The sequence below is a fragment of the Dermacentor andersoni genome, chromosome 10, assembly GCF_023375885.2.
Source record: "Dermacentor andersoni chromosome 10, qqDerAnde1_hic_scaffold, whole genome shotgun sequence".
NCBI classification, from domain to species: domain Eukaryota; kingdom Metazoa; phylum Arthropoda; class Arachnida; order Ixodida; family Ixodidae; genus Dermacentor; species Dermacentor andersoni.
The window spans coordinates 35,175,173-35,247,261 of NC_092823.1; the positions used below are offsets into that span (position 1 = coordinate 35,175,173).

The 72,089-nt window shown below is 46.0% G+C and overlaps 1 protein-coding gene and 1 long non-coding RNA gene across 2 annotated transcripts in view; one reads left to right on the plus strand and one right to left on the minus strand.

Annotated features, from left to right (window-relative positions):
• LOC129381859 (uncharacterized) overlaps positions 1-1,780 on the plus strand; it is a 6,825-nt gene extending 5,045 nt beyond the window's left edge. The window contains exon 3 of the long non-coding RNA XR_008609983.2: positions 1-1,780. This exon is cut by the window's left edge and continues 375 nt beyond it. This is a non-coding gene — a long non-coding RNA (uncharacterized lncRNA).
• A 12,831-nt stretch (positions 1,781-14,611) lies between these two features.
• On the minus strand, positions 14,612-46,551 carry LOC126519116 (probable cytochrome P450 12a4, mitochondrial). Its single transcript, XM_055065082.2, has 5 exons — positions 46,394-46,551; positions 25,299-25,468; positions 23,807-23,885; positions 22,807-23,037; positions 14,612-14,804 (listed from the first exon to the last, which is right to left on the minus strand). The coding sequence occupies exons 1-5, from the start codon at positions 46,541-46,543 to the stop codon at positions 14,685-14,687; spliced, it is 750 nt and encodes a 249-aa protein (XP_054921057.2). The 5' UTR covers positions 46,544-46,551; the 3' UTR covers positions 14,612-14,684.
• Positions 46,552-72,089: the final 25,538 nt, after the last annotated feature.

Here is a 72,089-nt window from a genome sequence, read left to right on the forward strand (position 1 = left end):
GCATCACTTTAATATATGCAAATGCAAACATATTACAGTTGTTGCCTCCCCAGCCAGCCCACATAGTGACAACAATGTTGAACACATGGTGGGACACACCTCTCCCCCATTACAAGATAGTAGAGACTGTCAGTGTTGTTGCTAGATTGACTGGTCTTTGTAGGCAACTAGAAGGACAACACAGGTGTCATAAGATCGTTGTTGATGTTGTTGTTGAAGAGGTAAAAAAGAAGTTTGATGCAGCTGAAGTGCCAACTGATATTGAGCAAATCAGAAGCAACCACCTGAGAAAGCAACACTATCGAAATTTGGGTATCTATGTGCCGCCAACTCTGGTAAGAATGGCATAGGACAGAAGTGTGATGAAAATCACACAGACACTGCTGTTGCATCACTGGCCACAGTCAGCAGCGACTTGTAGGGCAAGAGAGTCAACTGAAACTAACATTATGATATAGTGTCATGCTCCCATGTGACCACTTTTCAAGTTATTTTGCAAGATACAGCTCAACCTCCAGAAACGAGACTGCAACTTGTCTGTAAAAAAGCTTTCACAAAAAATTATTCATAGTACTATTAACATAGCAGTATCTTTCTTTTTGTGTCGGTTCGAGGTTCCCGGCTGTCCATTAATGCAAAAATTGAGGAAAAAAAGAACATGTGTCGTACTTACACCTTTTTAACAAGTACGAGGGGGACAGAACTTTTCTAGTCATGCATCTTCATCATACTATCAAGTTTTTAAATGCCTTTTATAATTATTATTACCAGTTATATCTGAGTGCATTTTTTGCATGTAGCAAGTGTAAAATCAGGTCAGTTGGATCAGATGCCTTATCTGCAAGCGAGCCCTATATTCAAGAAATTTGAATTAAAATAGTTACGTTAGAGACGCAGTCTTTCAGCACTTTATTGCCTGTGGTTTAAGCATTGCTCAATACTTTTGTGGGTGGCGATTTCAACCGGCACAGCACTGCGCTTTGCCACAGTCACATTTGTCTTCAAAGCGGTGTTTACCATTTGTGTTGATCTGTTTGTGTATGCATAGAGCAAGTTTTTAATTTATATTTTTCTGCATTCTTGTGCTTGCACCAAGCTTGTATAAGGCAGTTACAAAATGTGGGTCACTATAACGAACTGTTCTGTTGAGCTTACACTTGCAAATAATCGTGTTCAGATGGCCGCACTTCTATGCGGGTGCACCGCTAGCTTTGTGTATGTTCTCATGTTTGTATAAAGATTATATAAGCTAGTTAGAAAATGTATGTCACTAAGCATTGTGATATTCTTTAAAGAACTGCTTGGTTGGTTTTACACTTGTGAATTAGTATTGAGGCGGTGGTATTCCCATGTATGCCCACTGCTAGCTTTCTGTGTCCTCACGTGTTTGTATTAAGTTTCTACAAGGGAGTTACAGCATGTACATCACTAAGCGCTGTGATATTTTTTAAAGAACTGCTTTGTTGGTTTTACACCTGTGAGTAATAGTACTCGGGTGGCACTAGTCATGTGTAGGTACACAGGGACCATTTGTATACATTATGCTCATGTAAAGCAGTTACAAAGTGTATGTCACTAATTACTGTGATATTTGTTGAATTGCTGTGATGGTTTTACACATGTGAATAATAGTGGTCAGGACACAGTACTTGGGGTGTATAGTTGAATTTATACACTGGCAAGACATGGGCTGTATACGTACCAAAGAAATGTATGTCACTATATTGTTGTGATTATTACTGTTTGGATTTTATTAAACTGTAATAAAATTGTTTCTTGTATCTATTGAGGTATGGCAATTTGTCATGCCACCAAACTGAGGACCTGAACTTGTGCATACAAATAAACAGCTAATTTAAGAGTATACTGCTCATATTCTGCTAAACCAGTTTAACAAATCTTGTACTACAATGCTGGAAAAATGACAGAGCTGACTCGGATGTACAGAAAAAGTTCTGCACTGGCTGAAGGACTGCCCCACACTGGAGTTCGTAATGTTGCGTTTATTGGAGTAGAACAGAAAGTGCACTTCTATTAAAAATGCGACAGTCGGTGCAGAAACATCAGGCAGACGAGCGGATGTGGCACATTTTTTTCAGGGCCCTCCATGCCTACTACTGCATTTCTAGTCTTCCTGTGCTCTGCGTATAAGCCCCTGTTCAGCCAAGGTTTTTACTCCATAACAGTTGTTCTACTGGGTTCGTAGCAATATTGAAGAAAAAAATTCGATGGTTTTCACGGACTTTCGAGGCCCCGACACAGTAACTTCAAGGACCTCGTGCAATGTGTGTAGTAGTTTGGACAGGCAACAACTTGTTCAAGAACACCGTTAACTTTAATGCAAACAAAAGAAAACAAAACAAATCGCATTTCAGTGATTTCAAACATTTGAAAGACTGCTAATTTGCCTTTCACCGCCCACCACTAAACGCACGCAAGGAAGCATTTCAAGAAAGCGCTCAAAGTTTTTCTGCAATAGCACAATTAACTACTTGGACCTGCAACATTTGCAGTTTTTGAATACTGTTTTGTTTGACAGTGTATGTGATGTCATCTGTTGCCTCAGCTTTTTTCACCATCAAATAAGCAATAGTCATTTCTAATTTCTTTTTATTGTGTCTGTCGCTCTCAATTTACTCTTCACGGCTTCTCTTCGAATGCCTCAACTGTTGAGCTTCCTGCTTCTGCTCCTCCAAGCACATTTGTCGCCGGTTCCATGTGCATAAAACTGGTATCTGCAGCTCCTTTGTAATTTCAACTTTAAGGATGTCGCTTTCCTTCTATTACCTCTAGAGACAATTTTCTGTGACATGCGAAAGAGTGTCACAGAAGGGAAAAAAAGCGCTTGGCAATGTCTGCTAAGTCTAGCCAAGTGTACAAGTTTAAGGACTTTCCAGTACTTCTAAAAATTCAAGGGTTTTCAATGCCTTGAAAATGGCATTTTAGAAATAAAGGATTTTCAAGGATCGCTACAAACCCTGGATTCTAGCACCTAAATAATTTTACAAGCTTATTTTGGCATGGAGTTAGGAAATTCATGCTTTCTAGCTAACGCTGCACTATCTCTGTACAGTGAAGCCACGAGAGCGCAACTATTTTGGAGTAAAGAAAAATACTGAAAGCTTTTAATACCACTCTTCTTTTTTTCTATGGAGCTTCGTATTGCCTAGTTAAGTTTACGAATGTGCCTGGTTTTGGCGGGCGTTTCTTCGACATTTTCTGGAAGAAGCAGATGTCTAGCCCCCGTATTCAGAAATGTATCTTAATGCAAAGCTCATGCTTGACTTGATATAAACGACGCCTGGTGCAAACGTGCCCCAATACGCTCACTGCCTTTCTTTTGGTGCGTTCACGACTTGCGTCGTTTAGATCAAGTCAAGCATGGGCTTCAAGTTATGATGCATTTCTGCATATGGGGGTAAGCGTGCACAATTCCGGGCAACGCGCTGTGCCATTGACACTGAGAGAAAACGGGGAAAACAGAGTTAACCACTTATGCTCCTAAACTTTCGCGTACCTGTGGTGTGCGTGTATCGTGGAAGAAGAAACAGCGCAAACACAAGGACGAAAAAAAGCATCAACCACACCAGCGCTTCGTGGTGTGGCATGTTTTTGCGTCGTCCTTGTGTTGCGCTGTTTCTTCTAAAATGCTCAACCAACTAGCCGGCAAGTCCATCCTGTGCATATATAAATTGAACACACGCATGAGTGTAGATGGTCTTCGAATCTTTTAGAACGAGCACTGCCAAAGGATACGAGCAGTGCACGCGTAACAAGTGGACACATTAGTCATTTAAACATGCGTGCCAATGCATTTGACGCGGCTATCGGCATAAGCAGTCTCCAAATGCTGGAATGCACGCGCTTCAAAACGCTAACGATCCGCTGCTAATGCTGGACAACAGCTCACAGCGGACTGAACCAAACTCTAAACTAATGCACTTGAAAAGAACGCCTACACGGCAGCGTGAGGCACGTCGAAATGCCTGGTACTGGCGTCGCAGTTGCTCACCAGTATACGCGCGAATTAAATTCACATACGTGGATGGTTGGCGCAATACTTTGTATCCGCGTATTTTGGAGAACATGGACTGGAGAAGCACTCGATCATGAGCTGAACGGCACATTTGTTATTTTCCTGCGGTGACGACAAGCCGTGAATAGTTCTCACGTTGTCGTCTACGTTGTCTTCCTTCGTTAGTTGTAGCAAGGAATGGAAATGATGCAAACGCACACGTATTCCAGTACACAACAGCACAGCACACTGCAGAGAAACCCCACGCACCACAGCCGATGCATCAAATACGTTTGGTATATATATAACCTCTAAAAAAACACGACTGGGCGTGGCGGCGCTGTGGTGTAATGGTTATGATGTGTGTTTTGAATTGTACAAATGCGAGTGTACGCGGGTTCGAATTCACGTGATGTATAGAGCATTGTGATTCTTGATAAGTATGTGATTTCCTTGACAATTGTATTCTAATTAGATTGTGTGACTCCTGATTGTGAAATTTGCGGAGATATTTGCAGATTAAGTGTTAATTTGCTTTTTTTTTCTCCTCAGTGGCGTTCGTGACGCATACGCATAGGCCACTTCAGAGCAGTCACGCCTCACGGTAGGCAGCAAATAGCCAGGAAAAAATGACTTTAAAATCCTGCATAACTTTGCTCACGCCTATTCTGAAGGCCGCTTGGAATCGGGCCAGTGTCTCTGAGGAGCCGCCTAGGGAACAGTATATCAGCGGCCCTAATTTGTTCTGATTTCCTGCCTGCATGCGTGACCAGGACTTGGCTAAGAGGGTATTGGGAAGAGTACTAGCACTCTGTTCTGAAGGAGTACAAGCACTCTGTTTGGGGGAGTAGAAGTACTCGGTCTGGCGGTGTACTATTAACCCTGCGGGGAGAGTATTAGCACTCTGCGGAAGAGTACTAGCACTCCCTGTGGGAAGAGTATTATCACTCTGCGGAAGAGTACTAGCAATCCCTTGCGGTGGAGTAACAAAACTCTGTCAGGAGGAGTTGACCTACTCTCTCTCAAAGAGGGTCGATCTACTCTCGAAAAGAGAGTGAAATATGGGACAAGCAGCTACTCCCTCAAAGAGAGTGCCCGGCACTCCCTTAGTTTTTAGAGTGTATAGTAACAATAAAATTTCAGGTTTAGCACTCGCAAACTATTTCAATAAGTACTTTGCAAGTATAACCGTGCCACAGCAAACTCGGCCTGATACGTCATCGTTTCTTTCCGTTTCTAACAGCTTATTTTTCAATCCCACTAGTGAACTTGAGGTATTTAGCACTATCATGAACCTTAAAAATAGTTAAGCTCTTGACATTGATGATATCCAAATAAAACCTATCAAGTATGTTTTAGTATACATCACTCCCGCTTTAACGCATATTTTTAATCTAGCTTTACAGTCTGGGGTGTTTCCAGAAAAGATGAAAATAAGTAGGGTAACTGTATTTTTTAAAGGAGGCAACAGAAACGACGTGTCAAATTACAGACCCATCTCAATCATTCCAGTATTTTCCAAAGGATTAGAAAAGATTATTTTTTCTCGCTTATCAACTTTTTCGACGGACAAAACATTCTATCTAGTGCTCTGTTCGGCTTTCGTAAAGGTAGGTGAACAGAAACTGCTTTGTTGACACTCAAGGAACATGTACTAAAAACATAGAACGAAATCTCTTCACATTGGCACTATTCATTGATTTCAGTAAGGCATTCGATTGCATAAATCATAAGATGTTGCTACGGAAATTGTCACAAAATGGCATTAGAGGTACTCATTTAGCGTTATTTGAGTCTTACCTTACTAATCGAAAACAATCAGTATGCATAAAACACGAGAAGGTCCTATGCTTTTTAACCTCTACATTAACGACATTACTAATATTGATACAACTGTAAAATTTATCGTGTATGCCGATGACACTAATCTTCTCATTTCTGGTCCTAATTCACAAGAATTAATGGGAAAATGTAACTATCTACTCAATAAGCTATCTGAATGGTCAGTCGTTAATTGCCTAAAAATAAACCCCACGAAAACTAAAGTAATGTTATTTCGCGCAAAAAATAAAGGTATTACTAGTAATCAAACCTTAGTGTGTGCTGGTAAAGAACTGCAAATTGTGGATGAACATCAAATATAAAGCGTCACTATTTCTTCGTACCTTACTTGGGATAAACATATTGAAAATATCTGCACAAAAATGTCTGCTATCACAGGCGTTCTCTCTCGCTGTCGGCGTCTTCTTCCAACCAAAGCAAAACTGAACATTTATTATGCCTTATTTTTTCCCATTTAAATTACTGTAGCTTAGTGTGGCCGACTACAGGAAAGACAAATATTATGAAAATCCTTTCTTTGCAAAAGAAAATGATTCGGCCCATTGACAACATGGGTTATCTGGAGACAACGCGCACAGCGTTCTTAAAGCATAAAATTATAAAAATAGAATATTTCTACACATTTCGCCTTCCAAATTCATTTTATTTCTCAAATAGTGCCTTCAAACATTTTCTAGTATCTACTGCATCTTTGGCACCAAAATTCAATTCTTCCAATACAAGAAATAGTGATACATGGTATGTTCCGTGGTTTCATAATAAATATAGCCTACAGTCATTAAAACATAATCTACCACATATTTTAAATAAATATCAAGGTACATATACCTCTTCATCGAAGGAACTGCGAATGCATTTTGTAAACATGTAATCCGTGATTGTTTATCGTTCTTTCAGAGAAAACTGTACGTGTTGCTGATTTTGTAACCCATACACATGTATTTCTGTCTTCTGGTGTATCGAATGTTTTTTCATTCTTTAGTCTGTGTTATCTAGTGTCTATATCAGAGCGAATTGTATTAGTTTTGTTAGTAACCCTTACACACATACTTCCATTTTTATGATGTATCAAATATGTTTTTTCTCTTAGTCTTTATATTATTTTCGGTCTTGTTATTGTGCATTTATGTAATTAATTTATTCTGAGTGTCTAACAATGTTACGATTTTGATGCAACCACCATGTATGCCTTGTAATGGACCATCGGCCTAGTCAAGCTGTTTTCCGACAGCTTTTAGCCTTTGGTATCCACCAGAACACTTGTAATTCTGGAAATGAATTGAATTGAATTGAGTCCACACTATTTCAATGTACCATCATTTTAACAAATAAAAGATTTGATTTCAAAAGCTATACATTTTCCATCGTTTCACAATGCTCAATGCTCAGCGGTAGAGTATTATGCCTTTTGATGGGACGATCAATCAGACAATCGCTGGACACATACTGAAGGCAAGCAAGTAAGTCATCCGTGGAGGTTGGACGGTGTACACAAACATCTCTTTGCGATTTGTTAGTCATGCCTTAAATTATCAGCGGAAGGATTGCAGACTCCGCTAAATTAGGGTCGCCAATGTAGAGTAAACGCCCCTTCTCGAAAAAATAATCCATGACTTCCTTCTGTGTCTCTGAAAGCTATTGCGTCATCCAATCAGTCAACCGGATTTCCTTCAAAAGCGGAAAGAAAACTATCTTTCCATTTGTGCCATGAATGACGGCATTGACTTTCGATTTGCATGTGCCACCATTTTCTGGAATTACCAGATAAAAAACGGCGCATGTCACAGACTTTGTCGTCCAATGACGTCCAGGGGTTTTGCGCACATGCGTATTCATAAAATCTGAGCCACAAGTTGGCGGCATTGGACGCCCCATCAAAACTACCAGGCTTAAGATCTTGTCTATGTGGCTTCTGTGCTCTTAGTGAGTAGCAAACTGCTTCGAAAGTCAGACGCTGTTGCTCATACTGCGTGGTCTGCTGCTGCAACAGCGCTTTCAACAAGGCTTTATTTGCTCAGTCGCGTTCTTGGACTCTATTCTTGAATGTCCCGGAAACATAATCTCAAATTCAGACATAGAAGCATCGATTCGTACCGCACCTTTCTCAACGAGAGCCGCATCGTTCAGTTCACTCTTCCCAGTGATGATGCGAAGGAGTTCCGATGAAGTCGCTGATTCCTGAAGAAGCACTAGGTCTTCGCCATCAAGCTGATAGGTCTTCACGGTTGCCTGCTCATCTGTTCTTCTTACCAACGTTACTTCAAGCCATATAGTCAGCTGCGCCAAATATAATGTACAGGTTAAAATACCCTCAGTTATTTCATCATCATCACCATTCGCCTGGCTACGCCCACTGCGGGGCAAAGGCCTCTCCCATACCTCTCCAAATACCCCGGCCATGTGCTAATTGTGTCCCTGTTGTCCCTGCAAACTTCTTAATCTCATCCGTCCACCTAACTTTCTGCCGCCCCCTGCTACGCTTCCATTCGGTTGGAATCCAATCCGTAACCCTTAATGATCATCGGTTATCTTCCCCGTTCATTACACGTCCTGCCCATGCCCATTTCTTTTTCTTGATTTCAACTAAGGTGTCACTCATTAACTCGCGTTTGTTCCATCTCCCAGTGTGCTCTTTTCTTATCCCTTAACGTTACACCCATCATTCTTTCCGTAGCTCGTTGCATCGTCCTCAATCTAAGTAGAACCCTTTTCGTAAGCCTCCAGGTTTCTGCCCCGTACGTGAGTACTGGTAAGACACAGCTGTTATACACTTTTCTCTTGAGGGATAATGGCAACCCGCTGTTCATGATCTGAGAATGCCTGCCAAACGCACCCCAGCCCATTCTTATTCTTCTGATTATTTCAGTCTCATGATCCGGATCCTCCGTCACTCCCTGCCCTAAGTAGATGTATTCCCTTACCACTTCCAGTGCCTCGCTACCTATCGTAAACTGCTGTTCTCTTCTGAGACTGGTAAACATCACTTTAGTTTTCTGCAGATTAATTTTTAGACCCACCCTTCCGCTTTGCCTCTCCAGGTCAGTGAGCATGCATTGCAATTGGTACCCTGATTAACTAAGCAAGGCAATATCATCAGCGAATCGCAAGTTACTAAGGTATTCTCCATTAACTCTCATCCCCAATTCTTCCTAATCCAGGTCTCTGAATACCTCCTGTAAACACGCTGTAAATAGCATTGGAGAAATCGTATCTTCCTGCCTGACGCCTTTCTTTATTGGGATTTTGTTGCTTTCTTTATGGAGGACTACGGTGGCTGTGGAGCCGTTATAGATATCTTTCAGTATTTTTACATACGGCTCGTCTGCACCATGATTCCGTAATACCTGCATGACTGCAGAGGTTTCGACTGAATCAAACGCTTTCTCGTAATCATTAAAAGCTATATAAAAGGGTTGGTTATATTCCGCACATTTCTCCATCACCTGATTGATAGTGTGAATGTGGTCTATTGTTGAGTAGCCTTTACCGATTCCTGCCTGGTTGTTTGGTTTACATAAGTCTGAGGTGTTCCTGATTCTATTTGCGATTACTTTAGTAGATACTTTGTAGGCAACGGACAGTAAGCTGATCGGTCTATAATTTTTCAAGTCTTTGGCGTCTCTTTTCTTATGGATTAGGATTATGTTAGCGTTCTTCCATGGCTTGGGTACGCTCGAGGTGACGAGGCATTGCGTACACAGGGTGGCCAGTTTTTCTAGAACAATCTGCCCACCATCCTTCTTGTATTAAGTCATCAGTAAATAACAAAATTTAATAATAATATTGCAGTCTCTTCAGAATAAAGCCACTCGATTCATATCAAAGAACTACTCGCGTACGGCAAGTGTTACTGAAATAAAGAAATCTCTCAAGTTATCTCTTCTTGAAAGATGTATAATGCTTACCACTTCGTAGTTCTTCCACGAACTATATCACAGCCTCTCTTCCTTTGCTATGTCCCGTATCACGCCAGCGCATCGCATATTCTCGCGCATTGACCACCAACTGGAAGTCGAACCAATCTTTGCTCGCACTAATCTCTTCTTTCATTCGCCTGTCGCCCACGTCATCTGTCAATGGAATCTCCTGCCTGACACAATTGCATCTGTCATTGATTACGAAGCGTTTCTACCCAGTCTCACTTAGAGATGTAACCTGCATCCTACCCCTCCCCACTTTATATATATATATATATATATTGATACAAGGCAGAAACATTTAAACAACGCGCGCAGGTTCGTGCGCCCCTTCAAGACGACAACGGAGTATTGAAGGAAAAGAGGACGAAATAATGGCACGTGTTTTCGCCGCACGCACTCGCATCGCAGGTGGCCGTTGTCGGCGTCTACAAGAAGAAGACGAGGTGAAGCGACGCTCGAGAGAGAAGAAGGCCTTCCTGATCTCCCGTTTAGAACGCGGCAGTGCTTTTTATTTACCCCAGGGCACAAGTTCGCCCACAATTAATAGTTGTATCTGGATTTCCTTAACTGTCCGTTACAATTCTGGTGGAGGTGCGGGGTAATGATTTCCAGCCCAATTGGAGTTGGAGAAAGCAGCCCGGAACCACGCCATCTCAGACCCAACGAGCTTACGCCCGTCCACCAGCGCACGAGCCGTCGCCTACGTGGTGAGCCGCCCGAGTTTCCTCTTTTGCCGGAGCAGACTATAACAGCAGCAGCAGACAATACAGAAATGACATCCCAGACAGCCTCAACCCGCATCGTGGTTGATCAGCCGCGAACGCCCGAGCCTTTTCACAGCGACACCTTCGAAGACGCCGAGGACTGGTTGGAAGGCTTCAAGCGCGTCGCTGACTACAACGGATGGGACGAAAACCGGAAGCTCCGCAACGTTTACTTCGCGTTGCAAGACTGTGCGCGAACGTGGTTTGAAAACCACGAAGCGGTCCTCCGGTCGTGGGATGACTTCCGACAGGAGCTGTTGGCCACGTATCCGAGCACAGACCGCCGGGAAAGAGCTGAAGCCGCTTTGCAAGCAAGAAGCCAGCGAAACAACGAAAGCGTGGCAATGTATCTCGAAGATATGTCCCGCTTATTCCGCCGGGCCGACCCGAGCATGAGCGAGGACAAGAAGCTTCGGCACCTGATGCGCGGCGTGAAGCAGGAGCTTTTTGCTGGTTTGGTTCGCAGCCCTCCACGCACCGTCGCCGAATTCCGCTCCGAGGCGACAACTATGGAAAGGACTCTTCAACAGCGTGCTAGACTCTACAACCGCGATATGAACGTCGCCTCTGTGGATGCGATGCCGGCAATGTTCGGGAACAGCGTCGAGGTCATACGAGAACTCATAAGGTCTGTGGTTCGAGAAGAGCTCCAGAGGCAACAGCGGAACAACGGCCCCACAGAGGTCTCTTCGTTAGCAGAAATGGTTCGCGAAGAAGTGAGACAAGCCGTCCGCGAACAGCACCCACCAGCACAGCCGCAAGCGTCGTTACCGGTACGGCCGACGGTATCGTACGCCGAGGTACTCAGAGGATCTCCAGGACGTACTTTCGTCGCGGCAACTGCGCATGTACCTGAACCTCGGTTCTTGCCGTCTCCGCCGGAGACGGGATTCCGGAAAGCTGACATATGGCGCACTCCTGATAGAATCCCGCTGTGCTACCACTGCGGCGAAGCTGGTCATCTCTACAGGATGTGCGAATACCGCAGAGCGGGACTTCGGGGGTTTTCCATAAACGCGCCTTGCCCAAGAAACGGTGAACGCCCTTTCGAGATCCAGGAGTATTTGTCAACGCGCCAAAGCCGGCAGACTTCACAGCAACACCAACCTCGGTCAACAGTGCCGCTGAGGTATCGATCACCGAGCCCGCGTCCATCCTCAAGCTTCCCAAGGCGACGCCCCCAAAGCCCACGTCGGGAAAACTAATACCGGCGACCTGTGGAGGTGAGGCCGCTGTCGACGCAAGAACGGAGCCTCCAGCACTGATTCTGAAATATAACGACGGACGCGAGAGCAGTTGCGAAAAGAGTGACGTAGCTTCTGATTTATGTGTTTATAGACGGCTGCGAAATTACTGCTTTAGTAGACACAGGCGCAGACCATTCCGTTATGAGCAAAGTACTTAGCACAAGACTGAAAAAAGTGCTGATTCCTTGGAGAGGACCGCAAATTCGAACCGCCGGTGGACACCTTATCAACCCGGTGGGCAGGTGCACTTCTAGAATCGGAATACGCGGCTTTACATACGTCGCCAGTTTCATTGTCCTATCAGAATGCTCAAGGGATGTAATTATTGGAATTGACTTTTTGCAGGCGAACGGTGCAGTTATCAACTTGCAGGAATCCTGTGTGTCGTTCTCAACGAAGCACGCCATCGCGACGTTCGAGTGTGAAGAACGATTCGATGCGCTTCAGATTATAGACGACGACGTCACAATACCCCCAAGATCCTGCATAGCTGTCGCCGTAAGAAGCACCGTATTCAGCGACTATGAAGGAATAGCCGACAGTAACACTGGGCTCTTACTCGAAAAAGGGATCTGTATGGCAAGGGACCTTCTTCGGCTGCGTGACGGGTGTTCAAATGTCTTCCTGACTAATTTTGGAAATGAAGTTCAGCATGTTGCGAAGGGAACCGTCATTGCCCGCCTTAACGGGCAATAACGGGAACCGTCATTGCCCGCACTACTGGAGTCTGACAACGTAGACTCCATACTCGCATCCGTCCACATCAAAACAGCACTATCACCGAGCCAGAAGCAGCAAATAGAGAACCTTGTACGAGAATTCGCCTCATGTTTCTCAACGACATGGAAAGTCCAGAGAACATCCATCGCCAGACACCGCATCATTGTCGACGAAGCTGTGAGGCCTATTTGCCAGCATCCCTACCGAGTGTCACCGAAGGAGAGAGAGATCATCAGCAAACAAGTCGAGGAAATGCTTCGAGACGACGTAATTCAACCATCGACCAGCCCATGGGCTTCGCCTGTGGTGCTGGTAAAGAAAAAGGATCAGACCTTGCGCTTCTGCGTTGATTATCGGAAGCTTAAACGTCGTCACAAAGCGGGATGTCTATCCACTTCCGACGATCGATGACACCCTCGACGGGTGTTTTCGATGTTTGCGTGACGTCGCGTGACACACAGGCCCAGTGGGTGTGGCGCAAGAAGCTTTTGACCAATTGTTGCGGGTGCATTTCATAATTGGAATGAAAAAGTTTGCAGTATCTTTATGCCATAGCGTCCTTCGGTTAGAAACAGTTTTAAACAGACTTGCGTTATAACGCCCCGGTTGGGCAAAAGTGATTCGCTTGAAAAAAGTTACAGTGAGGTAATTGCAAGTCACAAGGGCAGTAATAGGCAAATACTCCCCAGGGAGACCAATTCCTGTTCTGGTGAAGGAGTGTCTTGCTGAAAGATCACTAGTCTTTCCATATTAACGTGACAGCGTTAAGGAGCTCGTGTCGCAGAAAAGCCGGCGGCGTTGGCCGTGAGCGAAACATCTCGGAAGGCAATTCATAAATAAAAACAACTTGCAAGATGGGCTGGGTGGGAATCGAACCAGGTTCTCCAGAGTGTGAGACGGAGGCGCTACTACTCAGCCATGAGTTCGATGGTTTAAAGCGGGACAAAAGCGCCTCTAGTGAATATGGTGTTGCCTTAGAAACGTGCCGTAGAAAGTCATACTGCGGTGTATATCGCTAATTATGAGCATGTATATTACAGAAGTCACAGTTAAACGAGTATCGAAGTACGTTTCCGCTACATTTCTTCTCCGCTTGGCGCACAGGCAGAGGCATCTTGCGGCAAACACAGATGACCCCCTTCTCGCAATGTACGGCGGTGCCCCGACAGGTGGCGCGCCACTCGCCCGCTTCTCCCCTCTGTCTCGTTTGAGCGCATTGGGGCCGTGCGGGGACCGGTGCGAAGATGCCCTAAAATTGTGCTGTGGACTTAGAAGTGTTGTATATGAAAACTATGCCTTTGTGTGACTCACGAGCATGCCGAGCGAATGAGTGGGCGGTGCGAACGGGGTGCGCCACTCTTGAAGGCGAAGCTTAAGCGTCCTCCAATTTTTTATTTTAACGTCAGCTGGTATAGCCCGACTGGCTGTTTGCGATTATTGAATATTCTGACCGGTTTTAGGCGCCACTCGAATGAATCACATCAAGAAGCCTGTGTAAATTAGAGAGCAAATTGGGGTAAACGATATTCTAGTTAACTAAAAGAAAAAAAATTAAGCTGGGAAGGCCATATACGTAGGGTAGATGACTGGCAGCGTGGTAGACTTACAGAATAGGGGCGAGCGGAAGGGAATCATAACCAACGAAACAAGAGAACTAGGTGTTGTAATGAACTTAGAAAATTTTCACGCATGGCTTGAATAAGCAGCGCAAAGTAGGGGTAATTGGAAATCGCTGGGAAAGGTCTTCGTCGTGCAGTAAAAATAAAGAATAGGCGGATAAGAAATGCCATGTTTATGCGTGAGGCACTTATTTTACGCCACTATCACGATCCAAAACACCTGAATATGTCGGCTGTGACCCCGGTAACATTTCATCATGTTGGACAACCTTGACGATAGGGTAGGTGTCATGTCGGCGACAAATCAAATCAGAACACCCGTATTATAGTAAGAATATTGAAAAGACGCATGGTACATTTCAGGTAGTGCTCCGGCACTACCTGAAAGTGACTACAAGCGTCAGTGACTAAAAGCGACGCAGCGACCTTAATGTTCGTGTGCGTTTGGATCGGAATATATTCTTTATTTGTCCACGAAATTTGTCTTCAGGTGAAAGCTACAAACTTCACAATGACGACGTAACCGCAACGACGGCTTCTGTTAGCTTTTAGATTTGTTAAATTACGTTGCTAACTTCCACAAACCGAAACTTTGCTGGCTTTTCAGGCCTACTGGTGAATTGTGTAAGAAAACCGATTTCGCCGTGATGGTTCTCCACGCGGTACCTGTGCAGCACCTGCAGAAGACAAGAAAACTTGTAATAGCTTTCACCGAAGCACACACAATGCACTATCAGTAGTTTGTTTTTAGCCATTGAGAATATTATCGGATCATAAAGAGGCCTACTAAGTGCACTTTCTGTAAATATAAGAACGCAACGTGCATTTGTAAGCGAATAATAAGTAATGACTAAGGTAGTTTCATTATACTGAAATATTTAGATAAACTAAGCAGTTTCTCATAAGCAAAAGTTTAAGCTGGTAGAGAAGGCCAGAATGAGGATTCTCAAATTATGTATAATTTTAGTAGGCACCATAATCCACACAGAAAAGGCGCTTTGCCTTCCGCATAGACAACAACCGACCCAGCAACAGCAAGCAGCTTGCCGCGCCAAACGCAACTTCCGCTTGACAAAACGACAAAAAACAAAAGGGAGCCACACAAACACTTCTCTACTAAAAGGAACACCTGTAAAGATGTCCAGTAACGACTGGATAGTGGTACTTGATTTGTTACAATTCCCCTAAATCTACACGGATTTCCAGATCAGGTCGCACAAGTCTATCAGGTAAACTAGCCGCACAGCCCAAGCAAGATTGACTCGTGATAACTGTGGGCTTTGATTGTTCTGTCTTTGGGGAAACTGGCCATATTTACGCGATCAAGCGGTCGTGGTATCGATAGGAGAGTTCATTCCTTGACAAGGAATTTTATGCGAGTTGGTTCTGTTTCTCCAATCTCCTCGAAGAAATTAAGACCATTTATTGGCCACGGTGTGCCTGACCAATTCTGTCTACTGCCTGCAATGCCTTTTCTTGAAAGAATAGCAATGAATTTTTTTTCTGTCCCACTTCTCCCTGAAATGCCATCTGGCCTTGAGAGTACTTGAAATAAAGAAAAATAAGTAACTAAAATAAATTAAGAACGCCGGCTTCAGGAATCATAGGAGGCCAACAAAGACACCAAGGAGAACGTAGGGGAAGTTACTTGTACTTAGTAATTGAATTAAAGAAATGATAAACTAATGTCCATGAAAAGTGGATGAAAAAACAACTTGCCACAGGTCGGGAACGATCCCATGTCTTCGCTTTACGCGTGCCATGCTCTAACCAATAGAGCTGCTGCGGCGCCGTTTCCTTATCTACTTGCTTGGGTATTTCTTTATTTACTACAAGAACTAGCCTTGGGAGTGTTAGCCAGCACCACCACTGACATACCTTGGCGGCGGATATTCAACATCCTTTCTGCCGCAGGCGTCACGAGTACGTGATCTTCTTGGGTGAAGTCAACTGATCAAAAAACCCACACATGCTACCTGAAGGCATCAATGTTTCCTGATTAGAGACCCTCGTTATGTAACGCACGAAAAAAAAAGGGAAAAGGGCATGGCACGCGTAATGCTAAAACGTGGAATCATTCCCCACCTGCGGCAAGTTGTTTCTTCATCCAGTTTTCGTTGTCATTAATTTATCATTTCTTTAATTCAGTTAGTAAGTACAAGTAATTTCCCTTATGTTGATCTTGGTGTCTTTGTTTGTTGGCTTCTTATGATATGATTAATAAAATTCGGGCTCCTCGGCTAACCCTCTTTCCGCTAGGCTTCAGGAATGTCACTGATATATACAGGGCTAAGAAGCTTGAAACTTTCGCTGCCTATTTCTGACTTTTATAACGCAAAACGCTACCAAATTTATGGCGCCTTTCTAAACGCAAGAATATACCTTAAGCTATACCAATCTCTTTTTAATGAAATCTGCGGACATCAAATTTACGTAACCACTGATGCTAACGCTGGCCGGTAACCCAAATTATTGTTTGGAAAGCCCCATCAAACGTTCTCCGCGTCTATGGAAGGTCACTTTTGTTTGTTTTCAAAGCGAATGGCATTGCTAAAATTGAGAGCTTTTCTTATATACTTAGCTCTCAAGAAGCGAGCACATGCTGGAGTGGAGAGGCTTTTATTGGGGTCCAGCCAGCGCAGTGAAAGTGCATAACGGAATGAGACAGGTGCGCCGGCGTCTGCGATTCAGCCGCTTTCCCTTGCTTTGCTTGTGGTGGTTCGTCGAAAACAACAATGACCTGCAATGGGAGGCTGAAACTGCCACTTAATCGGATCCTCAGCAACGAATAGTTGGCAGAACGATCTCGGATACCTGATAAAAGGGGTCGATAACGTTACATTGCCACAGACAAATTTATATTGTAAGCAAATTAATCTATGCACCCCGGTAGCTTCGAGTATCCAGTGCTAGAGCGATGGAGGGCAGCCCCCTTCTATTCCTCTCGAAGCGGGCAGTCACCGGCTATTATGCAAAAATTCATTTTCATCGGCATAGTAAAGCATCACTCCGTCACAGGTTAGATTGACGGGGTGAGTTTTCGTGGTGTTAGCTAGGTGCCGTGAGAGACATTCGAAGTTGGCCCAGCCCGAAATCCTTTCACCAATAGCAGAGGGCTGATGACGAAAATTGCGTCGAATGATAATTTCTTTTTCTTCTATTTGGTCTAATCCCGCATGATCACTCTGTAGACATCATATTAGATATGGAGTTGGCGTGGTTGTCGCGACGTGACAGACAGGCGAAGTGGGGGTGGGCCGAAAAAATGTCGACCAATTGTCGGGGTCTGATTACTGAAGTGGAACAGAAGGAGCTGGGAGTAGCTTTTCGTTACAGCGACCGTACTTTATCGGTTTTTTACGACTACGTGCCACGTAATTTTGGCGCGAACACAGAGAACGTAAATTGCCATTTTTTAACGCTGAAACCACGTTAGCAGCAAAAAAAAAATGAAAGTAAACGTTTCAGGAGACTTCGCTTTTCTGAATCTCTGCATGACTGTAGTGCAGTCCATTTCATGATTAAGAAGTACCGAATCCAAATTAATATCGATACATTCGATGGCGCCTATCAAAGGGGTCAGCGTCTGTCGTTTTCCACAAATATGGAGTAATCTACATACATCGGCGAAAGCTATTGTGCCGTTTTTATACGTTTGTGACCAACCTCTAATGGTCCCAGAAGCATCATCACACGACCAAAATTTAAGGACGTAATTTTACATTGACCTCATCGGCAATACTAAAAAAATGAACACCCCTTATCTTTACACTTTCCCCCAGGAGAAAGGAGTAACAAGGCAGGAGACGCCTTTGTAAGCTGTAGGACGGTCGCGGCTACTAAACACTGCACCGTCGGCATCACTGCGCCTACAGAGGCCGCAGTCCGGCGACAGAGGGAGCACAAAGCTGAACACAACGTACATTTTTTGAAGCAAACGAACGCGGGACATTCGTTACACCAATGTAGCACTGCGTTGTGACCACGTTGTCGCGAATTATGCACACAAATAGGATTTCATTGCATGAGATGAGTGATCGAACAATGAATAGTTGCCAGCGCACATTTGTCAGTGCGCGCACAGCATGAGCAGGCGACGCTGCGACGTTCCCAAACCAAGCTTTAACGTGACAGCGTTAAAGGCCGCGTGTCGCAGAAAGTCCGGTGTCCCTCGTTGACTGTCGCATTGGCAAAAATTATTTCGAACCACGCATACCCAACCAAGCAGGCCCTCCATGTAGCGTACAGAAAGTTACTGAACTAATTGAATTTCTCAAGGTAAAGTATGTAAAAAAAATCGTGAAATACGACTTACACACAGCATACATAGATATCTGATAGCATCGGATTGTAATTTGAATATACGAGAAGACATAATTCTCCTACGGGAAAACTCAAGACACAAACCCTTCTTCCAGCGTTTGGACCATTCATTGAGAGGGCGTGGCCTTCGATCTTTGCGCGCTCCGGGGCGCGCAAATCTCAATGGCCATAGACCGGCGCGCCCGATTATTTGCAACACCTCCAGATAGCGCTCGCCTCCACCACATCACCGTAATCGGTGATGCGGTGATGCGCATCATCGTAAGAGGCGATTGGAGGATTGCAGGATTCTTCGGCATCAAAGCAGGAAGCTACGCAAGGGTCCCACAGATACAGGAGTCAGAATTCTGCTACGGCCACTCAATATCAGCGACCTGACCCAGGACAACCTCAGCAATCTTCTCAGAACAGCCCTCAACGTTCACCGCAGACGGCCACCCAAAAAACGGCATTCCAGGATAACACCGCGCCGCACAGCGTTGGGCAGATGATTCTACCTATGGTGTTTGCTGCAGTTAGAGCAATTGTCACAGCTCTACCTCAGGCGAACAAGCCTCCAGAAGTAAAGGCACTGTTGTCTGTGGAGCCATTAATGAGTCAGCTGTCCACATCAGTGCTACCGGATGGCAATCCTGAATAGTCTTTACGAAACGTTTGCGATATTTCAGTGGAACGCTAATAGCCTTCGCTTCAAATCTGCTGATTTTCGCAAGTTAATTGCACTATACAGCTTCCTCTACTGTGAATACAAGAGGCTGGAGTACGGGATGATTTACGTCTTGCGAATTACATAATATATAAATTCTCTTGTCCAGATGGAAACACTAGAATAATGCTCTGCGTTCGAAAAGGTTTGCGCCCTCACCTCATTCAGTCAGGCGGTTCAGATTTCCCTGAATATGTAGTCTGAAAAGTATATCTTGCAAAAGTATGTGTAACAGTCGTAAGCATATACCTGCAAACATCGAGATGTATTACGATTGATAATTTGGAAAATATTTTAGCATGTCAGGATCAAACATTATAAGTGGGGAGTTTAACGCGCACCACGTAACATGGGGAATTAATCACTGAGATCCCCATAGGAATATGCAATCTGTCAGTATTGAATGATGGATCCGTAACATTTGTGCGGGGGTATCGCTACGCTAGTTGCACAGACTTAACACAGTACTCTAACGACCTTGTTACGGACGCTGGGTGGACAACGGACGCACGTGGATACGATCACTTCCGAATTCTTATATCTTATCCGCGTGTAAATAGTACTGCGAAACGAAGATACTTGGATGTAAAAAGCTGGCAGCACATTCGTCAGCACTTGTCCAGTGGAGTGGATTGCGAAGCTAACGTAGGAAAACATCAGCAATACAAGAACAAATGAAAATGTCTACGAAACAAGTGCCCATTCCTTACCAGTACACATCAGTTGATGGAAAATATTAAAATTTGAGAGCTGCAAGAAGAGAAGAAAGAGGTTATCGTCGGAGTGGAACTGTAGAATCATAGAGCAATTCGCAGCAAATCCGCTCATTCATGCGGAGACCAAGAATTTACGGAAAAAACTGCCGTGAATTTGGCGATACGTTGTCTCTCCTAACACCAGTTCCACGATTACGGATGACTATTCGGGCGTTAAGCGGCCCCTTTGTTCAAACAGAACCATTTCGTGCTCCCGAAATAGCCAATACATCAGAATTAGTGATTGCTGAGGAATTCTGCAAAGTTATAACGAGAACAAGCGCATCTATTACTAGTACTGAGTTTCAATGGCCGGTTTAAGTGGCAAGACAAAATGTTCTTGCGAGTTTTCAGTAGCAACATGCACAATTAGACTACGAATCCTCTATGAGGGAGCCAAATGTGCGCTTCCGTCTTGTAAGACAAGGACTGCTGCAGGTGCAGATTTCATTAGATACGGTAAGTTAAACATGGGAACTAATGGTCGACTGCCACTTTTGAATTTACCCAAAAGCCTGTCCCTGACTCTTCAAGAACGGCACGTGTGATGCCTATATTGAAGCCTCGCAAAGCACATCTTTGTCTTTAATCTTTTCGTCGTATGAGTCTCACGAGTTGTTTATGCAAGGACATGGAGAAAATGATGCACACGAGGTCGCAATGATGGTGTGAGCAAACAGAAACACTTCCCCATCACATGACAGCATTTAGAAGGCGGCGATGCACCATGGATACATTTCTGGATATTGTTACCAATGTTGAATGCGAACGAGCTAGGCGAAATGTCACAATTACGGTTTTTTCAGACAATAAAGGAGCCTTCAACACCCTCAGTCATGCTCATATAATGTGTGGCCTGCTGGAACTGGGAATCTCTGGAAGGACGTAGCCACGGTGGATATCCATCTTCTTGAATGGAAGGTCAATGTTTATTCAAACAAGTGAAGGAAAAAGTTCATCTCATAATATTATTCGAGGAGTCCCACAAGGCAGTGTCTTTAGTCTGTTTCTTTTAATTGTGCGATGGCGGATTTATCGCGGAGATTCGCATCTGTACTACAGTATATATGCGGATGATGTTTGTTTTTGGGCCTCTGGTTCAAGTACCAGACTTGATCAATAAACTTTGCAGGAAGGCCCACAGATTATGCAATAATTCTTAAAAGAAATAGGAATGGAACTGTTGTACGGTAAGACTGCTGTGTTGCCTTTCACCATAGAAATTTCAGCTGTGCCTTGAGGGAGAACCTTTAGACCTAGCGAACCAGCAGAAATTTCTGAGGGCCATGCTAGACCGGTAACTTTGTTGGAATTCTCATATTAAAGCCCTCGATGTACAACAAACTCATTAATAGATGTCCTTCGCCGCGTAGCAGGCACGACAAGGGGAGGGTCGGTTTCGTTCTTGCTATATCTACATAATGCACTTATAAAGCAAACGATAACATATTCGTCACGTGTTCTGCATGCGATCTCCTGTTCATATGAAGAGAGACTCCAACAATGAATAGCTAGGAGCTTAGAGGATGCTTAGGCGTTCCTCGGGCAACCTCTAGTTCCTTAGTAAGTGCAGAGGCACGTCATCCTCAATTCCCTATTAGCAAGACGGTTGAAACCTGTCGGCACTAGTTTCGCATTTCAGTGCAGCACAAAATGCACCTACTAGCAAAGGCACTAATTGAAAGAGACAGGGCGAACATGAATTTGCTGATTCAGATGCACAAAGATCTACTACGACATCACAGATTTTCTTTCACACACATCTCTTATCCTCCACGGTAACTCGTACTTCCGAAAATTGAGCTTTCGTTTCAGGGAATTATTCGCAAACCAGATATGTTTATGCTAGAAGCACAACAACTGACCTTATACCAAATATACTTTCGATACCCTGGCTATATTCGAGCGTATACAGATAGTTCCTGCCAAAGAAATTCTTCTACAGCTTCCTTTGTCATTGCACAATGGAACCAAATGCACACGTTTAAGCTATCTCACACAACATCATCAACAACAGCAGGGCTTTTTGCAATATTGTCTTTGTTACGCTACATAACTTCAATGCCAAAAGGGGAACAATGCGCCATCCTTTGTGACTCGCAGGCAACTTTGTCTTCCCTTCATGGTGACATCAGCAATTAGCAAAATATGGCATCAGTTAACGGGATACTAAAGGAACTCACAAAAGCAAGTGAAACATGTTCCAATGAAAACTTGGCCACTGCAATATCCCTGGGAATGTTTCAGCAGTTAAGACAGCTGGAGAAGTGCAGGTTAATAACGCCACACATGGTCTCCCTCTAGGACAAGCCGAATTGCACCGCATACTTGGATATTAGTCAGGAGTTGCAAGGCGAGATAGTTTGATCAGAACTCGAAATCTTCAGATTTATTTCATATGGACCCATCACTTTAATTTAAAATTCCGTCCACATTAAATACAACCATAGCCCATGAAACGCTTATTCACCGTCTGCAACTTGGTGCGGCGTACATAAAGACACTTTCTAAATAAAATTTCAAGAGCTGATAGTGCGACATGCACTTGCCACGCTGATGAAGATGTACAGCATCTTCTGCTTGTGTTTTGATGATTTGGAGTTGTCTTTCAGTCATGATGTGACGGTGATCTAACGTTACCGGAATTTGTGTTGTTATAATTTTGTTAATTTTATTACGATTTATTCTTTCTTTTAAATCCCTATCTGAAAATGAGCAGACGGCGCCAATTAAATGCGACATCTCCTAAATACCATATAATGAAAACAAGTTCTAAATACCGCCATTCCATATAATTTAGTTATCCGCTTCAACAACGTACTGCTTCATATTTATTCCAACATGCACGTTGGATCCGAATGTTTTCCCATAATTTCTTTGCCCTGTCGAACGTACCTTGGCCAGGAGAATGCACAACTCCATTTCAGCGACTCTTCTGCCAATGCACATTCTTGGTCCAATGCTGAATGGGAGAGAGGCGAATGGGTGCAGGTTCCATGTACCGTCATTCTTATTGGATGAATGTTCATCGCTCGATCGCAGCCACCTTTCGGGTAGAAATTCCGAAGCCCTAGTGAAGTTGTCCTCCAGCCTTCCAGCTACGAAATGCTCTGTTCGTAACACAGTCTGAAAAAGTTGTACGCACAATATTGCAGCCCTCATCGCTTTAATATACGTTTAGAGCAGTAACAATAGCGACACGAAGTCGTTGCACGAAAAGAATGACCCAAGTACACAACAGGGGCAGGCAAAAAAATTGAGTGGGTCTTAATGCTAACACTTGAGTGAGAAGAATGCGCAAGCATATCTGGTACCCATCTTGGTGCTGTTTGTAATGTAAATCGTTCGCGTTTTACTCCGTTACTTGCCCTCCTTATTGTGCAGATCCCGTCAACCTAATCAAATGGCAACAAATGTCAACAGGCGTTTGAAACGTGGACATAACCATTGGACATATCGTGGACGTTATTATTTACTACTGAAACAGATAAAACTTCATTGCGCTTCTTCACTCGTTTTTTTTTATACGCAGACCTTATTAGCAATGAATTACTTGCTGATAGCGGGAGGACTAGGGTCCCCATTTTGTGCTAATATCTCTAACACTATTTAATGGCTTCCTTCACTTTCGGTGAACGTCTCCCGATTATTCCCTCGAAACTCTAAAGGACTGACACTGAATTTTTTGCCTTAGCTTTAGCGGTGAGCTCGAGCAACAGCCACTTCACAAACGCCACAGATAATTCGACCGGCAAGATTGAGCTGGCAGGTTGTCACACCGGCGTGTCGCACAGCATTTCCCGTGTACCTTGACCTTGGCCACCTAAAAACCTAGACATCCAATGTATAATATGACTAGCAACGCTACTACGTAAATGACGTTTTTTACACTTACATTAGCCGGTATGCAGTAACCTGACATTACGACGTCGTGGTTTATTTTCCTGTTCACTCCTGGTATGATGGGGTGAAATCTATAAAAAAAAAACAGTGAATAGACAATACACGCAATTCGTATGATGCATGCAAAAATTATAGGAACATTTTAAAGCTTCTCGTTTTGATAGCATTAGTGCAACTTAGCCAGCTCCAGCAACGCTCTTTCTAAAACGAAAATGTCCTACTTTCAAGTTATGCAGCTGTTAGACCGTTGCGTAAGTGCGCTCGATGAGCTTGAATAAGCCTACCATGTCTTCCATTAAGGCTTCTAGCAAAGCTTACTTCGCAGAGGGGTGGGAGGGTTCTCGTTAGTGGATATTTTGTGAGTGCAAAGACAGCCATGAACGCCGCAATTCGAAGATGTATCACAAACAGCTTGTAATATAGGATTACTGCAATTCACCGTGTAATTCAATTTTAGAATACTTCAAAAAGCTACAACTCAAGGCTACAATTCCGGGTGTGAGAAGGCTGTGGAAGAAGACCGGCAGTAGCTGCCACAGTAAAAGGTGTAGCAAAATATTCTATTAAAAATAAGCACAGCATATATTTCGGGTGCGATGCAAAATTACAAGTGGCTGGGAGAAGCGTTATTAAGAATGCCGCTGTCGCACATCCCTAACTTTGATCATCATCTTAGCAACCGATTCCGGGCCTCCTTTGAGATCTCCGTTGTCCTCTCCTGTTTTAATGGCGCCATCATCGTCTTCCTTATCGAGCACAACCTTTCGCGCACTCTTTAAAAGGCTCATTGCCCTGTCCCGAGAGTGCAATGCCATTGCCCTTTGAGGGCATTGTACCCTCGTCATACGGCAACGGTTTCAAGACAGGTCGACTTCACCCCGAATAAGATGCTGACAGCCGCGTTTCCTACTTTGACCTTGTGCTGCTTGTTTACATATTTCTTGACGTTGGTTGTATTCTGGCTCGCGGGCTTGATTTGTCATACTATCGTCTTCTCACCCTTTGGCACCGGGGATCGAGTGATCTCTCAGCAGAAGGTCCTGTTTTGCACCTGGTTATACACTATGCGACAAGCTGTGTCAAATTTCTTCTGGCTTGTCTTAACACTTTGGACATTACCTCCACGTTCTCTTAGACGCCGAGGCACATTGAGGCAGACTAATCTTGACCAAATGTGTACTTCTTCCCCGCGAAACGGTGGATGGGGTTACCTGGCAATGGTTGCAGAAAAACAGCTGACTAAATAAGACAAGCTCCAGTAGCAGCAGTTGCTGGGGTTGCCTTTGACATAGACGCAATATTGGCTCCGCTATGTCACTTCTTATCTTCAGCAATTCTCAGTACAAAATAAATAACACGAATGTGAAGAAACTATTGTATAATTAGTTGTATACTGGTAGCAGCAGTGAAACTTTAATACAAAATATGGGCATATTCAGACTGTCGCTGACGTGCAAAGTGTATTGAACGAAATTAACACCTACCGGAGTGCCTCTTTTATGCAGGCTTTGACGTAGTCTAAGTGATGAATAATATCTCCAGAGAATGTCCCAGAACTGTCCTTCATTGCAGCGAGAACTTCCTGTCGTGCTTTCTCTTGGGCTGCTGGGTTCATAGCTAAGCAATATAACGTGTAGGTGGCAGCACCAGACGTCTGAAAGAACAAATGGAAACACTTCGCGCTGTGTTTACATCAGTCAGTACAAATAAAAGACGCGAATGATATAGCCCTAATAGCCACAGAGAGAGCTAATAGCCACAGAGGATGCCTCCCGTAAACTATGCAGGAAGCTGCAAACTTTATTTCTGTTCTGCCTATGTTTTTCTGATGCTGAAATTGAACATGCGATTCTAAAATCCTTTGGCATCACAAACCGGCAGAAACAAGTTCTCGTACGATAGTGAAGACTGTGCTTCCAGTACCTCTATTTGCAACTTCCTCTTGATAATGTATGAAGTCAAAATGAAAGTACGCCATTTTCTTGCTCCTCACGGATATTTTAGGGGAAATGTGCTTGGGATAGTTCTCTCCTAAACTTTCTTACGCACGCTGACTGCAAGAGACTGCCAAATTTGGAGCCTTTCCAAAACTTCTTACATTGAATGATGGGGTGAAAGCTCTATGAGGAGGAATGCGAGGTTTAAAATTAATTGTGCGGTTTGACGTGCCAAAATGGCGATCTCATTGTGTTGCAGGCCGTAGTGGGGAACTCCAAAATAATTATTACTACCTGTGTTTCCTTAACGGGCACCCAATGCACGCTACAAGGGTATCTTTGCGTTTAGCCCCCATCTAAATGCGGCTGCCGTTCCCAGAATTTGATCCCGCGACATCGTGTTTAGACGCGCAATGCCGTACCGTATAAGCCGCCGCGGTGGGAACTGCCAAGTGTTCACGAGAACTGTCAAGTGTTCATGAGTACACGGTGTTCACCGTGTTTCCGTGTAAACGTAGTTGCGACAGACTGCGCCTGTTGCACTGAGGCATAATTCGAAATTTTCCTCCGTTATTGCCACAGGCGTCGACCACTTCAGATTTCTCGAATTAGTAAAGGCAAGGCGCAGAAGACCAGGACTCTAGAAGAACACAAACGACAGGACAGGCGCCACTCACAACTAAGTTTATTTCCGCAACAAGCCTGCCTTATGTAGGTTAATCAAGCCGAATCACACACGAAACTTTTGAAGTAAAATACAGCAATCTATTGACCACTCAGGAATTATGTCTGTCACAAAATATAAAATGAGCAAACAAGAACCACACATGGAGCGGCACGGAGAGCAATTCATTGAGCATAGTCTTTTCCAAGCCAACGGGGAGAAAAAACGAGACATAAAGAATACCGTCAACGCTTCACTATCAAACTATCCACACCATAACCCACTTCAAACGCCTAAGGCCCATTCAATGATAAAACCTGCACGACTGTGGGAATAATGACCCACGAATAACACGTAAAAAAACATGAATAAAGGCATCTAAGTACAGCGTCTGAGTCAAAACTAAAATATCTAATAGTCACTCACCTAAAAAATTGATAAAACATGTGACGGCGCGAAAAATGAACCATGTGACAAACAATGAAATGGACAGACCAGTTGAACGACAAAGGGTCTAAAGAACAGTGTCTGCGTCAAAACGAAAAAGAAAAGAACGGTACAAAAGCTTAAGAGCCACTAGAAAATCGTCAACAAAATAAAATCTCGATAAATAAAAGAAGGAAAGACGGAAGAAACCTAAATGAAATCATTTAACATGAGGCCTAAATGAAACCTTCTAAAAAAAGTAGTTTCCTTGTGACTCAGCACAATGGACGGCCTGCTGACGCATTTGTTTCCCTCTTTCTTGATGAAATAGGCTCCCACAATCTCCGACACGAACCTGTCTTTTCAAAACTTCAAAAATTTAGTTTCGTCGAACTGAGGGCGGCAATTAGTGTAGTCTCTGCAATGCTCTGCAAGGAAGCTCCCTTCAGACTGCTACAACGCAGTTTCCTATTACTAAGGACGAACATCCCGTTAAGAGAAAGAAAGCCAGGGATGTTTACCGCAATCTTCCCTTAACGAACTTGCTGCGCAGTAATCCTTGAAAATTCTGGAGCTCAGATTTTCCTAAAGTATGCTTTAGCAATGCTTTTATCGTTAAGAATGCACCCTCCAAAGATCACAGACTAATCGCCACAGTGTTTAAGCGCACTTACAATGCTTTCACAATAGACCACCATAAAATTCCTCCTTACAGAGATGTGTATGACGTATTTAAGGTGCCTTTGTCTCTGGCGAACCTGTTCTTAACATGATCCTGAACCTCGAGATGAATAAGAGTCGCTGCGCAGATAGGATTCCCTTTTTTTCCGTTGGTTATTCTATTTGGCGTTGTCGCTACCTAAAACGTACATTCAAGAAATGACTATCGGCTAGTATAGTCTCTTGGTCATGGAAAACAGCAATAATTATTCGGTTATACAATTCTGGCGACAAACAGTGTCTGTAAGGTTACAATCCGATCTGTCTAACATCCGACTGGTACAAAATGTTGGAGCACATGCTACACAGGGATATTTATGACTAACCTGCTAATGACAATGTTTTATCTAACCTCTAGCACGGTTCTCACCGTGGTTATGGTATTATTACTCAATTGACAGAATTTTTTTCAACACATTTTAGTGCGCTTGATTTAGGTTACCAAATTCATTCTCTCATTATCGACCTCTCCAAACCTTTTAAAACAGTTACTCACTCCAAACTTTCATGCGCGCTCGACTCAATATTTAACAATATCCCTGTCGTTAATTGGATCGCTAGTTTTCTCCCTGGCGGTTCACAAAGCGTTTCTTTCAGGAGCACTAATTTTGCTGCTGACGTAACATGTGGTGTGGTGCATGTCTCCGTCCAGGGGCCAATGCTCTTCTTGCTGTTATTAATGATCTACCTTCTAACATACCTGCCACTATAAGTTTACAAGTGCACTACTGCGTGCTTTATCAAACTATACACTCACCTAAAGATCATATTCATCTTAGCGATGATTTTGATAATTTCTGCCAATCGTGCAAAAACTAGAAAACGACTATAAATTTTAAGAAAACCTAGTACATATCATTTTGTAGGCGTTTGTTTCCATCCACATTTCCTTATGTATATAAAGGTTGCGCATTTGAAAAACTCTCAGAACGTAAATATCTGGATCTTCACTAATACCATGTCATGATCTCATCATATAAATTATATTTGCAACACAGCACTTAAAGGCACCCTGAAGCACCTTTCGGGCTTGGTGAAATAACACAGTCTGCAGGGTAGCATACGCTGCTGTGCACACCTGAGCCAACTTTTGCTGTCGTACGCAATGCGTGGAGCTCGCAAGTGGATCGCGAAGTCGCCTTTCTCTCAAATGCTTTGTTTTCAATAGAAGAGTCTGCCCTCCCTATATTCTAGAGGCACTATTTCGTCATTTCCTAAGACCGTGGAAATTGGCCGATAGCTGACATCAAGCTGTAGTTGGGTACACGGCGTAGGTACAGCGGCCGCCGAGGGGTGCCGCTATGAGTCCACTGGCTAAGCACACTGCGGATCGCTGAGTACAAACGTGTTTGGCTTATGTTTAGCGTATCGTACGCACAAAAGGCGGAAGTCCTCGAGTCTACGTTGACATCCAAATTGAAATCTAAACTGCGCACCACGGTGACATATAGAAGGCGGAGCATTGTGGGCACGCCCCACTGCGTCATAGCCATCTTAGTTCATGGTATTGAAGGAGGAACGGGAGCACAGCGGATGCCGTGTTTGATTGCCAATAACTCCGCTAATGACGAACACGTTGAAGTACCTTTTGCGACATGGTATTTCTGAAATAGCCTATTATCACTTCACATACCTTTCTCCACTTCGATAAAAAGTGGTTCAGTGCCACTTTTTAAGGGAGTCACTCAAAAATAAGTTATCCTGCCACGTCTGGAGTATGCCTTTGTTGTATGGAATCAACATAAGCCCTGTAGTGGACTTAAAATAGTATGATGATGAAGATGATGATGATAAAATATAACACACCATGAAGTTGGAAAGGGTACAGAAAGAACTAGCAGGCTCATCCACCGCTCATACGATAGCAAGTTTTCTCCGTCTTCTAAACACTCAGAGTTACATCTAGCGACTCGGCATCAGTCGCAACATCGAATCGCTAAAGCTCTTCTACTTATTATTTAATTCATCGAACACGTCTTTCCTTGGTATATACATTAAATTTGCGGAATCTTCCTCATCTAGCAGTTATTTTAATATAGTACCATCTCGGCCACGAACTGAAATGTTACTATGTAGTTTTTTCCCTTTAACCATTCAGTATTGTAACTCGCTACCTGGTACTATTCGTTCCCTTTCGTTCGACGATTTTCATTTGTGTTTTCTTAGTATTTTTATTCTCCTGCAAATTATAATTGCACTTTTTGTATGCCCTACAACAGTATGATTCCTCACTCCTGCCTTAGCCCTAACAGGGCTGCAGTATGTAAAAATTAATAAAATAAATAAATAAGTTTACATGTACACTAATATAACGATTATCGATGTCTTCACTTCGCTAAAACGCATTTTTCTGCAGCTGCAAGGCAATAAAATTTTCTCGTGGCATGCCGGGGTACTCGACAAGGAATGCTTTCACATTAACAACAAAATCTCAGTAAGCTTTAACTGCGAAACATTCTGTCTGGAAAACTCGCGCAGCTTTCTTGCATAGCGTTTCTTGCTCTTGGATGGACCAAAATATTTCTATTTTTGTGAAACACCGTTTCCACATTAAATATGGTAAACATCGTGTCTTTATTAAATTTGTCTTCGCTCTAGAATTTATTAGCATTCTGTTTATTTCAAGTACTACATCAATTGCCTGAGAAAGGCGCTGGTTCCACGTTCAAGCTTCGAATTAGAACCCGTTTTTGTCCCACTGTGAAGACCTTTCTTTAAGTAAGGTTTACGCATTTATTTTGTAGCCTTGATGGGGAAGTACATATCTCTTTCAATAATACATATTGTGTTCTTTCGCAGACAGTTTTGTATAACCTACAATGGGGTGGCGCAATCGATTGTAGAGAACTCCTGCAACTACTTGTAAAACAATCCCTGGAAACACCAGTCCCCACACTTGGTCGCATTATTGGCTCTATTTGTAAAGAGCAATTCAAAGGGTTCACTGAATTGGTCCTTCGAAGATAAAAACTGCTTCACGTGCGGCATCATTTTTTTTGAGACGCCAGTAAATGTTCATTCAACCACGGGTTAGCCACCAAGCTTTTCTTTTGTGAACAGTGTCTTCCATAGTCAACCATCGGTTCTAGAGACTAAACGAGGGGCGTCAGGATAATCAAGAAGTCCATGTACAACTTTCTGCTTCACATCCGGCGGCGGGTGCGTATGACACGGATCAGTGCGGTTGCGCGGGCCATGCCTTCAAAGCGATCTGCGATGGGTACCGAGTTTAGCTTCTCCGAGGGCTGATAGCTTCGTGTGCGCCCGTTCTCGCCGCTCGCGTTGAAGTGAGAAGCCAAACACGGATCGATTCGCTTGCTGCTGCTGCCTCTCTTCCTCACGCGAGCGTTCTCATCGCAAATTTCCGCGGTCATCAAGTGAGTTGCGTTTGCACGCGTGACACCATGATTGTTAATTTAGTTATTAAGAACTAGTATCCTTACTTCGTATAGTTATCCAATATTTTACTACCGCTGCCACAATCGATGCTTCGCATTTCAGGGGAAACTGTGGCTTGCTTTTAATGGGCAGCCTTCTTTACCAAGCTCAGCCTAGTTTTCTGTTGAGGGTATATTGTATCTGGCCTTTTTCATGAAACAGGGCAACGCTAGACACGTGTGGCTGACGTCAACATGCCCGATATGTACTCCCTCACATCCTAATTATCATTAAATACTCGCACACAAGTATCTCTTTCGTCAGTCGGCTGAATTAAGAACATTTATATCAGCGTACATATTGATTCACTTGGGTCGAAAGAAAAGAGCCAAAATTATAATAGTGCCAGGGGCCACATCAGGTGTGGTGCCTCTCTGCGCTCGCTCATTGGATATGTGCTCATGCATATATACATCATCTTGACACCCTAATACAGCAATGCTGCATTATCACTTTTGAAGCTGCTTTTGTTGGCTACTGCTAAGTTTGGAATGCGAAATGAATTTTTTTTATTTAAATACCACGGTGACGTGTCGAAAGCAGCATGGCCAAGTATGTACATGGAAGAAGTAACCATCTCATTTTGGTTGCTAGGGTAAAAACTTCATATTTCTGCCTATAGATACAGATGAAGATGGAAATTTGAGTAAGTCACTCGCTAAGTTGCCGCTGCGCCCTGCATTTTCATGCAACATCCAAGAATTCTAAACACTCAAGGTTGCTTTCCGCCATCTGTGAAAACACAGCGATATAGATCAACATAATAATTTCTTTTTCGAAAATAGATAACAGCAACAACAGTAGAGTGCCTCCGCATAGTTCCATGTGCGCCAGTCTTTATATCCAAAATTAATATTTTGAGTATTCTTCCGAGTGAACTAAAAACAAAGTTTGAAAGTAATGCGCAATATATTGCCAGGTTGTCGGGACGACGAAGAATTCGAGCGTGACACAACGGCGAGTCACAAAACAAAGCAATGTTTGGGCGAACATGTGCCCACAATAACAAGTCATACTCGCCCAGGACGATAGAGACCAGCATATGCGTCAAACCTATAAATCTGATAGGCGCACCAGACGAGTAGTATATTTGTTCAAGGTACGTCAAAAATTCCAGCATAATCGCTGGTACTCACTCGTCTTCCATAATGTGCATTAATCGCATCGCGCATATAATCTGAATACACAAGGTGGGGCGGCAACGTAGACAGCAGATACAATCGGCGATAACATACGAGGAGCTTTTGGTATAGAAATACGCGTCTTACGCTGAGCGATAAATGTTAACATTTGTTAGCCGGTGAAATGCGGCTACCGGAAAAAGATACACAAGTGCGCATGTTGTACTGCCGGTGTTATGAGTATACATACGCATTTATACTTTGGCAAACATAGCCATGTACAAAAAGCAGCAAGAGTTTGCCGCAGAATACCCGTGCGATTCTTAATAAGGATTTTCGACCAAATTAAGAATGCTTCGCAATGCATATATGCAAACTGGAGTTCATTTTTCTAAATTTTTCGCCGACCCAATTTCACAATAAAGTAACCTCGCGATTAGTATTCAAGGTTAGTAGTCCAATGGAAAAGTTTGTTTATTGCGAAATGAAATTTGTTATTGAGCGTTTATTTTTGGTTTTTCTTGCTTTCTTGTAATTACGTTATTAATTTGGTGCATGGGGTGTTCTTGTAAAACACCCGCCGTGGTTGCTCAGTGGCTATGGTGTTGGGCTGCTGAGCACGAGGTCGCGGGATCGAATCCCGGCCACGGCGGCCGCATTTCGATGGGGGCGAAATGCGAAAACACCCGTGTACTTAGATTTAGGTGCACGTTAAAGATCCCCAGGTGGTCGAAATTTCCGTAGTCCTCCACTACGGCGTGCCTCATAATCAGAAAGTGGTTTTGGCACGTTAAACCCCATAATTTATTCTTGTAACATGCAACACGTCTCTTCACTGCAGTACATATATACAGGGTGTCCCAGCTATCATGCACCAAGATTTCAAAATATGCAAATGACGCGTAGCTGGGCAGAACCAAAGTAATGTTGTTTGTCTAAGCTTGGCGACTCAGGCTATATTTCGCATTCCGTCTAATTGCATAATTAGTTGAATTCATTTATTAAGTTTCTCCAATATTAAAATCTAGTCAAAAGTGTCAATGAACAAATTGTAGAGCAAAATGAAGAACTCCCGGTACAGCTTTCTGTTATTCTATGCGTGCTAGATGAATGTGTTTTTCCTAGCGTAAAAGAAGCCCGCGAATAAACGCCAAGTGCCTTCAGCGGTCACTCGCGCGGCATTCGCACGCCTGTAAGTGGTGCCCTCTCCTCAGCAGCAAAGTTACTAGTGGCATAAAAGTTCCATCTATTTGTTTCCTAACTGCTTCGCAGACGAGTCAAAATGGCTATTGAGAATTCGCGTAAATTCTAGGGAAGCTTTATTGAGGCTATCTTCCCACATCAACAAATTATTTGTAGACATCTGAGACGTGTCGGGCCTTAAATGGAGCCGTAAACCTTTAGGTACGGTAGAACTGCAACATAGGTTTTCAATGCGGACGCTTGCAAATGACAACGACCACCAATTTCAACAACTTTCGTAATCTTCATAAAATGTTCAGTGTCCAACAAGACTAGTCCTACTGCGACTAAACCTTAATCGGTTGATTCCTTTGGCAGGGTCTCTCCTATATTTTCTGAACTGGTACCTTGGCTTAGATACGAGGCTATGCGCCCAATTATGCGAACTTTCTGATGGGTTTGCTAGAAAAACTTTCTTTGCTACTCGCGACAACGAACGCTTCATTTGATGATGTCTTATTAATTTGGCACCATGGAGTAGCAAAATTACTTTCCTTTGTAAATAATGCAGTAACGCAGAACAGACAATTTTTTTTTGCATTCTTACTTAGCACTTAGCATAACTTTCTTTTCGCCACGATATTCTTGTGCAAATATAATTTAGCGACCAAGCTTTACAGAAAGCCTACTGACACAATGCGATCTTTGCACTTTAAAAACAATCATGTCAACCTCTGTGAAACGGGAATTCCTTATTAAGGCAATCCTATTTAAAATAGTTTGGCTGGAAGAGAGTCATCTGACCCACAACTGTGATGAGCTTTGTATAGCCTTCATTGAACAGCAATCCCCTTCACGAATTATTGAAGACGCGCTCAAGCGGGCCGACAGCCTCGACCATAAAGTTCTTATCAGCACCGACAAGCAATCTGCGCCCAGCTCAGGTACTAATCTTGTCGTAACTCGTTTCTCTTCTAAACCAAATATATTTTAAATCCTCAGGGCCATTGAAACATGTTGACTCAGAGCAATCGCCTCAAGAGCATTTTCACTGGTATGCCAGGAGTGTTTTTTCGCCGCTCCGAGGACCTGCGCGATAAGGTAGCCTCGTATGACTACAACCTCTGCTTTGCCATTTGCCATCCCTGCAATAAACCGGGTGGTAAAGTTTGCGTACATATGACCGTATCTAATAGTGCCATATGAATAGCGTCTAAATTGTTTTATCGCGTATTCTGTTATGGATGGATGGATGGATGAAAAACTTTATTAGGGTCCTTTAGGGCGCGCAATAGCGCGCCGCGGGCCGCTCGCACGTCGGGAGAGAGAGGCCGAGCCTCTCCGCCGCGTCGCGGGCCCGTTGGACAGCCCATAACTGTTCTTCGAGGTTGGGACTGTGTAGCACCGCATCTCACCGTGAAGGAGTGTTGCTTTCATCGCCGCGTAACGCGGGACATCGCCAGAGCATGTGAGGTAAGTTTGCTAAGTCATTGCATATTGCACATGCATTTGTGGTCTGAATTTCGGGGTACATCTTGTGAAGAAGTAGTGGGTTTGGGTATGCCCCCGTCTGTAGAAGCCTTAGTGTCAAAGCCTGAGGTCTATTGAGTTTGCACTGTGGGAGGGGGTAGATCCTCCGAGCCAAGTAAAAGTGCTTAGTAATCTCGGTGTACGAGGAAGGAGAGTCCCGATTGTCAGTACCCCCAGCGTCACGCTGCCCGGTAGCTACGCGGTTGATGATCCCTCGCGCAGCTTCGTGTGCCGATTCATTGAGGTTGGGCGGGGCTGCCTCGATCTGTCCCATCTGGGCTGGAAACCAGATCAATGTGTATGGCTTGATCTCCTTGTTTCCTAGTATCCCTAGGGCCAGCTCGGATATGGTTCCTTTGGCAAATGCCCTAACAGCTGAAATCCAGTCACTGTAGATTGATGCTCTCTTGTCGTCCAATAAGGCCATCGCTATTGCAGCCTGCTCTGCGATCTCAGAGCACGTCGTCCGAATCGAGATTGCGTTCGTTATTTGCCTTTCATGATCTACGCTAACTACAACGAAGGCCTGTCCGTCGGCGTAGCGCGCTGCGTCTACGAAACTGTTCTCCGAAGCCCGTTCACGAGCCTTTCCAGTAGAGCCTTCGCGGGCGCCCGACGTCTTCCCACGTGTGTTCTGGATGGACGTTTCATGGGATCAGGGCGACAGTGATGCGGTCTCGCTGGTCTCGAGGGATGCTGCAGAACTTTGTTTTGATTACTGTTGGGGGAACGCGCAGCTCCTCTATGATGTGTTTTCCAGCTTGTGTGGTACATAACCTGACGAACAGGGTCCTCTCCTGTGCTTCCGCTATTTCCTCTAGCGTGTTACGCATGCCAAGTTGAAGTAAGCGTTCCGTGTGAGTGTATATGGGGAGGCCGAGAGCTCTCTTGATTGCCTTCCTGATTAATGCGTTGAGCTTATCCCGCTCCGATCTTTGCCAGTTGTGCATGGCCGCGACGTAAATGAAATGACACATTACGAACGCATGTACCAATCTCACGAGGTTATCTTCGCCGAGGTCTTGCTGCCGGTTGGCCACTCTTCTGATTAGTCTGATGGCATTGTCCGTCTTCTTAGTGAGTTGCAGCACTGTCTGGTTGTTTGAACCACTCGACTCAACCATCATGCCGAGAATCCGGATAGCATCCACCCTCGGAATACATCCTCCGTCATTTGTGCGCAGTTTTATGTCGCTTTCGGAGAGTGGCTTCCATCCCTTCGGTTTCGGGCCTCTGCGCTTGGGTCGATAAAGTAGCAGTTCCGACTTGTGCGGTGAGCACCGAAGGCCCGTGGACTCAAGGTATCTCTCGGCAGCATCAATCGCCTGTTGCAGGGCCGTCTCTACCTGTCCGTCACTACCTCCCGTACACCAGATGGTAACGTCGTCTGCGTATATGGTATAACTGATACCGTCGATAGCAGAGAGTGCCCTGGATAGACCAATCATGACGAGGTTAAAGAGGGTTGGGAATATGACTGCCCCTTGTGGCGTCCCCTTAGACCCCAGCTTGATCATGTCTGAAGTCAGGTCCCCGATCTTAAGGGTGGCTTCTTTGTCTGACAGGAAAGATCTTGGGTAGGAATGAAAGTGCTTCCCCAGGTTAAGGCTCGAGATTGTTTTTAAAACGCACGAGTGGAGAATGTTATCAAATGCCTTTTCCAGATCTAGACGTAGTATGACTCTCGTGTCCCGCGTATTACCGTCAATATTGTGATGCTTGATGAGCTTCATCGCGTCCTGCGTCGAGAGACCGGCCCTGAAGCCAATCATGTTGTGTGGGTAAATGTCGTGGTCCTCCAGGTAGCGTGAAAGCCTGTTTAGGATTGCGTGCTAAGCAACCTTCCCCACGCACGATGTGAACGAAATTGGGCGGAGGTTATCGAGGCTGGGCGGCTTGCCTGGCTTGGGGATGAGAATGGTGTTGGCCGATTTCCACATTTCCGGGACTTTACCACTGCTCCATGCTTTGTTAATGATGTCCGTTAGGTACTCGATGGACTTCCCGTCCAGGTTCTGTTATGGGCTTCATGCAAATAGCCGTTTCGGTTGGCGATGTCGTCTGCCACCGCCGCTGGCACCGGTGTCCGTTGCAGTTACCAGCAAGAATTAGAAAAAAAAAAAAAAAACAGCTCGCGCAGGGGTAGAACCAGGAATCTCTGCGCGTGAGTCACCCACACTACCACCATGCCACGCAAGCGATTGCTAGTTGTGCATAAACATGCCCTATAAAGCGTCATAGAGCTCGAGGAGTCACGCCGTGTGAGATGCGCGCCGTCTCGCATTGATACGTGCAGACTTTCATTGTAGTTGCATATTATTGCACCAGGTGCCACGACGTGGTTCTGTCGCATCGTATTGTGCCACGTGTCAACGGATGTGACACGTGTCAACCGATGTGACTCGTACGCCGCATAGTCTCGGTACCTTCGTGTACTCCTCGGTGGACGTTATGCACGTACTCGCAAAGTACGAACCGCTCCTCAAGAAGCGAAACGTAGAGGTACGCGGGTGGCGGCAATCAGGAAAAGTCCGGCTCAGCATAGCGCTGTGCAGATAGGAGAACAAGCCGCAGCTGGCAGTCGACGCTGGTCAGAGAGTTCAGTTCATTCTCGTGAAAACTACGCAAGGAGACGGTCTCCTATGGATACGCTGCTCCAGGCTACGTTGTGACTGTGCGGCGTGTGCCGCTCCGGCTTGTGACTTTTTGTAAATTTCACGTCACTTGTGCTCGCGACAGCACTAACGTCATCTACTTGCTTGAGTCTTCCGCTTGCCATGTGCAATACATCGCTCAAACCGAAACATACTTTCGTCTACGTTTTAACAATTACAAATCCCACACTAACAGTGTGCAGACTTTCATTGCCTAAAAATGTTCCACTGCCGGGTAATTTATTTGCTCAAATCAAAGCAACAATACTACAATGAGGCTTTAAATTACACCTTGAGCGGTAAGTACGAATTATTTTCTTATTCCTAAATGTAACACTATACGGTCCGCTATTGCATGGAATGTAGCAAGAATGTCGTGTCTTTCTCTGCCATAAGGATGATGGTATGTTCGTCATCTCACACTCCTCCTGCAACACACTCATACTTAGTGTGACAAATTCTTGGCATGCAGTATTTGCTATCGCACTACTGTTATTCCATTTCCAGGAATCGCAAGATGTGCGGAAAATACAGCGAGTTGTCCCGTGACCATTCGAAAGTTTTACCATTAGCATAGTGCAAAGCATGTCAAAAGTACACGAACAGGTATGATTCGTGCAAAAAATCAACAAGCGAACGACGATACGGTCCATGAATTCAACGTTTAAGATCGGGTGGGCGACGAGGCCGAGGGCCTGTTACCCGGAGGTGACGGAGACAGTGTGGCCAGAGAGCTGTCACAGCCGGTGATACTGGTGTGGCCAGAGAGCGGTCACATGCGTTATCAGCGCAACCCCGCCACGTAGCCTCCGTGACGTAACCTCCTCTCGGCAGATTTAACCGCCCGGGAGGTCTTAGCCACACGGAAGTATAAAAGCTTGTGTGCTACGTCGGAGTTTTTCTTTTTCCCGGATCCGTTGTCCGCAAGCGTATTCAGGAAAATGCTGAAGTGGGTATGTTATAACCTCAGAGTGGGTTGCCAAATCTACTTCAAGGAGACCCGGCAGGGCTGCTCGAGGCACTCGACGCGTATCACGATATTAGTAGCGGCAGTAAGACCGTGAATGCTATCTGATACTAGAGTGACCCGAGATACCCTACGTATGTCGTGGATGGCTTGAGTCGAATCCGCACGAACGATGAGATGAGAATATCGAGCAATTTGAACAGAAGTGAGCAAGGCGGCCAAACTGTGTCGTATGGCGGCAACCTCGGGAAGTAAGGCCGGCGGTGCAGGATCGGCAACATACGGGCACGTCTGGCCTGCTTCTGGTATCAATAGGCACACGATAACTGCGCGAATCCTGGTGCCATTAACACTGGAATCTGTGTATGCTACGAGAATCGCATCATCTTGATTATCGTCGGCGCATAGAAGGTGGGAAACTTAAGCACTTCCCTGGTGAGGAGCCGTAGTGTACAGACGACTAACTGTACTTGTCACTAACTATACCCTGTTTCACAGAGCTACATCGGGTGTCGCAGGAGCTGGATTGTCTATTTCGTGTCCCATGTACTGAATCAATGCAGTAGTCGAGCAGAACTTTGATGGCTTAAGGGCGCGCGCTCGACGTTGCTGCACCTGTTCGTCGATAGTGTTGAGTTGGGCCTCGGGCTGTAGGGTTGGCAGCAGAGTGAGACGTGGTACTCTCGTTGTGGAACGCATGGTTTCATGACTAATGGCCTCAAGGCGAGGTCCTGCTGTTTTCGTGACATGATGAAACTGGACTCTGTTGACGAGTCGAGTCTGAGCACAGACTGGACAAGAAGTTGACCCATATCGGTGCTCGCACCGCCAGATTTTTTCGCAATCCGACTCAACAACTGTATCCTTTCTGTGGCCTGTTGCTTTGCATTCTTGTCCAATGTTCCCCCAGATCCGTAGGAAATAATTTCAAGGCCGAGTACATGGACAGTTGAAGCCTCTTGTAGTAGCTGCTGCTCCAGAATTAGCTGAAGAGGCCGCATTTCAAGTAGATGGCGCCCATACTTGGTCGCTACTCATACAAACAGGCGGGTAGAGTAGTAGAGCAGCAACTCCCAGGTTTATTTTATGCGGACGACATTGTGTTGTTAGCTAATAAGCAAAATGATTTGCAACGTCTGGCTAATATCTGTGGACAGGAAGGCAATAATTTAGGTTTGAAATTTAGTCTTAGAAAATCAGGTGTTATGGTATTCAATGACAACAGTGAACAGACAGCGGAGATACAGTGCCAAGAAATACCTCGGGTAACCGAGTATAAATACCTTGGTATATGGATAAACGAAGGCAATAGATATATGAAAACACAGGAAAGAACCATAACAGTAAAGGGGAAGAAAAATGCAGCCATAATGAAGCACAGAGTGCTATGGGGATACAATAGGTACGAGGTCCTCCGAGGTATGTGGAAAGGTGTAATGGTTCCACGACTTACTTTTGGAAATCCAGTTGTTAGCTTTAAATCAGGGGTACAATCAGGACTCGACGGGAACCAAAGGTCAGTGGGTCGCCTCGCATTGGGCGCTCACGGGAAGACTACAAATGAAGCTGTGCAGGATGATATGCGCTGGAATAGATTTGAAGTGAGGGAAGCTCGCCGTAAAATTGAGCATGAAGAACGGCTGAGGAATATGGAACAAACTAAATGGGCTGGGAGGGTGTTCAGGTATCTGTACAGGAAAAACATTGATTCACAGTGGAGGAAATGAACTAGGAAGCTTACCAGCAAGTATGGGGCCTTTAAGGTGGGCAACACAGCCACAAAGAAGGTCAAGCGCAAAGACAGAGAGGCTGAAATAATCTCATGGGTGGCGGCAATGGAAAAGAAACCTGCCATGAGTAACTACTTAAGAGGAAAAAAACGAAATCAGGAAAAGAAACCATTTATGATAATTCAAAGGGAAGCTCATTACTTTTCGAAGCGAGATCGGGATGCCTTAGAACACGCACCAATAAAGCGAGATATAAGAAGGAAGAAGAAGCATGTGCTTGCTGCGGTAAAGCTAGGGAAACGACGGAGCATGTTTTACTAGAATGTGAAGACATCTACCCAGCGGTTGATTTAGGCACCACTGGCCTCCTTGAAGCCCTTGGGTTCAGCGGGAGCAGTGGTAAAACAAACATGTCCGTAATAGACATTAGTAAGAGGCGATTGGAGGATTGGTGGAAGAAAGGTAGGGAAACGACAAAAGACGGAGACGTACAAAAGCACAGTTCGCAATAGGGGATCAAAAAATTTGGACGTGGTAGTTCATAGTGTTCTTTTTTGATTGTTTAACTTGGGTAGGACATTAGGCAGTATAATAGCAAGAGCTTGGTGGCGCAACCCACCGCCCCGTTCCAAAGGGGACGCTCATAACATCCATTCATCCATACTGACACGTACGTCATCTTGTCCTTGGAAATTTGGGTCCCTATATGAAGACACCAGTTGTGCATCACGTTTAGGGCCTCTTCAAGGGCTTGTTCTTGTCGGCAGTCTTCGGGATGAATTGACCAAACAGTGGTGTCTTCTGCATACATTATGTATCATACATTATGCATCGTCACTAGCTTCCAAGCTAGTGGAAAGAGAACGATGTTAAAAAGGACTGGTGTGAGCACCGATCCTTGTAAGGCACCCCATTGTGCAACGAAGTGACCTGTTTGTTAGCCAGCCAGGTGAATGAAGAAGGTGCGAGCGTACTTGAACACTTCGACGAGCATACAGACATGGCTAGGAAACTGAAGCCAACGAAGGATTCTAGCCATTGTTGGTGACCGACATGGTCATACGCTCAGCGAAGGTCCACTGCCAGAATGCTGCAAATGCTTCGGGAGCGGCCTCCGGTGAGAGCCATAGAAGAAAATTATGCAGAGCCATCCTCAGTGCCCAGATGAGGACGGAACCGAATTTCGCCACGTTGATACCTGGAGTATCGCTCGAGCCACCATGTAACAGGTGTCGTGAGCATGCTCTTTATCAGCTTGCTTAACGTTGAGGTTAGCGCTATTGGGTACATATGAGCTTTACTGCCCGGGTTCTTTCCGGGTTCGGAAACAGAAACTACCTCTGCATGCCGACAAGAATCAGGAATGGCTTCCGTAGCCCAAGCGTCGTTTTTGACCCCCAACAGCACATCTAACCTTGCCTTTCGTATTAATATCAAGCTCATACTGTTTGCGTTTAAGTCTTGTTGCCTGTAATGGCTTCGACAGGTCTATTTCTGCTAAAACTTTCGCTATAGTGAAGGCAGCTTGTATACCTTCATTGTAGGCGAGCGTAGGCGGCATGCCTGCGTCCGCGTAAAGGCCATCTTGAACAACAAAAGGGGGTGGTGTTGTGTCCAAAGCTTGAAAGAAGGTGTGGGCGATAGTTTCGACGATTGCTGCTGGTGTCTGGCCAGATGCCAAAAGGGCGCAGACCGCGGGTTCTGGAGGGCGCCGACCGCGTTGCATTACTTGGAAGGTGCGCCAAATAGAGGCATTAGACAACGAAGGACCGAGAGAAGAGCACCAGTCCATCCAGCGGCGAAGTCCTAAGCTGTTTTAAGGGCGCCGAGCATCTAATTGAAGGGAATTAGATCCAGGGTCACGCTGTGATGCAACTTCTGCTTGGCTGCGCGACGCCGATAGCGCACCACGAGATGGTCGTTCTTTCTAGCCACCAAGGTAAGTCCAGTGAGTGTGGCAGCGCGCGAGGGTGGTCACGCCGACGGATAGGTACTGGTACATTATTAAGCTGGGCGCCCATAAATGTGTTGAGCACACAAGTATAGCGAAGCGCTGAAAATGGCGTAAATCTGTGTACTTTTGGGTGCATTAAAATCTCCTCCTACCATAATGGGGCAACAAGGCTGTTTCTGTCATTGATGAGCCAACCAGCCGAGACATAACCAACGCGCATTACCGCTGTAGGGGCTGGCATAGTACGAAACGATGATAATGTCCATCCGTGCACTAGAGCTAATGTTGGTTCGTCTCCACCAGTTCGGCCATGACTTCTTGCTATAAAGTGCACAAACGTCAAAACTCAACACGGGCTTCATGTAGAGTCTTTCCTGGAGGAACATCAGGCGTAGCATTCCTACGATCCAACATGGAAGGTGGTGAGTATGCCACAAATCCCGAAATTGGTGGCAGGCCGTTGGATCATTGAAGCAGTAGAGCCCAACCACGCAGCTTCCCATATCTTAGACGCTAGCGCAACTCTCCGACCTTCCCAGCGATGCCGCGGCAGTTCCCCTGTAAAATACATTCTGGCGCACTTCAACACGCATTAGCCACCACATGTTAAGGGTGGCTACTAGAACCAAGGGGAGATATTGGAGCTATTGCGCAACGAAGCGCATGAGTTATTGGGGTGAAAACGATTTCGACATTGGTGCCGGGTGAAACATATGAGCAGGAATGGACGTGGACAACGAATGCGACGACCGCGCACCGTCACGCTGGAGCACTGTACGGTGTTTCTTGAGATGCTCGATTCTAATTTAGAGGGTGCCTAGGCCAGCGTCGATCTCGAACTCTTCGTTCGTCAAGAGAAGCGGCGCGTCTTCTAAAGCTTGTGATATAAGTTGTGATCGTGAAGTGGACGACCTAACAGATGCGCTGTATGTAGTTGTGGCAGCACTACTTGTCTCTCTACTTGCTGTTGTCACCTGGCTAGCCTCCTCTTCCGGCGAGGACAGACCGGCGTAAAGGTTGTACACAGAGGCTCGTTTCGCCAATGGATCTTGAGGGGTCCTTGCTGGCCGTCGAAAACGGCGTTGTCAAGCTTTATTAATGGCCTTCAGTTTCATAGGGCACGTCGTGGAAGTGATGCCATGACTGTTTGTTTGGCATAGGTCGCCTCGGAACGATGGTCATGGATCAGATTCAACGGTGTCGTCTTTGGGTGGGTAAGGATAGGATCACTTTATGTGCCCTTGTTTGAAGCAAGAGTAGCAGTACACAGTGCAGGGCTTGAACCAACGCGGGTGTGGTACGCAACCGTAATACAGGATACGTTCATGTGGGGAATTAGGACCTTGAAGCGTGATTAGGCACGCACGATTGCTGTCTAGGTAATGAGCAGCCACGACCTTGCGCGTGTGGCGCGATAGTTTCTGCAGTAACTTTTGGGGTTCTTCGTCATGGCCAATGGTATTAACCACATACCGCCTTAAATAAGTACCAGTGGTGAGGTACGCCTGAACTGGAAGGACACATTCTATATGAAACTAGATATGAAACTTATATCTGTGGCAGTTCTTCGAGCTTTTAAAGTAGTTCTATAGCACACACCCATATTAATAGCTTTGTGGGAAGCGAAACGTTGGAATGTGAAAGTCTCTACCCAGCTGTGTAGGGCCGCGATACGGTTGGGCAGAGTGGACATTAGTATCTAGCATGAGGCTTGATAACAACTTTGAATCACGATGTCGTTAGCGGCACCGGAGACGTATGTGTCCGTCGTGCGGGAAGGCCTTGTGAAGAGCACGACCTTTTTGGCGCTGCTGGAGCTGCATTTTCAGGTGATGGAAGGCCAGTAGCTTGCGTTGATCTCCTGGTCGAGGTGTACGCTGTGATTGCAGGGCTGTTATGTTCCACGCAGGTGGTATCCATCCTCAGGGCACCGTCTGCACACGTTGCACTCGTCCCCGAAAAGGAGACTTTCGTGGTTTGAATGGCGGTTGCATCGGTAACGTTCCGCTCCCTCGACATGGCGGACGGCGGCGTGGGAGCTCCGCGCCGACGCGGAGAGTACCGCGGGGGCACTCAGGATGGTGTAGATGGATGAGCAAGATGGCGTAGATGCGGATGAAATTTGTAAATAGGCGCCAGTGGTGATTATGAACTGCCAAAGCGGTCTATAAAAAACAGGAAAACACCAAGAAATGGGGCGAAAATCCGGAGCTACACAAAACAGCATGTCCGAGGAGAACGAGCGCGGGAAACGCCCCCCACTCTGCGGCCTGTAACTGCTTTTTCATGTGGGTTCTCGATCATCCTTGTATTGGACTTACATATTTATCTTTATTATTGTCTTCTCGAGCATTTGTACCCTCTGGTACCTGATATTGCCCACGCATGGATGTACATAAAAGCGCCTGCACCTTTATATATCTATTTCCTCTGACGAAAGCCGTGCCACGACCGAAATGTCAGTAACTCAACATGCATTTTTTGTATGTGTGTTCCTTCTGTCTGAACTTCGTGCATGCCGCACCTACACAACATTCTCTGTATACATAGGGAACGTTCTGTCATTCAAGTGTTTTTTTTTCTATAGTCCCTGGTTAACCCGAGAGCATGTGGTGCTCACGAGATCACTGTTTCCTGCTACATACCTTTGGTTTAAAGAAATACAAATTTTCGCGGCCTGATGTCGAAAAATTACCACTCCAATTTCTAGGAAAGTAGAGGATCTTCGTGATTTGTTTTTCTCAATTATCTAGGGGCATGAGAGCGAGATAGAAATAGAACATGTCAATAAAAAAATTAACGCGTGTTTTTCTTTTCCTTCATCAACTGTAGGGCACCTTATATTTAGGTTGTTTTTATGATTTATAATTCTCTCAAATTACGTTAATTCACCTCGTTATATGCTCATATTCTCTTTTTCATCACATTATTCTACTCATACCTGTGTTTGTGTCACACTTGTACAATAATTGTGAGTGAATTGTATTACTAAGTGAATTTTGCCCTGGTTGCCACAGCTCTCTGTCATGTAAACGGGGGCCTGAACCTCTGTCAAGTGAACTAGTTTTCACATTTTGCTCACGCCTCCCTCCGATTATTCATGGAAAAATAAACTTGATTCTGATTTGATGATACAAAAAACGCAGCGCTGGCGTAGAGGTAGGGCATCCACCTCGCGTGCAAGAGGACCGCGGTTCGAATCCCGGTCCGGCGCAATTTTCTACCGGATAAAAAAATATCCGCTTGTTGATAAAATTGCGTAAACAGGCCTGGAGTGCGGCCTGATCCCGGTGACCAGAACCGGTAACGCACTCCCTCACCAGAGCAGGATCGGCCACCCTGGTGCAGTAGTTGGCCACAACCTCGCATATGAATACAACAATGAAACCCCGGCCCCTCAGTCCCGAGCAGCTGCGAAGCAACTGACCACGGCGGCGGTCCCACCTGAGACGCAGCAGAGGGTGCTAAGAATCCTTGGGTCCGGACAGGCCGCCATTGGAATCTGAACCTGGCAACGTTTAACGATAGAACGTTATATAGTGAGGCGAGTCCAGCAGTGCTATTGGAGGAATTAGAGGGCAGTAAATGGGATATAATAGGGCTCGGTGAGGTCAGGAGGACAAAAGAAACCTATACAGTGCTAAAAAACGGGCATGTCCTGTGATACCGGGGCTTAGCGGAGAGGCGAGAACTAGGAGTCGGATTCCTGCTTAATAAGGATATAGCTCGTACCATACAGGAATTCTATAGCATTAACGAGAGGGTGGCAGGTCTTGTTGTGAAACTTAATAAGAGGTACAAGTTCAAGGTCTTACATACAGTCATGATGACCAGGAAGTCGAAAGCTTCTATGAAGACGTGGAATCGATGAAAGGTAAAGTCAAAACAACATACACTATACTGATGGGCTACTTCAATGCCAGGGTAGGCACGAAGCAGGCTGGAGACAAGTAAGTGGGGGAATATGGCATAGGCTCTAGGAATAGCAGCAGAGAGTTATTAGTCGAGTTTGCAGAACAGATTAATATAAGGACAATGAATACCTTCTTCCGCAAGCGGGATAGCCGAAAGTTGACGTGGAGGAGCCCGAATCACGAGACTAGAAATGAAATAGACTTTATACTCTGCGCTAACCCTGGCATCATACAAGATGTGGACGTGCTCGGCAAGGTGCGCTGCAGTGACCCTAGGATGGTAAGAACTCGAACTGCGGAGAGCCGTAATGCAAACAAACGTAATGAAAAAAAAAATCCTACCGTATCAGTTCCGCCAACAAGAAAGTCGTGGAGAAAAGTAAAAATTTCCTTGAATTCCATTTTCTGCAGATTGTAGAGGTGCTGGAGGATGGTGCAATTCTGATTGTCGTCACCCTTTGATTTGGCTTCCTCTGCAGCTTCCTTTATCATGTGAAACAGGCGCCTACAAGAGAGCATGGGAGAGAGAACAAGTCAAGATAGCAGACTAAATCCTGTAAACATTTCCCCCTTATATTGGCTTGCGCAAAAAAAAGTCGCAATACAGAAAATTTATTTCTGTGGCTTAAGTTATTACAGCGAACATAAAGTGGCAAACTGATGGAGACTCTCAAGGTAAACACTGGTGTTGTTGTATTTTATATTATTCTGTGTGACAAAGAAAAGATCATTCGAGAAAATTTGGGCGTTCTCTAGCCGTGCGCTGCGGAGTAGTCATGCTTATTCAAGAATGATGTCTTCTTGAGCCGTACATTCACAGCCTTCTGTGTTAGGTCATAACAATTCTGACTGAGAGAAGTTCTATGAGAGAAGCTTATTTTTGATTATATTCTCCCTCGAAGACTCTACATATTGTTTTAATGCAAAAGCATAATATACCCTATAACACCAAAATACGCAGGCATCGATGTGACCGAAAGAAGGTGCCCAGAATGGCCGACGACGCAAAGAGCAAAACGTGTAAAAGAAATTCGGCTGATAAAGTTAAGACTGCTTAAGTCTGGGAATGCGAAAGCATTACACTCCTTTTCGGAAAATGTTTTCTATTGATCTGCTCAACGTGCATTAACGTTCTTTCTGCCGATTCGCTGTATGTGCTTGCACATGCGCTGGCTACACAGCGGCTTATTTTACGCACTCATGACGTCGCGTTGACACGTCATCGAAGTACACACGAAACTGATAAAATCCGAAGAGCAAGTGACGGGCGCAGGAGGCAGCGTGCTCATTTTATGCACTCATGACGCGGCCCCTCCTCTTCCCCATTGTCTGCGCCATACCGTGCCCAATGACGCGCGCAGCCCGTTAGCTGCGACGTGACGTGTGCAACGATATATGAACCAGGTAAAGGCAGTCAGCCACAACCGTGAAGCCGCCGCGGCATCGGCCACCGTGCTCGTCTCACACCCTGGAAGGCTGTGTTCGATACACACAGAGACTGAAATGTTAACAAGTTTTCTATTCAAAGCCATTACTTACTTTGTTTACAGGAACCTCCTTTAGAAATATAACGTCAACCCGAGGATTTTTTACGTGTTTTTACTCTTTCCCTCGTTAACAATTTATTGTACTATGCAGAAGACGCGCCTCCGTCCAGCTGCATCGCCAACGCTCGGCTCGTGCTGTTGTTCGCTGGTACCTTTCGAGGCAGTGCCTCACGCTGCTTCGCCGTTCGTAGAACTCGTAGCGGCTTTGAAAAACACGGACAATAAACCTCTTATCGATTGGTGGAAGTCGCTGGAATTCTCCCATCGCTTGCACGCTGGCGCTTCGAACCGGAACGCTTCCCAACATCACGATCTACAACACAGGTCCGCCGGAACCTTCGTCCCAGTCAGTCATCTGCAACGGGGTTCACCAGCAACGTGATCCCAAGGTCTTCAGCGGTACAGATGACCTCGACGTGGAGGACTAGTTACAGGTGAGTGCACATAACAAGAGGGACGGTTCTGGGCGGTTGACCAACCTCATACTTTATCTTACAGGCGCTGGCTATCTTTGCAACCATAACAACAAAAGCGACATCGCGACATGTTCAACATTTAAGACGTCATTCACTGAATTGTGTGGTCGGCTTGCTGTCAACAAACTGCGAGCTGAACAGCGCGTGCGAGCCTGGGCACAGAAGACTGCTAAAACTTTCACGACTTGCGTGGGAGAAGTCATCGACGCTTGTAAAAGTGTCAACACCGCTACGCCCGAAGCTGATAAAATTCAGCACATTCTCCAAGGCATTAATTGCGGCGCATTCCAGATGCTCCTAGCCAGATATCCGCGCGCCGTTTCTGAATTTGACACCGTATTTCAGAGCGACAATGAGCTGAAGAAGCAACGCACCCTGACTATGCAGCCTCAGTCGACCGACGACTGGCTGTAGAGGCTCGTTACCGTTTACGAACACTCTTCACTGCTTCAGCAGATGAAGGACTTCCTGCGCGAGGAAGTTGCCCGTCGCCTTTACTTGGTTCCCTCCACTCAGAATCCGCGTTGTCGTCTGCCTTCGGGGAAGCACTTTTCATGTTCTAACAAATCTTATCGGTCAGCGCGGGACGCGCCTGTGTGTATCGCAGGTTTTTGAATGCTGTCGATGATGCCACAAACCTTGGCGGCGGATGTGCAACATCCTTTCTGCCGTAGGCGTCACGAGAACGTGATCTTATTGGGCAACCAGTCAATAAATCCACGCATGCTTCTTGAAGGCATCAATGTTGCCGGATTCGAGACCCTCGTTATGTAATAAACGAGGAGAAAGAAGACTAACCAAGGGGCCCGATTCCGGCGCCTCGGTTAACCGTTTTTCTTCTCGTTTCTACTGGGACGCATAAATACGTAAACAAAAAATAACATTCATAAAACATAAACGTAAACATATACCCAAGAAATTGGATGGGAAGAAACGGCGCCGCGGTAGCTCAATTGGTAGAGCATCGCACGCGTTCCCCACTTGCGGCAAGTTGTTTTTTCATCCACTTTCATTTCCATTAATTTATCGTTTCGTTATTTCAGCGGGGAGGTTTGAGTCTTCGTCTGCTGCTACTAGTTGTGTCGCTGTGATGCTTGCTTGGGTTTTCTTGCATTGCAGTAGGAGGTGCGGCAGGGTGTCTGGCACGTTGCAGTGTGGACAGGTGTAGCTGTATAGCATCGGATGGAAATGATACGTGCCGGATCGTTATCCTCCTGCTCCCGACGGCTTTCCTGTGAAGTGGCGGGTTGTGAATAGGAGGGCGATGGTTGCTCCGCTCGTTTCGTGAGCTCTCGAGCTAGAGCGTCAGCCCTCTCATTCCCCTCCAGGCCCGCGTGTCCCGGACACCAGACCAGTCTGCATGTATTTTTGAGTTCCTTCCCCAAGAGGTGGCTAACCTTGAAACGGAGACAGCCGTTCACAAAAAAGCAGCACGCCTCCTGAGAGTCTGAGATGATGGTGTTGTACGACGGCCCCATCCATTCCCGGTCCTTGATTGCCAAGGCGCTGGCGAATCATTCTGCCTTAGAAATAGAGGACGTGATCAGGGAGGCGCTTGAGATTAGACTAGTCTCGTCATTGCATATGACAGTGACTACCGGACGCTTCCAGATGTACTGAGAGGCATCAACATAAACGGTATTCTCATTATTTCTGACTAGTTTGCCTAGCCATTTCACCCTCTCTTCTCTTCCCTTTTTGTTTCTGTCTTTGTGCATACTTCTCGGGGCAGGAGCGACTGAGATCTTGCTTCGGACGGGACCGGGAATATCCACCAGTACCTCTTCCAAGTTTTGGGGGTTTGGTGGAATACCTGCCCTCACCAGGATCTCTCTGCCCGATCTCGTCTGGCTAAGTCGGCTTCCTTGTGAAATTAAAGTTCCCACCTTGAGCTCGGCGTATGTGTTGTATACACCAAGACCAAGGAGTCTGTCTGTCGGGGTGCCTACCGGTACGGGCAAGGCCACTTTGTAGGCGCCTCTGATAATAGTGTCAACCAGCTCCTCCTCACTCTTGTTGAGTGTGTGAAAAGGGAGGCTGTATGTTTGTTTGCTGATAACGAGCGCCTGTACTAAACGGACAGTGTCGCTTTCCTTCATTTCTTGTTTGTGGAAGCTGATTCTTTGAATCATCCTTGCCACTTGTTTTGTTGCCGACTTTAGTAAATTGATGGTGTGGCTGACCCTACAGTTGGCGTGAACCCAGAACCCAAGATCCGAGCAACAGTGACCTCTTTGATTTGCTGATTTTCAATTGCGATTTCTATGTTCCCTTTACTTTTATATTATAATACCGAGACCGATCAAGTTGTCCAGCGCTGTTTATTCCACCAAAGGCAACGCCCCCAGCTCACGCGCGAAGAAGTCGAAGAACAGTGAAGATGATGATGGCTATGTACAAATGAAAACGACGAAGTACGTTAATAGTGCTTACACTAACTTCCCCCCGTCATGGAAGCGGCCAGCCTGGCCGCAGATTAGAGATTATCTAAACGGGGAGTGAAGGGCTTCATCCGCGAGACGTGAACAATTTCAGCATTCCGGCGGCGCCGGTCAGTGACGGAGTGTACTGGGCGAACGAGATAGTTCACTGCAGATGTTTGCTGCACAACGGTGTATGGGCCAATGTAGCGTGGAAGGAACTTCTCACAGAGGCCTGGGGTGCGGACTGGAGTCCAAAGCAGGACTTGGTCTCCAGGGTGAAAACGTAGGTCACGGCGTTTGTTGTCGCAGTAACGCTTGCGCTCAGCTTGGGTAGCTTCTGTGCTTCGCCGGGCGATTTGACGGCAATGTGCAACTCGGGCAGCGAAATCTTCCGGAAGCGACGCGTTAGGCGAAGAAGGTGCGAAAAATAGTTCTCTGTCGAATATGGTGGAAGGAGATCGTCCATACACAAGGAAGAAAGGGCTGTAGCCGGTAGTTCGTTGAATAGCAGTGTTATATGCGAATGTCACAAAAGGAAGAATTTTATCCCAGTCAGTGTGGTCAGGACGGATGTACATGGAAATCATGTCAGACAGCGTACGGTGGAAGCGCTCAGTAAGGCCATTGGTTTGCGGATGATAAGTGGACGTAGATTTGTGGACGGTATTAGTGGCTCGAAGAACTTCCTCGAGGGCTTGTGAAATGAACGCCTTGCCACGGTCACTGAGAAGAACGCGAGGAGCCCCATGGCGCAAGACGATGGCGCGCAAGAAAAAGTCGGCGACCTCAGAAGCGGTGCCGGATCGCAGAGGGGCAGTCTCGGCATATCTTGTTAAATGGTCGACCGAAGTGACAATCCAACGGTGACCGGAGGGTGTCAACGGCAAGGGACCATATAAATCAATGCCAACAAATTCAAAAGGTGCGTCCGGGCAAGGGAGAGGTTGTAGTAAACCGGCAGGAGGGGATGTCGAGCGTTTGCGGTGCTGACATGACGCACAAGAGGCAATGTATTTGGCCACCGTTGTGGATAGGCCAGGCCAGAAGCAGCGGGTCTTTATGCGGTCGTAAGTCTTGTGGAAGCCTAAGTGGCCAGCCGATACATCGTCGTGAAGTGCCTCTAATACCCGCAAACGAAGGCAGCGAGGTAGAACTGGGACCCACCGGTGACCTGTTGGGTGGTAAATGTAGCGGTGTAGCACGCCACCTTGAAGGCGGAATTGTCGAAGTTGGCGTCGCAAGCGGCTGTTGGGCGGTTCGGCGAACCCACTAAGGCGATCCATGAGAGCTCGACAGTAGGAGTCGGCCCGCTGAAGCGAGACGAAATCAGAGCGTGATGAAAGCGTAACTTGGTCCAGGGATGTTATCGAGAGTTGGTGAGAGGCAGGCGTAGCATCGGAACGACGTGGTTGGGAAGACGACGGCGCGTTACCTGGAGAGAGTGAGAGTGGGCAGCGAGACAATGCGTCTGCATCATGATGGTGTTTTCCAGACTTGTACGTTATAGTGAAGTCATATTCCTGCAAGCGGAGTATCCAGCGTCCTAAGCGTCCTGACATGTTTTTCATTGATGACAGCCAACACAGAGCATGATGGTCGGTGACGATGGCGAAGTGGCGGCCGTAAAGGTATGGGCGAAATTTCTGAATCGACCAAACGATAGCCAGGCACTCTTGCTCTGTAATGGTGTAGTTCCGCTCAGCTGGAGAAAGTGTTCGGCTGGCATATGCTATGACTTGCTCTTTAGATGCTGTATTACGTTGCAGAAGTACTGCGCCAATACCTTGTGCGCTTGCGTCAGTATGGAGTATGGTGGGGGCACGATTATCGAAGTGGCGAAGCACTGGTCCGGAAGTAAGATGCCGCTTAAGAGCTTGAAAAGCCGACTCGCAGTCGCTAGTCCACGTGAAAGAGGCACCGGTAACCAGTAGCTTGTGTAGAGGAGCTGCTATTGCTGCGAAGTTGCGTATAAACCTACGAAAATATGACGCCAAGCCGAGGAAACTACGTAGATCTTTCTGTTGCTGGGGGCGAGGAAACTGAAGAACGGCACTAATCTTGTCGGGGTCAGGCTGGATGCCATCTTTTGAGACGACGTGACCCAATACTTTTATTGTTTTGGTTGCAAATTTGCATTTTTTTGTATTGATCTGGAGACCAGCATTCGCAAGGCACTTGAGAACTTCGTCTAATCGTTGAAGATGTTGGCTGAAGTCAGACGAAAAGATGACAATATCGTCCAGATAACAGAGGCATGTCTTCCATTTTAGACCACGAAGTACGTTGTCTATCATGCGCTCAAATGTGGCAGGAGCATTGCAAAGGCCAAAAGGCATCACGTTAAATTCATAAAGGCCATCCGGTGTAGCGAATGCGGTCTTTTCTTTGTCAGTCTCGTTCATCGGAATTTGCCAATATCCTGATCGAAGATCAATGCTGGAGAAATACTCCGCCCCTTGTAGTGTGTCCAAAGCGTCGTCAATTCGAGGTATTGGATATACGTCCTTGCGTGTGATCTTATTGAGCGCTCGATAATCCACGCAAAAGCGAACTGAGCCATCTTTCTTCTTTACCAGGACCACGGGAGACGCCCATGGGCTAGATGAAGGTCGTATTACCTTCCGCGCAAGCATGTCAGCGACCTGTTGTTCAATGACCTTTCGTTCGGACGGCGATACACGATAGGGGCGTCGTCGTATTATAGCGGAACCTTCGGTTTCGATACGGTGTGTAGCCGCAGGAGTTTGGCTCAACACAGAGGAACAGCTATCGAAACAGGCTTTGTGTTTTGCCAAGACCACCATTAGGGCTTCGGACTGCGCGGCTGTTAGGTCAGAACCAAGAACGGCTGGAGGAGGGAAAGAATCATCCAAACCTGAGGTTGGTGCTGGCGATGAAGAAGGGCAAAGCGTGACTAGAGAGATTGGTTGAGTGTCGGCGAGGGTTGCCACAGTCATCCCTTTGGGCAGCATCACAGGATCTGGGGTCGTGTTGCAAGCAGACAGAAGGGCGCGGCCGCGTGAAAACCGGACGAGACAGGTGGCAATGAGAATTCCGCGAGAAGTACAGCGGGAAGAAGGGGCGACTAGGGCGTCTCCGTCGGCGATCTGACTGGACGTTACGGCTACAACGTCTTCGTGACCAGGACGCAGGACGTAGTCTGAAGCGAGGACCAAGTTCACGCATGAAAGTGAAGAGTCCGCAACAGGTTCAAGCTCTGTATCTGTGATGTGGACAACTTCTTCTCTACATGAAATGACGGCTGAAGCAGAATGTAGGAAGTCCCAACCAAGTATAAGTTCATGGATACACGTTGGAAGGATGATAAACTCGATGTGGTGGCGTATGCCGTCGACGAGAACACGAGCAGTACACTGTCCGTCAGGGTGAATGAATGCATTATTAGCGCCACGCAAAATAGGTCCAAGATAAGGCGTTTTTACTTTACGGAGCCGGGAACACAGATCACTCCGAAGAACAGAAACGGCGGCACCGGTATCGATGAGAGCTGATGCGGGAACACCTTCGACAGTCACAGAAAGCATGTTGGCCGGGCGAACAGGAGGAATTTTTGAAGACCGATAAGAAGCAGTTTCCCCTCCAAAAACTGCAACAGTTAGTTTTCCGAGTGCTGGTCGACAAAATGGGAAGTGGGACGAAGTGGTGATGTAGAGCGCCGGTAAGGGGATGGAGAACGACGTCTGGCCGAACGGGAACTTTGAGGCAGATTGGGAGCAGCTGGTGGAGACGGAGAACGCTGTTAAGGGAATGAGTGCGGTCCGGGATAGTAGTCGTCTGATCGGCGAGTGCGGTCTCTTTCGTGCTCAGCATAGCCTCGCCTTTCATCCTGCTGGCGCCGGCGGCAGAAGCGAGATATATGGCCGCGTATGCCACAGTAAAAACAAACCGGACGAGGTGGACGCCACTGAGGGTACGATGGCGCAGCAAGTGCTCTGGTTCCCATCGAAGCCAAATGGTCATAGGAAACGCCAGTAGGCACGGAAGTTACGGTATGGGGTGGGTAGCGAAACAACATCCGCGTAGGTAGGGGTGGAGCGCGCTACCGGAGCAAGATGCGTCGTGGGTGTAGTCATCGCTGTCAACTCCTGCTTTACGACCTCGCGCAAGTCGAAGGTGGGGGTTGGTGCGCAGGCAGCAGGGGGACGCTTTAGGTCTTGTAGTTGAAGCTCCTCGCGGATGATGGTGCGGATAAGAGCACGTAGATCTGGAGAATGAGCAACCTGAGGATCGCTGCTGTCATGTGGAAGACGAATAGACTGCAGCTCGTCGAGGCGTTGACACGTTGAAGTGATGTCTTGGACAGAAGCCGGATTTTGCACGATTAAGGCGTTGAACGCGACAGGCCCAATGCCTTTTAAGATGTGGCGAACGCGTTCGGCTTCCGTCATGCTAGGATTCGCACGGCGGCACAGAGCCAAGACATCCTCTATGTATGAGGTATAAGACTCTTGGGGAAGTTGGCGGCGCGTTCCCAGCTTCTGTTTGGCGACTTCTGCACGGCCAGACGAGGAAGCGAAGATTTGCCGCAGCTTCGAGGTAAACGTGGACCAATCCGCGATGTCGGATTCGTGGTTGAAATACCACGTCTTTGCAACACCGGTCAAGTAGAAGGCGACGTGCCTCAATTTCTGGGTGTCGTTCCACTTGTTACAAGAACTCACGCGGTCGTAGTGGTCGATCCAATCGTCTACGTCATCACCGCGGAGTCCCGCAAAGACAGGGGGATCGCGCTGAGGGCTCGTCACAGTCCAAGAGGGCGCCGCAGGTGGGGTCGTCTGTGTGGTAGGGTTTGAGGCGCCGGAAGGGCCGGGGTCGGAAGTGTCCATTGTTGTAGGGGTAGCTGGGTGCAGGCGGCGACCGGAACGAAGCTCCAGGGAGGACGGGAACGCGAGAGGACGTCGGGATCTTGACGTACCTCCACCACTTTATAATACCGAGACCGATCAAGTTGTCCAGCGCTGTTTATTCCACCAAAGGCAACGCCCCCAGCTCACGCGCGAAGAAGTCGAAGAACAGTGAAGATGATGATGGCTATGTACAAATGAAAACGACGAAGTACGTTAATAGTGCTTACAATATTGTTTCCCGTGGATGCGTATTATCTCCGATTTTTTGAGAGCACAGCTAAGACAGCTCGCCCTGGCAAAGTTTTAAACTGCAGTGGCCGCCTCTTGGAGGATCTGCTCCTTCTCTGCTAGGGACCCACGCGTGGCCCGAAGGGTGATGTCGTCAGTGTAAATAGTATAACCCAGTAGCGGGACACCGTCTAGGGTCCGCGCAAGTCTACAGATGACGATGTTAAAAAAGTAGAGGGGAGATGATCGCACCTTTAGGCGTACCTTTGTTGGGCATTTGAAACAGACCGGATTTGGCATGCGATATTCCTATCGTAGCTTTGCTCCCCGTGAGGAATGCTCTAATGTAATGAAAGGCATTTTCTCCGCAGCCAATTATATTAAGCTCGGAAAGTATCGATTCATGTGATATATTGTCAAAGGCGCCCTTCAGGTCAAGAGCCAACAATAGAGGCTCCCCACCCATGGGTACGCCTTTGAGTACCTCTTCCTGCAGCAGGAGGAACGCGTCTTGTGTCGAGAAGCCGTTCCGGAAGCCCAACATGGTGGCCGGGAACACGTCCCTGTCTTCAATGAAACTTTGAAGCCTCGTGTGTATGACCCGTTCGAAGAGCTTTCCCATGCAAGACGTCAGTGTAAATGGGTCCTAGCGCATGCATGGATGGCTTCTTTCCAGGTTTTAGTATTGTAATAATTTTTGCAGTTATCCACTCTTCGGGGATCTCTCCCTTAAGCCAATAGTTTTCAATAAATTGCCTTGTGTTTGCTTTTATGACTTTATCGTTAAGGTTTGTAATCATAGCGTTGATAATCTGATCGGCACTAGCGGCTGTATTCTACTTGGCCGCCTGGGCTGCCGCAAAAACCTCTTCCGTAGATATTGGGGCGTTTAGCTTCGCATTTTGGACGCCCGTATAATTAATGTGGCCTGTTGATTGTATCGCGCTCCCCCCGATATATCTTTCCTTGAGAGCCTCTACTAATGCCTCATTCGTGCCTGGAAATTCCTCCGTGATCCTTTGCAATGTTGTGCTGGTCGCGGATTTGGACTTTTCTGAGTCTAGGATATTTCTCAGGATGGCCCAGGTTTTTGCGGTGCTGAGTGTGTCTTGTAGCGAACTGCAAAACTGGATCCAGCCCTCAGTTGCTAATTCACTGGCGTATTGATTTGCTTCCTCTGCAAACGTTGTTTTCGCCAACTTTTTAGCAGCTTATGCCTGCTTTCCCACAGGTTTAGCAGGTGGCTGTCCACCGCCGGTCTTTCTACCCTCCGTGTAATCTTTTCAGAGGCCCGCCCGCGTGCTGCTTTAATGAAATCGGACTATTCCCCCATGGAATCCGGTTCGGCATTGGGTGGAGGGTTGTTAGCCGCAATTGTGTCCAGTTTGTCAGCGTCGCTTCCGCCGCCACCCGGCGTAATTTGGGAGTCGATAGGGAAATGCTGATGAGGAAGTCATCACTTAGATTTTCATCTAGGTTGATGCAGGTGGCGTCCCTGATGTTGTGTGTGAACGTGAGGTCCGGGAACGTGTCTCTACGCAAGCTGTTGCCCATCCAAGTGGGCATAGTGGGGAGCGTGATCAGCCTCAGCCCCAGCCTGGATGCAGCTTGAATAAGCCCCAGCTTGTTCGAGACGCGTTCCCTTGGTTGTGTCTTTTGAGTAGCCCCATGCGGTGTTGCGAGCGTTGAAATCTCCCAGCACCGCGACGCGGTCCTTGGTAGCCGAGATTTTAAGAGCCTCCGCAACGAGTTTGCTAAAGTCTTCATTCCTGTTTTTTTTTTTTTTTTTTTTTTTTGGGGGGGGGGGGGGGGGTACTGTATCAATTTACTATTACAGGTCGTGTCTTGCCTAATGTTAGTGGGAATAAGCTTATTACCAGATGATTGATCTGAAGATTTTCTATCTGCTCTGCTTTGGGCCGCGATAGTCCTGCTCAGCAAGGTGGCAACGCGGGGATAATTTGTATTTTGCAGGGTGTAATACTCCTGCAGCTTCACCACTTTGGGGCCAATTTCCTGCAGGCATATTACATCTGGTCGGATTGGTGCACCGTTTATATAATTTTGGAGTGCGGCTGCGCGCTTGTGAAAAGTGCGGCAATTCCAGTGCCAAAACTCTAATTGTTCCACACTTTTCAATTTAGTTTGGGCCTTGATGTACGAGAGCCTCCGCGTCGTCCCGACCCGCCTTTGCTGGTTTATGGGTTATTGGGGTAGCAAGAGGACGCTTACTAATTGCCCTCTGCAAGACTCCCACAACTCATTTACACATTGTTTCTGGATTCTCAATTCCTCGCCGATGAGTGATATTATGTCTGACATGAAATTCGTTAAAAGATTGTGGAGATTCGCAATGCTACTCCCATTTTCTTGGGCTTGGTTCTGGATCTCTTTTATAAGGTTGTAGGTGTGCGTGGGGATGCCAAGAAGTTAATCACCTCTTCCCTCGCCTACTTCTATTTCCCTTTCTTGGTTAGGATGTATTTGTGTCTCGTGCCCGTTAGGGTTGACCGCAGAACCAGTGGCCTGCAGCGTTTTAACTGTGTTTTCTAACTTCTTTTGCAATGAGGAGATTGTCAATTGGAATTCTTGACACTCTGCCTCCATTTGGATCGTAAGCTGTTTAATTTCTGGCTTAGTATTTTGTTTTCATCTATAATTTTTCTGTATTGCTGATTGTCTGTTATTGGAGCACTGGGAGACACGACCGCCGCCAAGCTCACGTAATTGTTTGGTCGGTTGACAGCTGCTCCGGTTCTGGTCTGGGGCGGTGTCTTCATGTCGTTTTTGTTGTCCGAGGTGTTCTTGAGGTTTGGTTTCCAAGGGGTGTCCTCGGGTTTGTTGCGCCCTGGATGGTGGTCTTGATCCTGATCGTGATCTTTATAGGGACTTCCTTCGACTCATCGATTCCTCCCGTTCCGTGCTGATCCATCGGGGATGTCTCTGTTGCTCGATTTCGGGGATTAATCCACTCCGATTTCCGTCGAAGCTGCTCGATTCGAGAAGTTCGGGGGGCGATGTTCTTTAGCTTCTTTCTGCATGAAATGTCGCCCGTCGCGTGTTCGTTGCCACAGACGGCACACTTTGGCGAGCACTCGTTCCCCTGATTGGATTCAGTTGCTCCACATTTGGAACACATGCTGATATCGGGTGTTCGGCGCACATCGGTACGACGACCCGTTGAACGGCATATTTTGCAAACCTGGATTGTGGGTTTGTATGGGTAGCAGATCGCTTCCGCTCCCATAAAGTACACGCACCTTGAAGCACCTTTCCGGTGAAAGTCACTAACGCCGATTGGGACGAGCCCAGCATGTGAGCTCTTTCAAACTTTCATTCTTTCATGTGAGCTTTTTCAACCCCCTGAGTGCCGATCTGCAGGTTCTCCATTAGTTCCGCCTGAGGTGTTCCGGGTGGTAAGCCGTGAACAATGCCTCGCAGAACATCTTCTTGGTCTGCCACATATGCATTAAAGGGGGTAAGCTGCCTCCTGATTTTTAGTTGTCTGATTTCTCGCAGCCTTCCCGGCACTTGTTCGTGTGGTGTGGATAATATGACAATATTGGATCCGGGATGAATCCGCAGCAAAAAACTGCTGCCTCCAATAGTATTCTGGCAGGCCCCTATCACTGCCATAGCGAGCTCCGATCCAAACACATCTTTAACCATGAGGCCCTCGTGTGGCCTCGAAATGACCTTGATGTCATCCTTCGGGAGAGGCGGCGGTCCACGGCATTTCCTACGTCGGAAGTCGCTGTTAGTCTGGCTCTCTTTATTCTTTGTCGAGTCGCCCTCGGATTTCTTGATATTCCTTTCGGTTCCTTCTTCAGGTTCCATTTCACTTTTCTGACTGTTCTCTTTCTTTCGACGCGACAGAACGGGGTGTCACCCGTCCTCCGTCCATGTTTGAGACGCTGAGGTATCCGCGGCGTTCTCCAGAGACGCGTCGTTATTTCCCCGCGCTTCATTATTTGGTGTTACATGTTGCAGGATGTCCCCCGCTTCATTTGGTTGAAGGTCTGACGCGCGAGAGGTGCCCGGAATTGGTTCATCAACGTCCATATGGCCTTGAGTAACTCTTAAGCCCCGTCCGGCATGCTCGGTGGCCAAAGGAAGATGAACGACCGCGGTGGTCCGCAGCGCTAAACCTAATCCTAGGCTTGGGCATTTCCGTCAAAATGTGAGTCTTTTCTCACTCAAAAGTCTGAAAAGAGGCGGCCGCATCTCACCTTCGGCTTTCTTGGCGTTAGGAAAAGTTCGTAGAGTCCATAAAAGCTTGATTGGAGTCCTGTGATCTCACACAAGCACCGCATCCGGCACGTACGAGAGTCTTCCCGCGACGCGTCGCCGGCCGAAGTCGACGTTAGCGTTAGCACTTCCACATGTGCTTCGAATTTTCTGGTGACGATAGTTCTTCGTGAAGTCGTCGTAGGTCCAAGAATTCGGTATCTTCGGAAACCTTGTGACTTTACGAACACGACGACATAATATTTTGGTAGTGTTCGACAAGATTTGCGCAAGGGAACTTTTTAAAAACTGAGCTTGATGCGATCTGGTCCTCCCTGCTCTGAGACGCTTGGAGCGTAAGCTTGCAGTAAGCTTCCGTGGGTAAACCTATTGCTGTGGTGTCGCCTGTAGTCGGTGCTTTCGTTTCTCGTTAGTTTTGGCCTTTTTGGAGGGTATACCCTGCGTCCAAGCCGATAGTGCTGCAGTAGTTATTGAGAAGTTGGCGGTATTGCTTCCGTTTCCTCCGCTGATTTGGGTGGGTGGGACATGTCTAGAACCTCGTGCGGGAAGGCCTGGTTGACGCTTGCGCGGGCCGCGGTGTGTGCCGCTTCATTCCCCTCGTGTCCCGGAACCCACATGATGCAGGTGTAGAGGGGAGTATGTTGATCGCTTTGATGCAGATCCTGGCCTTCATGTAGTTGCGTGCCGCTGTTTGAGAGTCGATGAAGACCAATATGGCATCCTCGCTTGTATGGGTGGCGAGTGCTATAGAGGCCTCCTCAGCTGTGTCCGCTCGTTTGGCGAGAATTGTCGTCAGCGCCAGTGTCGTCCCCCTTTAGTCTGTGACGTTGATGGGGAACGTGTTTCGGCCCGGATACTTGGCTGCGTCCACGTAGCGAACCTGCGGGTCGTTACGGTTCTTGCGTCTGATGGCATTTACCCTGGCAAGCCGTCTGCCTTGATGGTGTTCTGGATACATGTTCCGAGGTATCTGAAGAACTTGTAGACATTCTCTGAGCTTTGACGGGATCCCTTCCTTACGTTCGCCATCGTGTTCTAGGTTGGTTACGTATCCTGTGCGTCGGAGGACTGCTCGGCCTGTAGTTGTGAGCTTGAGTCACTCGATCTGGTCGATGAGGTGCGCTTCCGCGAGTTCTTGTCAGGAGTTGTGAACTCCCATGCGAAGCAATCGGTCAGTGGAGGAGGTTGTCGACAGTCCTAGGGCGAGCTTCGTGGCCTCTCGTATTAGGAGGTTTAGCTTATGTTTCTCGGTTGTCTTCAGGTTCAGGTAAGGAGTTCCGTATGTAATGCGGCTGTAAAGGGGGGCTTGTACCATTTGCAAGGTGTTGTGCTCTTTGAGGTCATTGCGGCGATTGGTCACCCGTCGTAACAGATGAGTAAGCTGTGCCACGGTGTTTTGTAGCCTGGGGAGTGTGGTGGAGCCGCACCCGTCCTTTTGTATATGGATTCCGAGGATCCGAAGTGAGTCGACCTTCGTTATCGGGACTCCCTGAAGAAGGACTTGTGGGTCCGGTGCGTCGTAGCTTGGGGGCCGGCCCCGGGTGCGTGCCCTGAGTACTAACTACTCGGATTTATCCGGGGCACAGTGGAGGCCGCAGGTGTTGAGGTACCATTCGATGATGTTGACCACCTCATGAAGACGGGCCTCCTGTTCACGCGTGCTCGCGCCTCTCGTCCGCAGTGTGATATCATCTGCATATAGAGCATGGAATATCCCTGGGACGGCGTCTAGGAGGCGGGGAAGTTTGAGGGGGGCCACGTTGAAGAGGAGTGGCGAGACTACCGAACCTTGTGGCGTACCCCTGTTAGGTAGGTGAAATGGCTTGCTCCGGAGGTTGGCTGAATCGTGCGAGGCTGCGATCTCCAAGCCGGACCTGGTCGACCAGCGCGAACTCGTCGCCCCGGCCCGGAGGGCGATCCAAGCCAGAGGGCTCCTGCAATAAGGGACCCTCCCACCTCGACTGGCAAGCCACTCCTTCAAATAAAGTTTTCATTCTCTCTCTCTCTTTCTCTCTCTTTACTTCATTTATTAAGCACAAGTAATTTCCCCTATGTTGTCCTTGGTGTCACAGTTTGTTGGCTTCTTATGATACTGTCAGACAAACCAAATTTAAGCGATTTGACTTTCACTTTATACATCTATCACAATTCTTTAAGGCACTTTGTGACTAGGAATACTGTGGGCTGCCGTGTAAACAACGTGGCGCTGTCCCAACTTCACTGTTGGCGTTTACTTTGTCAATGTTTTGGACGTTGTGGTGCAGCAACCACCTTAATCTGAACGCATCCTCTATTGAGAATACGTGCCACGTTTGAGGCTTATCGCCATCGTTTTCACATACGCCTCCTTTGTACAGCCGACGCTGCTTTCATGACCATGAAAACGGAATTCTGCGCAAACACAGAACTATCGCGTCAATACAATTTCTTTGCAATTCACATAACGTATGCCTCGCGCAATGCAGTACTGATCATTCTGGCTGCTTGATTGCATCCATACATGCACCTGTGTTACTTTTCTCGGAGTCTATGCGGAGCGCAAAATATTGCTCTAATTGCCTAACACTGTTGTTCTTAGCTGAGTAGTTTGCGCGTTTGATTCCCGAAGGCTGGCATGGGTTGAAATCGCGGTGGAGGCGGTTGTGGATACGGCTTATTTCATTTTCTTAAGCTGTAGTAACGGCGAAGCTGAGGATGACGAGAAGGTCTCTCGCCAAAAGAACTTACGCGGAACCACCGTGAACGGAAACTGTCGAAGATATACGAAGCATTATATGACGCTCGGCATGGTGCGGAACGTGTTTTTGCTTGGACATGATGTGTGTGGGAATTGTGTTGGCATTGTGTGTGGTATTCATTTATATATGCGAAAGAAGTACGAGCAGCAACGTGCTCGTCGCTGAACATAAGCATTCCACATCACGCCGACAGCCATATAAGGCTACGTATATCTACGAAAGTTCCTGCTGAACGCGCTTCCGCGTAATTTATTGGCGCGATGCTCGGCGCGGCATGGCCTGCACCTTATTGCTGTGATAATCTGCGGAAAGGAGACGGCTGCGTGCCCATTCGTTATTGTTTTGTGAGTGGTGCAATCTTTTGTTTTGAGACCCCTTTTGTCACCTTCCATCGTCACTTTTCAGGCGTTTACCAAAGCGTCCCATACTGATAGCAAGAAGTATGGAAGCAAGGTAGCAAGCTTCCTATCGCCCTGTTAGTATAAGCCTAACCATTTCTGGCCTAGGCCTAACTCCTCATTTCTACGTATCGCGTATAGGGAATGGCGAAAGCGGACGAGTTGGTAGAGTGTTTTGCACTGGTGCGCCCATTGTTATCGTGGACAAGGAGTCGTTCTTCACTGTACCCCGGATGGCAGCTATCAACCACGTACACAGTGGATTTAACTGCGCATTCTTGCCCTGTATTGGGAAAGGAATTTCCTTGCTACACATAGAACTTTTCAACCGGCATCTTAGTGCTACGATTTAAAGGGTACCGTGTGTGTCGTCGATGACGACAACTTTCTTGGTCAGAAAAACAGAATCGACCATGGACGGGACAAGCCGGAGAAAGAAAAATTAGTTTCGGGCACAAAGCTGATGTCGCCGTACAACAGAAAATAAACAGGCAGCTCACAGTGACGTGACTAAGGATCTGCGTTGTTAATGGCTCCCCGTCTACGCCACATGTGTGTACACGTCAGCAAATTTATATCTATTTATGAATCCATCTTTTTATTGAGCTCCTCCCTGTAACCCCAGTTGTCTACAATGCTATGGTGTGTGCTGGCTGTTTACTGAGCAGACCACATGGTCAGACCACAGACAATAGACAGATGGCACCTGTCGGACCTAGTCGACAACTTTAATGACTGGGTATATGTGGGAGCATACAACTTACACTACGTTGTCGTATAACGTAAACAGCACTATAAAGGTCTCTAGAAATAATTAATTTCCCGTCGCCAAATTAGTTTTAAACGATTACTTCTACCCGAACAATCGAGCGTTCATTACTTTACCTTCCATAACAATCCAACATGATGTGTTCTGTCCGATTTGTCTATCTGTGCGTCAACAGTTTCTAAGGAATAACATGAAATTGTGCGATTATAAAGATGGAAACGAAACTCTCACGCACCACACACATATATACGCTACTATCCCCAGTTTAGAGCACCAGCCTATAGTGAGATATAGTTTATGCCGGCCTCTCTGTAAATTATTTCTCCCTCTCAAAAAATGGAACACACGCACAATGCGTAATGGTACTTACGGAACTAGGTAATCTCCAACACGTTGAAAACTCCTAATTGTGGGCGTTGGAAAGTACCGATAGTAAGGAAATCGCGTCACCAATTTATCCAGGTCAGAAAAAATTGTGAAAACTGCATTAAGTATCCCAGCTGCGTCCGAGTCGGGTGGCAGTGGATTCTCGAGCAGGCCCAGTCTCTTGTCTAGAGCAACAAACATGACAGCTGCAAAAGGAAAAGAGAGAAAGCGAAATAAAAATGTTCATAAAAACACCAGTTTATCCAAACCAGCCGCTATATTTTTATAATTCAATGTACACTAGTGCGCCGAAGCACGTGCACGCGGAATACGTGATAGCAAGGGATGCCTCCATTGTTATTGCAAGCTGTGCTGCTCTTGCCATTTTCGTTTGCCCAGCCTTCTTTGCAGTGCACAAACACACACACACACACACACACACACACACACACACATATATATATATATATATATATATATATATATACATGTGTGTGTGTGTGTGTGTGTGTGTGTGTGTGTTGTAGTGGGGCATATGCATGTAGCGCTGTGTGCACTGCCACCGCTGCGGCGCGGGACCCCAGCTCGAGCTGCTGATGCCAAGAGCTAGGACTGGCCATTAAGAGCTACTTGCGATCCCTCGAACGAGCTTCGATAAACCTCCTCTCTCTCTCTCTCTCTCTCTCTCTCTCTATATATATATATATATATATATATATATATATATATCATTCCCATCAGCCAGTTTTATGTCCACTGCAGGATGAAGGCCTCTCCCTGTGATCTCCAATTAGCCCTGTCCTGCGCCAACCGATTCCGACTAGCGCCTACGAATTTTCGAATTTGATCGCTCTACCCAGTCTTCTGTCGTCCTCGATTGCGTTTCCCTTCTCTTGGTACCCATTCTGCAACCCAAATCGTCCAACGGTTATCTAACCTGCGCATTACATGACCTGCCCAGATCCATTTCTTTCTCTTGATGTCAATTAAAATATCGTCTATACCCGTTTCCTCTCTCATCCAAGCCGCTATCTTCCTGTCTCTTAACGTTACACTCTAAAAACAGTAGCTCCATTTGGGGTGTATATTTGCCACACAACGGCAATCGTCATCTGTATTGCTCGCATTTCCTTTCTTTAACGCGGCGAGCCCGGTATTTTCCAGTAACGAACGGCATGCGCGTTATCAGCATGACATAGCATTCCCCACAGGAAAGTAACAACCCCAGCGTTTTCAAGAAAGGAAATGCGGGCAAGACAGATGACGATCATTGTTGTGTGGCAAATATACAATCCAAAGGGTGTAAACATTTCTTAGAGTGAATGCCTAGCAATCTTCGTTCCATCCCTCTTTGCGTGGTCCTTAACTTGTTCTCACGATTCTTTGTCAGTCTCCAAGTCTCAGCCCCAGCACTGGTAAAATGCGCTCATTGTACACCATCCTTTTAGAGGATAATGGTAAGCTACCAGTCAGGAGCTGGCAATGTCTGCCGTATGCGATCGTACCCATTTTTATTCTTCTGTGAATTTCCTTCTAATGATCGGCGTTCCCTGTGATTAATTGACCTAGGTAAACGTGCTCCTTCACAGACTTTAGAGGCCGACTGGCGATTCTGAACCCTTGTTCCTTTACCCGGCTATTTATCATTACCTGTATCTCTGGCATATTAATCTTCAATCCCACTATTTCACTCTCTCTCTGTTAAGGTGCTCAGTCATTTGTTGTAACTTGTCTGCATTGTTGCGGAATAGAAAAATGTCATCGGCAAACCGAAGGTTGCTGAGATAATCGCCGTCGATCTTTACTCCTAAGCCTTGCCAGTTTAATAGCTTGAATACTTCTAAGCAAGCAGTAAAAAGCATTGGAGAGATTGTGTCTCCCTGTCTGACCTGTTTCTTTATAGGTATCTTCCTACTTTTCTTGTGTAGAATTAAGGTAGCTGTAGAACCTCCGTAGATATCTTCCTAAGCATTAGGTAAACGTTCTGTACTCCTTGATTACGTAATGCCGCTATGACTGTTGGTATTTCTACTGCATCAAATGCCTTTCCCCATACCTATGAAAGTCATATAGAGAGGCTTATTATACTCTGCAGATTTCTCGATAACCTGACTAATGACATGAATGTGATCCATTGTAGGCCCTGAAACCAGCCTGTTGCCTTGGTTGATTGAAGTCCAGTGTTGCCCTTATTCTATTGGAGATGATATTGGTAAATATTTTATATCATACTGGGAGTACGCTAATGGGCATATAATTTTTCAATTCTTTAACGTCTCCCTTTTTGTGGAATAGTATAATGTTTGCATTCGTCCAGTGTTCTGGAACCCTTGCAGTGGTAGACACTTCGTATAAAGAGCCGCCAGTTTTCCAAGCATTATGTCACCTCCATCTTTGATTAAATGGACTGTTATTCCATCTTCTCCTGCCACTCTTACTCGTTTCATGTCTTGCAAGGCCCTTCTGACCTCATCGCGAGTTAGTTATAGGAGTTTCTGTAACCTGTTCATTACTCTTTCTAATTGAGGTATCCTGACTTCTCTGAGTACTGTACATGTCAGTATAGACTTCTTCCGCTGCTTTTACTATATCTTCGAGATCGGTGATGATAGTACCCTGCTTATCTTTTAGTGCATACATTTTGGTTGGTTCTTTCTAACTTATTTCAGGCTGCGTCCATTTTTTACGGCTTCTTCAGTCTTTCTCACGTTATAGTTTCGAATATCACTCATTTTCGCTTTGTTGATGAGTTTTAACAGTTCTGCGAATTCTATCTGACGTCTTGAGTTGGACACTCATGTTTTATCGTTTTGCTATTAAGTCCTTTGTTACTTGGGAGAGCTTGCCTACTGGTTGCCTTGGTGTGTTGCCTCCCACTTCAATTGCTGCCTCTGAAGCCAACCTAGTTACGGTTTCACTCATTAGCTCTATGTCATCATCATCATCTCCCTGTTCTAAGGCTGCATATCTTTTGCAAATACCAGCCCAAATTTGGCTGCTTTTACCCTTACTGCCTATAGGTTGGCCTGTTTCTCCTTGACCAATTTTGCACTTTGTCTCTTCAAATTTAGGTGAATTCTAGCCCTCACTAACGCATGATCACTGCACTTCACCCTACCTATCACTTCTACATCCTCCACTATGCTGGGGTCACCAGAAAGTATGAAGTCAATTTCATTTCTTCTTTCAGCATTAGGGCTTTTCCAGGTCCACTTTCTGTTGCTACGCTTCCTGAAAAAAAGTGTTCATTATTCGAAGCTTATTCTTTTCTGCGAATCCTACCGGCATCTCTCCTCTAGCGTTGCTACAACCGAAGCCTTAGTTACCAATTGCTTGTTCACCAGCCTGCTTTTCCCCACTTTTGCATTGAAGCCGCCCATTACTGCTGTACACTGAGTTTGCACTTTTCTCATTGCTCTTTCAACATCTCATAAAACTGATCTACTTCCTCACCATCGTTACTGGATGTTGGAGCGCAGGCTTGTGCTACCTTTAATCTATACCTCTTATTAAGTTTGATTACCAATACAGCTACCCTCTCATTAATCCTGACGAATTCGTCAATGTTGCCCGCTACGTTCTTATGGATTAGGAATCAAACCCCCTATTGTTTCTGATCTAGGAGACCTTCATACCAGAGGACATGTCCGTTATTCAACTATGTATAAGCCTCACCAGTTCTTCTAATCTCACTATGGCCGATGATATCCCAAACAATGTCTGATAGTTCCTGAAAGAGTCCTGCTAAGCTAGTCGCGCTCGATAGGGTTCGGGTGTGAAACGTCGCAAGGGTCATATATATATATATATATATATATATATATATATATATATATATATATATATATATATATATATATATATATATATATATATATATATATACATACATATATAACGGGGGTTTCTTTAAAGTTTAGCACGCAGGGCGCGACGTAACATATGCGAGAATGACACGACGAACATTTTGGAACACGCATTTCCTTAACGTTTTCGGCTGCACCAGCCCTTGTGAGAGTACAGCCGGGCACTCATAGACACTGTACTCTATGACAAAGGCTTGTCGACCAGCCGAAAAACGTTCATGTCTTCCTAAGCGTTCCTCGTGTGTATCCTGCATATATATATATATATATATATATATATATATATATATATATACATACGAATGTACAATGTTGGCACTGGCCTAGAGTTATCAGGATATTTTTTATTTTCCCCTTAACTAACGGATTAGTTATGTTTAATTACTCAACTTTTTAAGTATTGGCTGCGGACAAGCAGTGTTATAGGCACAGTATTAGAGCACCTCGAGAGACATCCCGATAAATTGTTTTCAACACGATCTCTCTGTCATGGTCTTTTTTTCCGCGTTCCAAAGAAAGCCCGCGAAATATGACGAAATACCACGTGATGGGGCGCTTGCGCACTGTTGTTCTGCTCTCAAGTGTGCGATGAATGAACCGAGTCGGCTGCAGCGAGACTGGCCCGCGACAGGGCGTTATGTCTTGTGTAGGTATCTGGGCATGCGGCTTTCATTGCATGACGGCGTAAATGCGTGCTGCTGGCCGCGCATTGCCGAAGCGATAAAGTGTTTAAGGAGATGAAAGCGAACAAGGACATAGATTTATTTTTTGATTCTTCACTCTTAAGCAAAAATACACCCTTTGGGTCGTATCTTGACACACAACAATAATCATCTCTCTTGGCCGCATTTCCTTTCTTTAAGCCCGCGAGCCCGGTACTCCCTAGTCATGAACGGCATGCGCGTTATCAGCATTACAGTGCATTCTCGACAGAAAAGCAGCGAGCGCAGCGTTTTAAAGAAAGGAAACGCAAGCAAGACAGATTACGATTATCGTTGAGTGGTAAATATGCACCCCAAAGGGTGTATATATGTTTAAAAGTGTTGAAATGGGCTAGAGCTGGCAGTCCAGTGGGGTTGTGTGGGGAGGCGTAGTTAGAGCCGGAATAATTTTCCAGTGACCTTCAATCCAAAAAACGCCCTTTGATTATAATACGGGTTCGAAAAGTTTATCTGCTGCAATGCACATTTGGCATCACATGGGCACATTTCCCGAGGCATTCTTGATCATGGTATCAGGGATGGAGTTGCAGACTTGTCTTACTTTTTCTTTTAGGTTCTCTGATGTTGTGGTTGGTGTCCGGTATACTTGATCCTTGACGTAGCTCCAGTGACAGAAATCGAGGGCAGTTAAATCCGGTGACCGTGCCGGCCAAGCAATGGGCCTATGCCGTCGAATCCACTGCAGCGGAAATATTTGATGCAGCCATTCGCAAGAAAATCCTCAAGCACCCCATCAAGGATGTCGTTCACGTATCTTTCGCCTGTAAGCATGTTATCAAAAAGAACGGGGCCAATGATAGTGCCAGCGTAAATTGCACACCATACATTAACCGACCACTGATATTGGGGATGTGTCTCGAAAACCCAGTTAGGGTTTTCGTCGCTCCAGTAGTCAGCGTTGTGGATGTTCACTTGGACATTATGTCAGAAAGTAGCTTCATCGGTATGCAGTATTTTGTTAACAAAGCCTGGGTCCTCTTCAGTCTTGATTATAATCCAGTTTGCAAGGTCCTTTCGATTTGGAAATCGCGGCACTCCTACATATGGTGCAGCTCCACGTGGTACACATGAAGTTGCCTCTTCTGAAGTACTCTCCACACTGAAGATTTTGAGACTCCAGCTTGAGCACACACACTACAAACACTTGCCATGTCGGTCTAAAGAAAACTTTGACAGAATATCTGTCTCCACCTCCTCACCGAGGATTGATGATTTGTGTAGTTTTTTCTTAAAAGTCCCAGTCTGTCTCAGCGTTTCATATGCACGCACAATCGTCATTTAGCTCGGACGCGTACCTGGATGGCAGCGTTGAAATAGCTCAAGTGCGTGCCTTCTACGTCAACTTGACCCACCTAAAGTCAAAACCATATCTGCTCTTTCTTCATTGGAGTAAGCCATATCTGCTACTCAACGTTGGTCACAGCCAAATAGCTTTTCTGTGGAGATCATGCTGAGATACGGGCGCCTGAGGAGAGCTGCATATATAGCAGTTCGCTGGGATTTGTTCAAAGAGGTACATAAGGTATGAATCTACATCCGGCAAACTGGAACAGCCTGCGGGCTGACAATCTCAGGGGCTGACGGGCCGGTCATGGTGCACAAGTGTGAAGCAAGACGCAGACACCCGATACTGCGAGCAGGAAGCGATGGGCATGTGCGAGGTGCGTGATCAAAAATAAAGTCTGGTAGACATTGACTGTGAGAAGGAGAGCAGCGGGGCCAGTGCGAAACAGTCATCGTCTGATGAAGAGAAGCGTTATCTTCCTTGAATATAGCCAAGGTTCTTTTAACCATTAGTTAGTTTTGCCCCGTGTGGTTTATATGCTGTTATTCGAGGCCTAAGGTTTAATGTTGTAGCATCATCGTTCAATTCGAAAGCTGCTACAAGGTTCTTTGTGTACAAAGGCAAAATCGTAGCAGCCGTCATCACCTTCTGTCGTTCCCACGCGCTTTGTCCTTTCGTTCTTTCAAGCAGAATCAATATGCTGCTATCGTCTTTTGCTTTTCGTGGCCTTAGACGCTTTAGCGCTTCGGCAACGCTCGGCCAGCAGCATGCATTGGCACCGTGATTCGATAAGAGCCGCATGCCCTACACCACCCCTTTAGGGGGGTGTAGGGCACTGCAGCCTACCTTGTGCATATAACGCACGCTTGAGAGTAGCACAATAATAGTTCGCAAGCGCGCCCCGTCTGCCTTTGTTTACTCCTGTGACGCGGGATTTCTTCGGAACATGGAAAAAAGGGCCATGTGAGATATATCGTGCTGGAAACAATTTATTGAGATTTCTCAAGGCGCTCTACAACTTTGCCTATCACACTTGGGGTCTGCAGCCAATACCTAAAAAGTTGATTCATTCAAATGAAATGAATCTTTATTTTCCAGTAAAATAAACAGAAACTGGATGGTCATTTTGGGCTAAAAGCTATGAGAGTAGCTTGACGGGGCCCAAAAACCTTACATGGCAACATTTGGCACACGATCAAACACTATAGTCGACATACATATATGTGAGGCAAAAAACATAGTAGTCATGACTGCATTATAAATAACTATGTCATAATGCACCGTAGAAATGACAGCGAAATTTATTTATTTTTATTTAGTACATACTGCAGACCCTTTTCAGGGTCCAAGCAGGACAGGCATATGTTCTTAAAACTCAAAAGATACAGAACACAATGAAAAGAAATACACATAAAAATGAGGAGACAAATATTGCAAACTATTAAGATGTCATAACATGGTTCCAATCGGATATTGTCCGCGGAAAAAAGGAATATTTAAAACAGTCAGTTTTCGCAAAATACGGTGTCAATGAGTGAATGTGATGATGTCGGGTATGACGTGTGGTTAGAGGGGATATGTACTGTGAAGGATCCAAAGCAAACTTATGGTTAAGTAAAGAATGAAGAAACTCAAGGCGATACTTTCCTCTTCGCGTTTCAAGTGTTTCAATATTGTTAGCCGCCATGAGGTCAGTGGGGGAGTCGGTGATTTTAAATTTGGAATAGATAAACCTAACAGCTTTTCTTTGAACCCTTTCTAATTTATCTATGTTAAGTTTAGTGAATGGGTCCCAAACAACCGAAGCATACTCGAGCTTTGGCCTGATGTAAGTGTTATACGTTAGAAGTTTTACGTGAGAAGGTGAATTTCTTAGTTTATGCCTCAGAAAACACAGCTTTTTAAATGCAGAGGAGCATATGTTATCTATATGTGAGTTCCAGGAAAGACGGCTTGTGATTGTTACACCTAGATATTTGTAGCTATTAACCTGCTTTAGTGTTGATGATCCGAGTGTATACACGTGGTTAATTGGGTTCTTTTTATGTGTTATTTGCATCGAAACTGTTTTTTCAGTGTTAAGAACCATGGAAAACTCGCTGCA

Excerpts from the sequence above, each read along its gene's own strand:
- LOC126519116 (XM_055065082.2), bottom strand. The coding sequence starts at position 46,543 with ATGATAAAGGAAGCTGCAGAGGAAGCCAAATCAAAGGGTGACGACAAT. Across the intron at positions 23,886-25,298 it reads TGCATAAAAGAGGCACTCCG|ATTTCACCCCATCATACCAG; the intron begins GTAGGTGTTAAT and ends TTTTTTTTATAG. Across the intron at positions 23,038-23,806 it reads GTTACTGCATACCGGCTAAT|ACTGTGTTACGAACAGAGCA; the intron begins GTAAGTGTAAAA and ends CAACTTTTTCAG.